General features: G+C 52.1%; 1 protein-coding gene and 1 long non-coding RNA gene across 2 annotated transcripts; one reads left to right on the plus strand and one right to left on the minus strand.

Moving 5' to 3' along the window:
- Positions 1-23,455: 23,455 nt before the first annotated feature.
- Positions 23,456-31,119, minus strand: LOC103651695 (pentatricopeptide repeat-containing protein At5g65560). The gene is made up of 5 exons (XM_008677400.4): positions 27,652-31,119; positions 26,357-26,477; positions 26,143-26,262; positions 25,509-25,739; positions 23,456-25,400 (listed from the first exon to the last, which is right to left on the minus strand). The coding sequence occupies exon 1, from the start codon at positions 30,619-30,621 to the stop codon at positions 27,658-27,660; it is 2,964 nt and encodes a 987-aa protein (XP_008675622.1). The 5' UTR covers positions 30,622-31,119; the 3' UTR covers positions 23,456-25,400; positions 25,509-25,739; positions 26,143-26,262; positions 26,357-26,477; positions 27,652-27,657.
- Positions 30,775-42,826, plus strand: LOC109943298 (uncharacterized). The gene is made up of 3 exons (XR_004857440.1): positions 30,775-31,197; positions 33,326-33,387; positions 42,345-42,826. It is a non-coding gene; the product is annotated as an uncharacterized lncRNA (long non-coding RNA).
- Positions 42,827-61,882: the final 19,056 nt, after the last annotated feature.

Consider the following 61,882-nt stretch of genomic DNA (forward strand, 5'->3'; position numbering starts at 1 on the left):
AATACATTAGAAATGGAATGGTCAGGTGATATTGAAAGTCGCCTAGAGGGGGGGTGAATAGGCGAAACCTGAAATTTACAAACTTAAACACACACTAAGGCCGGGGGTTAGCGTTAGAATTAAATCCGAGTGCGGAAGATTGTTTCTCTTACTATGAGTTACTCAAATAATGCGGATGACATTTGGGAGCAAACTCATTAGCAAGGAAACGTTAGAGAGAGGAAATAGGGAAAACAAATCAAATGGAAATCAACACAAGTGAACACATTGATTTGTTTTACCGAGGTTCGGTTCCAAAGAACCTAGTCCCCGTTGAGGAGGCCACAAAGGCCGGGTCTATTTTAATCCTTTCCCTCTCTCAAATGGTCACTTGGACCGGATGAGCCTTTTTCCTTAATCACACGGGTCACTAGGACCCCACAAGGACCACCACACACTTAGGTGTCTCTTGCTATCTATACAAATCACTTAAGAATTGGAATGAGAAAGGAAGAAGGCAATCCAAGCAACAAGAGCGCAAATGAACACAAGTCATCCTCTCTCAAGTCTCTAAGCACTAGAGTTGATTTTGGAAACTTGGAGTGGATTGGATGCTTTGAATGTGTCTTTGAGTGGTTGGCTTTGCTCTTGTATTGAATGGGAAGTTTAGAATACTTGAATGGCTTTGAATGAGGTGGTTGGGGGTATTTATAGCCCCCAACCACTTCCTAGCCGTTGGCTGACTTTGCTGTCGATGGGCGCACCGGACAGTCCGGTGGTGCACCAGACACTGCACTGTTCATTGTCTGGTGCGCGCCACGTCAACTATCTGTTAGGGTTTGGAGCAGTTGATCGTTGGCGTCTTCTGTCTTCAAGCGGCACCGGACAGTCCGGTGACTTCTCTACTTTGACTTCTGACCGCGACTGTTCACTGTGGCAGTCGACCGTTGGCGTGCAGGGAGACGTTGCTCTGTTGGCTCACCAGACACCGGATAGTCCGGTGAATTATAGCGGAGCGCGCCCATTGAATTCCCGAGAGTGGCTGGTTTGCTTGGTCGAGGGCCTGGTGCACCGGACAGTGTCCGGTGCACCACTTGGCAACACACTCTCAGTCTTGCTCCAAATTTGATTGTGTCCCTAACTGAATTTCTTACTTGGTTTGTGTTGAACCTTATGCACCCGAGATAAATGACATCTAGACAAACTAGTTAGTCCATGTGGTTTGTGTTGGACGTCAACCACCAAAATTGATTATGGGAGATGATTAAGTCCATTTCCCTTTCAATCTCCCACTTTTTGGTGATTGATGCCAACACTAACCAAAGAAAATATGAAGTGTAGAAATGTAACTAGTTTGCAATTGAGATAGATGTGCATAGGTTTTAGAATTAAACCAATGAAAGTCTTTATGCATATGCACATCCTCTTTGTTCCATCCTTCTTCTCCACAAATAACACTGGGGCTGCCTAAGGCGAGGTACTCGGTCTGATGTAGCCTTTCTCCGACAACTCATCAATCTGCTTCTTGAGTTCCACCAACTCTGGTCCGGACACTCGATAGGCTCTCTTGGAAATAGGGGAGGTGCCTGGTATAAGCTCTATGGCAAATTCAACTTTCCTTTCAAGTGGCATACCTGGTAACTCCTCGGGAAACACATCTGGGAATTCTGACACTACATTGATAGCCTCTGATGGTTTAATCTCCTCAATATGGGTGGTGACTTGGTGACAACTCCCTTTCCTTGATCCAGACAAGACCAATTCCACTAACACTTCTTCTCCTGATAGGGACACTAACTTCACTGTTCTCTTATCACAACTAAGACTGGCTTGATACTTGGTTAGCCAATTCATCCCTAGGATGACATCTATAGTTGTATCCTGATTATCCATAACTATTAAATCAGCGGGGAACTATATTCCCCTTATTTGAACCTTTGCACTAGGGCAAAATCTATCAGTTTGGGTCCTTCCACCAACTGAACTAACTCTCATGGGTGGGTACATGGGTGCTACTGGTACATTATGCGATTCTACCCATGATGCAGTCACAAAAGAATGCGTTGCTCCAGTATCAAATAAGACATTTGCAGAATGGTACTCGACTGAAAACGTACCTAATGCCACTCCTGGAGTCTCATGGACTGTGTCGGCCTCCAAGTGGTTCACCTTTCCATACTGGGTACGAGGTTGCCCACGATTGTTGCCTCCTGGCTGCATTGCATTCTGCCTGACTGGGGCATTGGGAGCTGGCTGCTGCTGAGCTGCTTTCTTTGGGCAATGATTCGCCCAATGGCCTTGTTCCCCATAGTGGAAACATGCACGACTTCCTCCTTGAGCTGGCGCTGCCTGATTGTTCTGGTTGGTTGCTGGGGCAGGAAGACGGACTGCCTGGTTGCTCTGACGCTGATATTGATTTCCTCCTTGCTGGTTATTCTGACGGTACTGCTGCTGCTGAGGAAATTGCCTCTGGTACTGCTACTGCTGGTTCTGATGCTGATGCTGGTGCTAGTGACCTTGCTTGAAGGGCTGAGGTGGGTTGCCTGAGTAGCGAGGACGGCTGCTACTCCCAACCTGAGGTCCACCAATCGTGCGTTTCCTGTCCTCCATCTCCCGACGCTTCCTTTCTATCATGATTGCTCTGTCTATCAGATGCTGGAAGGTAGGGAAGGTGTGGTTCATCAACTGATAGTGGAGGGGATCAACCAATCCTCTCAAGAAGCGGTACTGCCTCTTGGCATCCGTGTTGACATCCTCTGGGGCATAACGCGACAGCTGCAGAAACTTGTCCCTGTACTCGCTGATGGACAGGGGACCTTGCTTCAAGGCGAGAAACTCATCCTTCCTCACTATCATTAGTCCCTCGGGCACATGGTAGTGACGAAAGTTATCCCTGAACTCCTCCCAAGTGATAGCTTCAGGGTTGGCATGGGTGGCGAGGTAGGACTCCCACCAAGACTATGCTGCTCCCCTTAGCTGTCGGGGACCATACAACACCTTCTCACGATCGTTGCACTGGGCAGTGTGCAACTCACGCTCCACGGTACGCAGCCAATCTTCGGCGTCCATGGGATCGGCAAAATGGGCAAAGACTGGGGGATGGCCCCTCATGAACTCTGCCCGCTTGTCTCTGGGCACTTGTGGCATCTGGACTTCACTGGAGGCTGAGGCGGTGGTGGCTGCTGTTGCACCTGCTGCATAGCTGCTAAGGTATGACCAATTGCCTGGACTGCTTGGGTCTGCATCAAGAACATCTGCTCGATGGTCATCAGTGGTGGCGGTGGCAAATGCTGCTGTGGGGCTACTTCCTCTTGGGGTGCCTGATGTTCTGCCTGAGCACGCCTCGCACCTCTGCGCCTGTTCTCAGACATCTATAGAAATCACACACATATATCAAATCTGACTTTGTAGTCTTTCAGCATAATAAAAGATGTATAGAAAAATCTTTGTAGCACTGAACAATTGACCATCTTCACTCACAGCTTCTCAGATAAAGAGGGAAGTGGAAATAAATGGATTACCCAGCTAAATAACTGACTTTATTAATAACTACACCAAGTTGCAGGGGATACCCATAGCTTGGTGACAATCATTACAAATATCCAACTTTAGTACATGTCCATCATAACAAGCATCCAACATAAGATAAGTAAACTAACTCTAACTAAGACCGAAAAGACTAAGACACTGAACTAAGCATTATTACAGACTCTGACTCTGTCGATCTATGGATCTAAATCTATGCGGGTCCTACAGTCTAGGGTACCATAGTTGAAGCGACCACGAGGAAGTGAACGGTAAGGGTGCTGAATCCCGACAGGGGCGGGAGAACCACCATCCAAATAGTGGCGTGCTACGCACTCAGCACGCAATTCCGCAACCTTCGCCCGAACCTTGCCCAACTCGTCAAGGGTGTGGTCCAACTCTATGTTGAGCACGACAGCCAAGTTGACCATGTTGTTCAGCATGGGATTGCCCTCACCGACTGGCGAGGCAATCACACCTCCAGCACTGCCGGTCGAACGACGAGGGTAGTACTTTAGGTCAAGGCCATCAACTACCCCGCTGAACAACGAGCAATACTGAGAAAGTGCCTATCGTACTGCATGTTGCATGGCTGCCTCGGCAGTATCCCTCTCAGTAATCGAATATGCTCTGAGAAGGCCTCTGCACCCCGGAGGTCATCGTCCGGACAACACACCAAGCAAGTAGCCTCCCACTGGTCCGGGTATAGCCTGCGATGATGCTGGTAGACTACACAATGGTACTCGATGGACCAAGTGTGTCGGTCAAAGGCCCGACGCAGCAGGGTGTCGAGAGCGTCATGGAAGTGACACCCACGAGCGGCGTCACGAGTGATGGGTCTAGCGATCCATCCTTCCGGCTCTGGGCCCTCCGAGAGCTCCGTGCCGTGGCTCGAACTGCCACCGGCGTCGTCGTCGTCTCCGTCTCCGTCAGGGTCTCCTCCAGCAGCCGGGATGCCCTGAGGTGGTGCAGGGGGCATCTCTGGCTGAGGTACAGGGGAAGGCGGCCTCTTAGACTCCACCTCCCACCGAGGCGAGGGAGAAGAGTCCTGCTGCTCCTGGTCATGCTCCTGCTCCTGGCATCGACGCTCCTGCTCCTCGTGCAGGCGACGATGCAGTCTCTCCAGGTGACTGGACTGATCTGGCACCATACGACACAGTGGACGCTCCACCAGGCGAGAAGGCAAAAAGGGGATCACAGACTTACGTGCAGTGCACCTAAGATGAGCCATCAACAGAAGACATCGTAAGCACAAGAGTAAGAGTAGAACTATTAGACCAGAAAGTAAACAGAAAGAAAAGTGAGACAAAACTTTGAGATAAGTAAATAACATAGAGTTGGTCGAGATGACCAACTTTTGAAAAGACTCTAAGGTCAAGGTAAGAGTAAGGGTCTATAGTCCTTAAGTCGACCATTCTAGTCTAGGTTAGCGGTCCTACAGTCAGCAAGGCTTTGATACCACTTATGTCACACCCGGTTTTAGAAGGCAAACTGAATGCGAACCATGTACGTGCCAGGATCAGAAACTCACGTACACAGCGATTACATAATTGGACATCATCACACAATGCTTGAAATAAATAGCAGAAAGGTACTTGATTACATCAAGATGTCCAAGACATCCACAGAGTCTATTACATAACCATTGTTCAACATAATTATCAAAGTGCGGAAATACGGAACGTAGATGCTAAGCCTACACAGGCAGCTGACTGGGGGTTTGCCACTAAGAAAGAACTAGAACTCGTCATATTCCTGGAACTCCTCGAAGTCATCCATGTTGCCAACATCACCTCCTGAGCACTGAGTACACTGGGGACAACCTGGGGTGGGGTGGTGTGTAAAGCAAGGGTGAGTACACATCAACGTACTCAGCAAATGTCCTATTTGGCTAAAGTGGACTAGCTGAATGTGGAGTTGAGGTTAAGCAGTTGATTTTAGTTGGTCAAGTATTTATTATTATTAGTAGAGCCAAGTTTTAGTAATAAACCCAGTTATTACCCAAAAGTACCTCCTCAAAAGAGGAAATACCAGAAATCAGATTTTATTACATCACTATTAATCATCCTCATAAAAGTATCCAAAGTTCTTCTAATCAAAGAGGATCCCAAGGCTGCTCTTAACCATGAGCTCGACTGATATACCAGTTTTTAACACTCTGCAGAGGTTGTACACTTTACCCACAAGTCGTGATCCCTTTCTAGCTTGGGTTGTACAAACCCAATCTTCACTACCAAGGTGAATGGCCAGGGATACACTACGTAGCCTTTACAAAAACTCCCCTGGTGCATAGTTGCTTGTTAGGTTTCGCTACACATGCAAACACAGTACACCTCCCCAAGGTGACTGACTAACAAAACCAAATCGAAAGAACCTCTGCACCCTAACCTTGGCAGGGCGAGCACTACGCCCCGGCCCCCATTGACGGCCCTCCGGCAAAGCCAACTACACCCCAGGTTCATCTAATTAATCAGGTAAGAGCGTCTCATTCCACCCTCATGGTTGTATTGTTATCCCGGGTGGTCACTCCACGAACAGGTCCTTACGGAGAGGTACTCAGGAAAAAGGCCTGAGCCCCCTAAGGTATCACAAGATCATCCACATAATCAGGATAACAATATCGTATCATAAATGTTCACATCATGTTCATTTATTAAGTTAAGGCAGTAGCAACATGCTAACCATGATAACCCCAAAAGGTAAACAAGGATAAAGTAAATAGAAAGCTAGTCAATCCTTAGGTTTAAGTAATGTAATGCGGGACAGTGAATCATAAAGTACGTAGGACATAATAGGTCAGAGGACACTTGCCTTCACCAAGTTGTTGCTCAGAGAGGTCTCCAACAACACACTCAGGAACCTCGGACTGCTCGTTGTCTAAATAAAGCGAGCATGCATTCAATACATTTAGAAAGTACAAGTGAACATCACATCAAACATGTACAAACATTGGAACACATCTTAAAAGGACACAATACTACATAAGGGGTAATGAATTCAAAGTATAACATGAACTATAACATACATTTACTTTATTTGAAAAGAGATTGTTATTTCCCCTAAGTGTTACTTACAAGTACATAAACATGGTTCAACTTATTTTATTGTGACCTAAAATTTAGGAAAGAGGTAAACTCATGTAATACACATTATTAATCTCACAAGCTTACACATGTTTAAATCTCTAAGGTTCTCCTTTTATTTATTTTATTAAATAAATAAAACATACATCTACATTAGTTCATATTCAACCCTAAAAATTAGAGTGTGCAGACAATAAGTGAAACCATTTTATTTAAACAGAGAATAATTCTATGAACATTTTGCAAATTGAATCACTAAATTTGGAGTTTATATGCAAAAGTTATGAAATAAACAAGTTTGGGAATTCAAAATATGAAATTAGGGCTAATTCTGTGAATATTTAAAAGTAGAGGGCTAAATCTGCAAGATTACAGGGGCCTGCACGCGAAACCAGGGACGATGGGTTGATTTCCAATAAACTGAGGGTCTCTTTAAGAAAACTACCGCGCGAAGGGGTATCGGGTGAATCTAACCGTCAGATCTAGAACCAACGGCTGAGATTAGATTTGTGGCCGAGGGCACGCACGCGCGAGCGCTGACAGGCGGGCCAAGGAGTGTCAGCGACAGAGGGGGAGAGCACGCTGACCGAGCGGGCCCAGCACCAGAGGGTTTGGGCGCTGACAGGTGGGCCAGGGCGTTAGGGCGTGCGTGCGCGAAGCGTTATCTGTGATCTGAGCCGTTCGATCTGAATCGGACGGAGGGGATCATACCAGGGGGAAACAGACGGCTACATGCGGCGCCGCTCCTCTCCGCGGCGGTGAGGTCGCCGGAGTTGAGGCTGGCGCGAGCTAGGGTGGCTCCGGGGTCGCCGGAGTTGGGCAGAGAGGGAGAAGGCGCCACGGCGAACTCAATGGCGGGGAAGAGGCCATGAATCCATGGGAAGAGAGGAGAGAACGGCGGTGAGAAAACCTCGGGCGGGCCGGAGTAACTCCGGTGAGCCATTCAAGTCACGGGGAGGGGACTTAAGGCGCGCTAAGGCCCGGGCTAGCTTCAACAGAGGCAGGGGTGACACAGCAGGGACCTACTCCGGGGAACTAGACCGGGCTAAATCGGTCGGCCACCGCGCGAGCACGGCGGACTGCCGCGGCTGAGCACCGGCGAAGGTGAAATTGGCCGAACACAGGGCGCAATAGGGGAAATTGGGCACGGGGACGGGTGTCTCACCTCGGGGCGGAGCTCGGGGAGGCTTGGAGCGGACTCTGGCGAGCGCGGAGGGGGCGGAACTGATAGGGCAGGCCCACGGCGCAGAGAGAGAAGAAAGGGGTGCGCGAGGCAACGGCTCGGCGACTGGCGATCCGGGCCCACGAGACATAGAGAGAGAGAGAGAGAGAGAGAGAGAGCGGGAGAGAAAAACTGGCGCCAACAGATCGCCCCCACTGGGCAGCGAGCGAGGGAGGGAGGGCGCGCGGCCTGGCTGGGCCGACTTGGGCCGACTGGGCTGGTTTATCCTTTTCTTTTTCTCTGGATTTTCTAATTCCTTTTCCATTTCTTTTTCTATAGAGTTTTCAAATCCAAATTCAAACTAGGTTTCAATTTCAAATAAATTCAAACTTGTGCAACACTTCAAAGAATATTTTAAGCTCAGCATGATGCAACATGTCATGACTCATAAGGTTTTGATAAAAATAAATAATTAACCTCCACTAGTTTAAGCTATTTCTAATAAAAAGGAAAAATGGAGAGAGGATCTAGAGAGAGAGAAAGCCTAGAGTGAGAAAAAGAAGAGTAACACATGATTTTGGGTGATAATTTAGAAAGAAATTTTATACCCCCAAAATCAGGGTGTTACACCACCAGACCGGAGATTGCACTCTGATAATTCTCCATCCCCGTTCTCGCAGGGGTCCGCTAAACTTGCACGTGACAAAGATGAAGGTGTAGCAGGCAAACCTCATCTCAGTACGAGATGAGATATAACATGCAATACACAATGTATTTTTAGACAAAGGAGGTATACATACGCGAGCTATCATAAACGACCCAAATGAAGGTTAGAGAAACGACGAGGGCACGACGTTCTCAGGTACTTATGTAAAATGTTTGTAATGGATTAAGGGTGTGTTTGTTTCCCTCGTAGATTATATAAGTTGGATTACGATGGAAGGGTAGGAGGATAAAATATCACTTTGAGAATACAAATAAGCTAGCGTTGGGTAGCTTATTTCACCTTATTTATAATTCCAAAGTAATATTTTATCTTTCCACCCTTTCATCGTAATCCAACTTATATAATCTAAAAAGGAAACAAACAGAGACTAAATCTGTCCGCAGTCCGCACCCTTCTGACTTGTAACCCCCTTGGTGCAAACCCAAAACAATTGTAGGTGCCAAAGCACCCTTCATCCTCCGGCCGGTATTGATGGAAGGTATTTAGATGGAGCTCTCACCTCTTCGATGATGTCTTGTGATTAGTCTATTCAAGATACTATAAAATTATGCAAATTAAGTCCAACATTAGGTAACCAAAGCCTATTAGCGTAAAACATATGTTTAGGAACCAGGAGTGACTTGTTGGTTCAGTATATTTCCAGGAACGGAATTAGCCTCTCATCAAACCAATGTCTGCCCAAAACAGACCATAAACGTTGTGTATAAGTCCGTGCTTAGCAAAGCATGCATATAGCCGTGCAAAGTATTGTTTTGTACTATTGTCGGCGTTTCGAGACCGGGGGGTCCCCGAGCCGACGAGTGAGTGTGCCGCGTGCCCCAGCCCAGATGGGTCGAGCGCGTGGGCGAGCGCGAAGGGGGGAGAAGCGAGGTGGCCGGAGACGGGCGTGAGAGAGGTGGAAATCCCGCGGCCTTCGTGTTCGTCCCGCGCCCAGGTCGGGTGCGCTTGCAGTAGGGGGTTACAAGCGTCCACGCGGGTGAGGGAAGCGAGCGGCCCCAAGAGAGCGCCTGTCCCGTCCTCGTCCCCGCGCGGCCAACCTTCTCTGAGAAGGCCCTGGTCCTTCCTTTTATAGGCGTAAGGAGAGGATCCAGGTGTACAATGGGGGTGTAGCAGAGTGCTACGTGTCTAGCGGAGGGAGAGCTAGCGCCCTAAGTACATGCCAATGTGGCAGCCGGAGAGATCTTGGCACCCTGCTGGCGTGATGTCGTGGCTGTCGGAGGAGCAATGGAGCCTGGCGGAGGGACAACTGTCGGAGCGGTCGAGTCCTTGCTGACGTCCACCCGCTTCCGTAAGAGAGCTGAGAGCCACCGTCGTCACAGAGCTTGTGGGGCGCCATCATTGCCCATCTGGCGGAGCTAGCCAGATGGGACACCGGTCTTGTTCTCTGTGACCCGAGTCGGCTCGGGGTAGGATGATGATGGCGCTTCCCGTTGACGTGGCGGGCCTGTGCTCCAGGTCGGGCGACGTGGGGGCTCCTCCGAAGCCGAGGTCGAGACTGTCTTCCGTGGCCGAGGCCGAGCCCGAGCCCCTGGGTCGGGCGAGGCGGAGATCGTTCGGCAGAGGCCGGGGCGGAGTCCGAGCCCTGGGGTCGGGCGAAGCGGAGTTCGTCGTCTTCTAGGGCTGAGCCTGAGTCCGAGCCCTGGGTCGGGCGGAGCGGAGTTCGCCGTCTTCCGGGCCTTAGCCCGAGTCCGAGCCCTGGGGTCGGGCGGAGCGGAGTTCGCCGTCTTCCGGGTCTTAGCCCGAGTCCGAGCCCTGGGGTCGGGCGGAGCGGAGTTCGCCGTCTTCCGGGCCTTAGCCCGAGTCCGAGCCCTGGGGTCGGGCGGAGCGGAGTTCACCGTCTTCCGGGTCTTAGCCCGAGTCCGAGCCCTGGGGTCGGGCGGAGCGGAGTTCGCCGTCTTCCGGGTCTTAGCCCGAGTCCGAGCCCTGGGGTCGGGCGGAGCGGAGCTTCCTATGGCACCTTTGGCAAGGCCTGACTGCCTGTCAGACTCACTTTGTCGAGTGGCACTGCAGTCGGAGTGGCGCAGGCGGCGCTGTCCTTCTGTCAGACCGGTCAGTGGAGCGGCGGAGTGACGGCGGTCACTTCGGCTCTGCCGGGGGGCGCGCGTCAGGATAGAGGTGTCAGGCCACCTTTGCGTTAAATGCTCCTGCAACTCGGTCAGTCGGTGCGGCGATTTAGTCAGGGTTGCTTCTTAGCGAAGCCAAGGCCTCGGGCGAGCCGGAGATGTGTCCGCCGTTAAAAGGGGGGCCTCGGGCGAGACGGAAGTCCCTCGATGTCGGCTGCCCTTGTCCGAGGCTAGGCTCGGGCGAAGCGTGATCGAGTCACTCGTATGGACTGATCCCTGACTTAATCGCACCCATCAGGCCTCTGCAACTTTATGCTGATGGGGGTTACCAGCTGAGAATTAGGCGTCTTGAGGGTACCCCTAATTATGGTCCCCGACAGTAGCCCCCGAGCCTCGAAGGGAGTGTTAGCACTCGCTTGGAGGCTTTCGTCGCACTTTTTTGCAAGGGGACCAGCCTTTCTCGGTTGCATTTTGTTCCGGTGGGTGTAGCCCCCGAGGCCTCGGAGGAGTGGTTTCACTCCTTCGAGGTCTTAATGCCTTGCGTAATGCTTCGGCTGGTCTGGTTGTTCCCTCATGCGAACTGGCCGTAGCCCGGGTGCACGGTCGGGGCCCAAGCTCTCGGGCTGGTATGTTGACGCTGTCAACGGTTTGGCCGGAGTCGGGTTTGCGAGAGCAGCCTCCGAGCCTCCGCACAGGGCGAGAGGACGATCAGGGACAGACTCAGCTTTTTCACATATGCCCCTGCATCGCCTTTCCGCAAGGAGGAGGGGGGGAGAGCGCCATGTTACCCTCGATGGGCACCGAACATGGTGTCTCCGGTGAGCTGCAAGCGGGTAATCCGAGTGGACGTCTGTGCCCCGTTCGTTGGGGGTCGGCTAGGGGCCCAGAGGCACGCCCAAAAGTACCTGCGGGTGATCTGCCGGACCCGGTCCCCTGGCGACGGGGTCCGAGGGCTCGATGCCTCCCTCCGATGGGATTCCGTTACAAGATCGTTCCCGCTGGTCTCGGAAATGTCCTAGGGTACCTCGGGAGCGCAGCCCGAGCCTCGGTTATGTATCGAACGTACCCCTGGTCATCCCTCGCTCGGCGTCTGAGGCGACTGTGAACCCTTCGGGGGCCAGCCTTCGAACCCCTGATCAGTAATGGGCGCGGAGCCCGAGTAGCCTGAGGCGGCCATGGAGCCCTTCGGGGGGCTAGCCTTCGAACCCCTGACCAGTAGTAGGTGTCGGGCCCACGCGATCTGAGGCGACTGTTGAACCCTTTGGAGGGCCAGCCTTCGAACCTCTGATCAGTAGGGGGGCTCGAAGCCCGGTTCCTTCACAGAGAAGGATCCTTTTCGGGGTATCCCCCTTTCCCGGTCCCTGTTGCAAGAGATAGAGAAAGAGGAAAAAGGAAAAGGATACGAAATCGAATGACGCGGCGTACCTTTTTTGGCGCGATTATTACGGCGAAGGCGAAGCGTCGCCCGCTTCTCCTGCCAGAGGCGCCGCCTGTCCCGCCGCGGAGTTAATGCGACGGGGCGAGTGGTTGACGGGGCGGCCGTTGCGCGTGCGCGAGCCGTTCGAGGAACGGGTCACGGGCGCACCGTCTTCACGCCGTGGGAGGAGGCTCTCTTGCTGTCCCTGGATGGGACGTGAGCCTGGCTGACGACGTGACTGCTGCTCCCGCCCGCCTGCCACCGTCATTACTGCCGGCCCACTTTCGGCCGCACTGACCGTCGCGCCAGGCTGGCGCTGCTGGGTCGTGCGCTTGGTCGCCTCGAGTCGCGGCATAGGTTCCGCAACCGAAGAGGTGCGACGGTGGCGCAAGTGGCGGTGCGGTTGCTTGCATGCAGCAACTGGCGCGCTGGTTGCGTGACGCGTGGGCCTGGGCCTCCAAGCTGGCGTGTCAGAAGTCGGAGAAGCGCGTCCACCTGGCGCGGTTGCATGCCGCCTGCATGGCTGCCCGCCCCTTCCGCCCGTTGGTCTGGGCAAAAGTGGGGGGTCGCTTGTAACCGCTGGGCGGTTGTGTGCACCACGCACGACGGTTTGGCTTCTTCTGCTCTGAGCCGGTTTGCATGACATGCGGGACCCAGCCCCCGAGCCGCAGGGGAGGGTCTTGGAGCGTGTTGGAGAAGACTCAGCCCGTGGCGTTTGGGGGCGCACGTAGGTAGAGTTGCCTTTAAAAGGAGGGCGACCCCTTTCGGAAGGCAACCATGTCTTCTTCCTCCCTTATGCGTCGTGTCTTTCCATGTTCCAAGCCCCCGGATGGGGGGTATCCGCCGTCTTTCCGCATCCTCGTTGGAGGAACGCAACTCCGTGGGAGTTGGTACCTTTCAGCCATCGTTCGGCTTCAAGGATTTTCATCATGCAGCCCGGCCGCACCCCTCCACCGGCGGTCACCCAGGATGGTGACCTCCGGCTTGATGGTGGGGGAAAGCGAGCCGGGCTGCGGCCTCTGCCCCTCCCTCGGCCTCAAGGATTTTTGTCATCCAGGCCAAGATGGAGGATGAGGCGAGTCGGGGGGCTGCCCCCGCATGGGTCGGCTGCCCTTTTCTTCCCCCGGCGCCTGGGGGAGAATGGCATCCTTCAGTCTCACGGGGACTTCCTCCAGCCATGCCGGGATAGGTAGGCCGCCGTCACCCGGCTAGGGCGCCAGTAGCCCTGGGTCTCCGTCTCCCGGCCTGAATGGCTGGTTCTCGTCCTCTGCGGGTGAGAGCCCTCCTGTCGTGACACCTGCCCCGAAGCTGCTGCCGAAGCCGCTTCGCCGCCCGGGGTGGGGGTGGTTGTCGTTGTAATCGGAACGGGCGGCGGCGAGCCGCCCGTCAGTCTCCTGTTGCTCCGCAGGCCTTCCCCTATGGAGTGGGGTTGTTCGTACCTGCGGAGGGGGAACCGGAGTTCCGTTTGTGATGGCACCTTGGATGCCAGTGTTTTTGTTCATTGTGGCTGTCGAGGCCTGAACATGTATGTAATTTTGGCACGGAGCCGTGTTTTTTCTTCATTTTCGAGCACTAAGTCTCGCCTGTCGATTATCTGAACTGCTTCACCAAGCATGAGTCGCCCCGTGTCAAGGTGACGAGTGAGGTATCCGTATCCCGGAGGCGTAGGAGTCCCTCGGCTCGATCGGCCTTGTCGTCTGAGGCTCCTCTAGCTTAGTTAAAGGGACCCCTTGGCCGCTCTTCAATGAGCCGAGGCCAGGGGTAGCGATATCAGTACGAACAGAGGCGGAGTTGGCTCGAAAATGGGAACCTGGTTGGCCGGAGCCTAGCCGGGTTGCCCGTCAGCGGGGCCGACGCCGGAGTCGATCAGCCGAGGCCTCGGGTCGGGCTGGCGCCCTCGGAAGATGGTTGGCCGAGGCCCCAGGGGTAACCGGCCGAGCCGCCTGCTCGGGCCGGATTCCCGGAGAAGTCCCTGGACCGCGTCGCCGTCCGAGGCTGGGTCGGACCTCGCTGATGGCGTCGTCGATGCCGAGGGTGCTACAGCCCCCTTCAGCGTGAAGACCCGAGCCTGCAGGATCAGATTGTCTTGTAGCGTGTGCCTTCTACGGCCGTCGTGGCCAGAAAACACACCCTCGCTCCGTTGTAAAGCCGCGTCTCGTTTCCTCTTATTTCGAGCATCTGGACTTTCCGTCGGTAACAGGGATGTTTGTGTGGGCGAGAGTTGCTTCTCGCGGAAGGTGATGAGTGAGGTATCCGTATCCCAGAGGCGTGGGAGTCCCTCGGCTCGGTCGGCCTTGCCGCTTACGCGTACTTTCGCCCGTCCATGAGGCCCTGTCACCGATTCAGTCGAGAAGGCTTGAAGGACCGCCTCGGCAGAAGAGCTTCCGAACGTGAAGACTTGTTCGGCCCGCGGAATCACTTTATCCGAACGCGAGTTACTTATCGCAGAAGGTGATGAGTGAGGTATCCGTATCCCGGAGGCGTAGGAGTCCCTCGGCTCGGTCAGCCTTGGCTGCTTACGTGTACTCCGTCGTTTCCAGGATCCGCTTTTCGAAGTAGTCAAAAAGCACGAAAGAAATTCTGCTAAAAAGAGATCCTTTTTCGAGGAAAATTTCGACGCAGAGGGGGTCTCCCCCCTTTTAGCCCCCGAGGGAGGGTCGGGCTTTGCCGAGGCGAGGCCGACCCTTCCTTGATGACTAAACTTTGCGTGGGTACGAGGTATATGAACAACTTGAAAACATCTTAAGGGTAGAAGCGACGTAGCTGTTTGATGTTCCAAGCGTTGCCGTAGATCTCGCCTTGATTGTTGGCCAGCTTGTATGTTCCGGGCTTCAGAACTTTGGTGATGACGAATGGCCCCTCCCAGGGGGGCGTGAGTTTGTGCCTCCCTCGGGCGTCTTGTCGCAGCCGAAGCACCAGGTCGCCCACCTGGAGGTCTCGGGGCCGGACCCCTCGGGCGTGGTAGCATCGCAGGGACTGCTGGTACCGCGCCGAGTGTAGTAAGGCCTTGTCCCGAGCCTCTTCCAGCTGGTCCAGCGATTCTTCTCGGCTAGCTTGGTTGCTTTGATCGGTGTAGGCCCTCGTCCTCGGGGAGCCGTATTCCAGGTCAGTGGGCAAGATGGCCTCGGCCCCGTCAACCAGGAAGAACGGCGTGAAACCCGTGGCACGGCTCGGCGTCGTCCTCAGGCTCCAGACCACCGAGGGGAGTTCCTTCATCCATCGCTTGCCGAACTTGTTGAGGCCGTTGTAAATCCGAGGCTTGAGCCCTTGTAGAATCATGCCGTTGGCACGCTCTACTTGCCCATTCGACATGGGATGAGCCACGGCGGCCCAGTCCACCCGGATGTGGTGATCCTCGCAAAAATCCAAGATTTTTTTGCCGGTAAACTGGGTACCGTTGTCAGTGATGATGGAGTTTGGGACCCCGAAGCGATGGATGATGTTGGTGAAGAACGCCACCGCCTGCTCGGACCTGATGCTGTTCAGGGCTCGGACCTCGATCCACTTGGAGAATTTGTCGATGGCGACCAGCAGGTGCGTGTAGCCCCCGGGCGCCTTCTGCAAGGGACCGACGAGGTCCAGACCCCATACAGCAAAGGGCCAGGTGATGGGTATCGTCTGCAGAGCCTGAGCGGGCAGGTGGGTCTGCTTCGCGTAGAATTGGCACCCTTCGCAGGTGCGGACAATTCTAGTGGCGTCAGCCACCGCCGTTGGCTAGTAGAAGCCTTGCCGGAAAGCACTCCCGACAAGGGCTCGAGGCGCTGCATGATGGTCGCAAGCCCCCGAGTGTATTTCTTGCAGGAGTTCCTGACCTTCGGCGATGGAGATGCATCGCTGGAGGATGCCCGAGGGGCTCCGGTGGTAGAGCTCCTCCTCATCGCCCAGCAAGACGAATGACTTGACGCGTCGAGCTACCCGCCGAGCCTCGGCTTGGTCGAGGGGTAGCTCTCCTTGGCGGAGATATCGCAGGTACGGGGCCTGCCAATTTCGATCAGGCGTGGCCCCGTTCTGCTCCTCCTCGACGTTCAGGGCCTCGGCTTCGGGGGCCGAGGGTACCTCGGGCCGAACCGAGGGCGCCTCGGGCTGAGCCGAGGGTGCCTCGGGCTCGGGCGTGTCGTCGATCTTGACGGAGGGTTGATGCAGATCCCGGGAGAAGACGTCCGGGGGGACCGTCGTTCTTCCCGAGGCTATTTTAGCCAGCTCGTCTGCAGTCTCGTTGTAGCGCCGAGCGATGTGGTTGAGCTCGAGCCCGAAGAACTTGTCTTCCAGGCGCCGAACCTCATCGCAGTAGGCCTCCATCTTCGGGTCGCGGCAGTGGGAGTTCTTCATGACTTGGTCGATGACGAGCTGCGAGTCACCGCGGGCGTCGAGGCGTCTGACCCCTAGCTCGATGGCGATCCGCAACCCGTTGACCAGAGCCTCGTACTCGGCCACATTGTTGGACGCCGGGAAATGGAGGCGTAGCACGTAGCGTAGGTGCTTCCCGAGGGGCGAGATGAAGAGCAGGCCCGCGCCGGCTCCCGTCTTCATCAGCGACCCGTCGAAAAACATGGTCCATAGCTCCGGTTGGATCGGAGCCGTCGGCAGCTGGGTGTCGACCCATTCAGCTACGAAGTCCGCCAACACCTGGGACTTGATGGCCTTCCGAGGGGCGAACGAGATCGTTTCGCCCATGATTTCCACCGCCCACCTTGCGATCCTGCCCGAGGCCTCTCGGCACTGGATGATCTCCCCCAGGGGGAAGGATGACACCACAGTTACCGGATGAGACTCGAAGTAATGCCGCAACTTCTGCCTCGTCAGGATCACAGCATACAGCAGCTTCTGAACTTGTGGGTAGCGGATCTTGGTCTCGGACAGTACCTCGCTGACGAAGTAGACTGGCCTCTGAACGGGCAATGCATGCCCTTCCTCTTGCCTCTCGACCACAATCGCGACGCTAACCACCCGAGTGGTAGCGGCGACGTAGACCAAGAGGGCTTCTCCATCAGCTGGGGGCACCAAGACAGGTGCCTTTGTAAGGAGCGCCTTCAGGTTCCCGAGGGCTTCCTCGGCCTCAGGGGTCCAAGCGAAACACTCAGTCTTCCTTAAGAGGCGGTACAGAGGCAGACCTCTTTCGCCGAGGCGTGAGATGAAGCGGCTCAGGGCCGCGAGGCATCCCATGACCCTCTGTACGCCTTTTAAGTCCTTGATGGGTCCCATGCTGGTGATGGCTGCGATCTTCTCCGGGTTGGCTTCGATGCCTCGCTCGGAGACGATGAACCCCAGAAGCATGCCCCGGGGCACCCCGAAGACACACTTCTCAGGATTGAGCTTGACTCCTTTCGCCTTGAGACATCGGAATGTCACTTCAAGGTCGGAGAGGAGGTCGGAATCCTTCCTTGTCTTGACTACGATGTCATCGACGTAGGCCTCGACTGTGCGACCGATGTGTTCGCCGAACACATGGTTCATGCACCGCTGGTACGTCGCGCCCGCATTCCTCAAACCGAACGACATGGTGACATAGCAGTACATGCCGAAGGGCGTGATGAAGGAAGTCGCGAGCTGGTCGGACTCTTTCATCCGGATCTGGTGATACCCTGAGTAGGCATCGAGGAAGGACAGGGTTTCGCACCCAGCAGTGGAATCCACGATTTGATCGATGCGAGGCAGAGGGTAGGGAACCTTCAGACATGCTTTGTTGAGACCTGTGTAGTCTACACACATCCGCCATTTCCCCCTTTCTTCCTCACAAACACAGGGTTGGCAAGCCATTCGGGATGGAATACCTCTTTGATGAACCCTGCTGCCATTAGCTTGTGGATCTCCTCGCCTATCACTCTGCGCTTCTCCTCGTCGAATCGGCGCAGAGGCTGCCTGACGGGTCGGGCTCCGGCCCGAATATCCAGCGAGTGCTCGGCGACATCCCTCGGTATGCCGGGCATGTCCGAGGGACTCCACGCAAAGACGTCGGCGTTAGCGCGGAGAAAGTCGACGAGCACTGCTTCCTATTTGGGGTCGAGCCCGGAACCAATCCGGATCTGCTTGGAGGTGTCGCCACTGTGGTCGAGAGGGACGGCCTTAACCGTCTCCGCTGGCTCGAAGTTGCCAGCATGACACTTTACGTCTGGCACCTCTTTGGAGAGGTTCTCCAGGTCGGCGATGAGGGCCTCGGACTCGGCGAGGGCCTCGGCGTACTCCACGCACTCCACGTCGCATTCGAACGCGTGTTTGTACGTGGGGCCGACGGTGATGACCCCGTTGGGGCCCGACATCTTGAGCTTCAGGTAGGTGTAGTTGGGGACAGCCATGAACTTCGCGTAGCATGGCCTCCCCAGTACCGCGTGGTAGGTTCCTCGGAACCCGACCACCTCGAACGTCAAGGTCTCCCTTCGGAAGTTGGAGGGCGTTCCGAAGCAGACGGGAAGGTCGAGTCGTCAGAGGGGCTGGACGCGCTTCCCAGGGATGATCCCGTGGAATGGCGCAGCGCCTGCCCGGACGGAGGACAGATCGACGCGCAGGAGCTTGAGGGTCTCGGCGTAGATGATGTTGAGGCAGCTGCCCCCATCCATCAGGACCTTGGTGAGCCTGACGTCGCCGATGATGGGGTCGACGACGAGCGGGTATTTCCCCGGGCTCGGCACGTGGTCGGGGTGGTCGGCCTGGTCGAAGGTGATGGGCTTGTCGGACCAGTCTAGGTAGACTGGCGCCGCCACCTTCACCGAGCAGACCTCCTGGCGCTCTTGCTTGCGATGCCGAGCCGAGGCATTCGCCGTATGCCCACCGTAGATCATGAAGCAGTCGCGGACCTCGGGGTACTCTCCTGCTTGGTGATCTTCGTTCTTGTTGTCGTCGCGGGCCCTGCCACCCTCTGCGGGTGGCCCGGCCCTGTGGAAGTGGCATCAAAGCATGACGCACTCCTCGAGGGTGTGCTTGACGGGCCCCTGATGGTAGGGGCACGACTCCTTGAGCATCTTGTCGAAGAGGTTAGCACCTCCGGGGGGCTTCTGAGGGTTCTTGTACTCGGCGGCGGCGACAAGGTCCGCGTCGGCGGCGTCGCGTTTCTATTGCGACTTCTTCTTGCCTTTCTTCTTGGCGCCGCGCGGAGTAGACGCCTTGGGAGCCTCTTCCGATGGGCGGCCCTGGGGCTGCTTGTCCTTTCTGAAGATAGCCTCAACCGCCTCCTGGCCAGAGGCGAACTTGGTGGCGATGTCCATCAGCTCGCTCGCCCTGGTGGGGGTCTTGCGACCCAGCTTGCTCACCAGGTCACGACAGGTGGTGCCGGCAAGGAACGCGCCGATGACATCCGAGTCGGTGATGTTGGGCAGCTCGGTGCGCTGCTTCGAGAATCGCCGGATGTAGTCCCGGAGCGACTCTCCCGGCTGTTGCCGGCAGCTCCGAAGGTCCCAGGAATTCCCGGGGCGCACGTACGTGCCCTGGAAATTGCCGGTGAAGGCTTGGACCAAGTCGTCCTAGTTGGAGATCTGCCCCGGAGGCAGGTGCTCCAACCAGGCGCGAGCGGTGTCGGAGAGGAACAGGGGGAGGTTGGCGGATGATGAGGTTGTCGTCGTCCGTTCCTCCCAGTTGGCAGGCCAGGCGGTAGTCCGCGAGCCACAGTTCCGGCCTCGTTTCCCCCGAGTACTTTGTGATAGTAGTCGGGGGTCGGAACCGGGTCGGGAACGGCGCTCGTCGGATGGCCCGACTGAAGGCTTGCGGACCGGGTGGTTCGGGCGAGGGACTCCGATCCTCCCCGCTGTCGTAGCGCCCCCTACGCCTGGGGTGGTAGCCTCGGCGCACCCTTTCGTCGAGGTGGGCCTGACGGTCGCGACGGTGGTGCTCGTTGCCGAGGTGGCCCGGGGCCGCAGGCGCGGTGTTGCGCGTGCGCCCGGTGTAGACCGAGGCTTCCCGCATGAATCGGGAAGTCGCGGCGTGAAGTTCTGAGGGATATCCCTGCCTTCGGGAGGCAGTGCTCTCGGCCCGTCGGGCCGCAGCGCCTTCCAGGAGATTCTTGAGCTCTCCCTGGATTCGCCGACCCTCGGTGGTTGATGGCTCCGGCATCACGCGGAGGAGCATCGCTGCGGCTGCCAGGTTCTGACCAACCCCACTGGATGCGGGCGGCGGCCTGACCCTGACATCGTTGGCGACGCGGTGCTGGAGACCCTGGGGCAGGTGACGTATTTCTCCGGCCGGGGGTTGGCCCGCCCATACCTGCCCGACGTCCCGGCGGATCGTCTCAAGCGCTCCTGCTCCCTCGTCGAGCCTGGCCTGCGCCCCGCGGACTTGCTCGAGCTGTGGGTCGTGACCCCCCGCCGGAACGGGGACCACAGCTAGCTCCCGCGGGATGTCGGCGCGAGGCACCGGCCTAGGAAAATCACCGTCCTCCGGCATGCCAAGATGGTTGCCTTCGGAGGGATCCCCTAGCTCGACGTGGAAACATTCGCGGCTTGGGCCGTAGTCCTCGTCGTCAAGGCTGCGGCTTCCGTCGGAACAGTCGGAGAGGCAATAGTCACATGCGGTCATGAAGTCCCGCATGGCACTGGGGTTGCCAAATCCGGAGAAATCCAAACAGATGCTGGGATCGTCATCTTCCTCGGACCCAGAGGGCCCGTAGGTCGAGACGTCCGTCAATCGGTCCCAAGGCGACCGCATACGAAACCCCAGTGGGGTTGCACTCGCCTCAATGAGAGCGCCCGCCAAAGCGAGGTCGCTAGGCGGGTTGAGGCCGAGTCGAAATGACGTAGGATGGGAATTAGTCGGTACCTTTTGGTCGACGCGGAGCGACGTAGTCACTTCGGGGACCGGTTGCACCGTCATCTCAGGTACGAGGGCGACGTCCTGCAAGCTCTCCGCGAGTGCGCCGACGTCGCCCACTTGCTCGGGATCGGCGTGTCGCGGGGGGACGACGCTCGCCTTTGTCTTGAACGCGAGGTCGACGCCCGGCGTGCCTTCCGTCGGGGCGCTGGGGATGTCGATTCGCTCGACGGCCGACGAAGCGCGGCCTCCCGCTTGGCCTTGGTTGCCCCGCCTCCTCCTCCGTTGGCGGGGGAGAGGATGGGGCGAGCTCGAGTGTTGTTCTTCCACCGCGCGGGGAAGATGTCGTCGGTTCCGCCGCCGGCGGGCGGGATGTCGGCCGCCATTGTCGTTGTCGCGCGGCGGTGGAAGGAGTATCATGTCGTAGCTGCCGTCGAAGGACATGAACTCAAGACTCCCGAAACGGAGCACCGTCCCGGGCCGGAGAGGTTGCTGGAGACTGCCCATCTGGAGCTTGACGGGAAGCTGTTCGTCAGCACGCAGCAGGCCCCTACCTGGCGCGCCAACTGTCGGCGTTTCGAGACCGGGGGGTCCCCGAGCCGACGAGTGAGTGTGCCGCGTGCCCCAGCCCAGATGGGTCGAGCGCGTGGGCGAGCGCGAAGGGGGGAGAAGCGAGGTGGCCGGAGACGGGCGTGAGAGAGGTGGAAATCTCGCGGCCTTCGTGTTCGTCCCGCGCCCAGGTCGGGTGCGCTTGCAGTAGGGGGTTACAAGCGTCCACGCGGGTGAGGGAAGCGAGCGGCCCCAAGAGAGCGCCTGTCCCGTCCTCGTCCCCACGCGGCCAACCTTCTCTGAGAAGGCCCTGGTCCTTCCTTTTATAGGCGTAAGGAGAGGATCCAGGTGTACAATGGGGGTGTAGCAGAGTGCTACGTGTCTAGCGGAGGGAGAGCTAGCGCCCTAAGTACATGCCAATGTGGCAGCCGGAGAGATCTTGGCACCCTGCTGGCGTGATGTCGTGGCTGTCGGAGGAGCAATGGAGCCTGGCGGAGGGACAGCTGTCGGAGCGGTCGAGTCCTTGCTGACGTCCACCCGCTTCCGTAAGAGAGCTGAGAGCCGCCATCGTCACAGAGCTTGTGGGGCGCCATCATTGCCCATCTGGCGGAGCTAGCCAGATGGGACACCGGTCTTGTTCTCTGTGACCCGAGTCGGCTCGGGGTAGGATGATGATGGCGCTTCCCGTTGACGTGGCGGGCCTGTGCTCCAGGTCGGGCGACGTGGGGGCTCCTCCGAAGCCGAGGTCGAGACTGTCTTCCGTGGCCGAGGCCGAGCCCGAGCCCCTGGGTCGGGCGAGGCGGAGATCGTTCGGCAGAGGCCGGGGCGGAGTCCGAGCCCTGGGGTCGGGCGAAGCGGAGTTCGTCGTCTTCTAGGGCTGAGCCCGAGTCCGAGCCCTGGGTCGGGCGGAGCGGAGTTCGCCGTCTTCCGGGCCTTAGCCCGAGTCCGAGCCCTGGGGTCGGGCGGAGCGGAGTTCGCCGTCTTCCGGGTCTTAGCCCGAGTCCGAGCCCTGGGGTCGGGCGGAGCGGAGTTCGCCGTCTTCCGGGCCTTAGCCCGAGTCCGAGCCCTGGGGTCGGGCGGAGCGGAGTTCGCCGTCTTCCGGGTCTTAGCCCGAGTCCGAGCCCTGGGGTCGGGCGGAGCGGAGCTTCCTATGGCACCTTTGGCAAGGCCTGACTGCCTGTCAGACTCACTCTGTCGAGTGGCACTGCAGTCGGAGTGGCGCAGGCGGCGCTGTCCTTCTGTCAGACCGGTCAGTGGAGCGGCGGAGTGACGGCGGTCACTTCGGCTCTGCCGGGGGGCGCGCGTCAGGATAGAGGTGTCAGGCCACCTTTGCGTTAAATGCTCCTGCAACTCGGTCAGTCGGTGCGGCGATTTAGTCAGGGTTGCTTCTTAGCGAAGCCAAGGCCTCGGGCGAGCCGGAGATGTGTCCGCCGTTAAAAGGGGGGCCTCGGGCGAGACGGAAGTCCCTCGAGGTCGGCTGCCCTTGTCCGAGGCTAGGCTCGGGCGAAGCGTGATCGAGTCACTCGTATGGACTGATCCCTGACTTAATCGCACCCATCAGGCCTCTGCAGCTTTATGCTGATGGGGGTTACCAGCTGAGAATTAGGCGTCTTGAGGGTACCCCTAATTATGGTCCCCGACAACTATACACTATATTATTTAAAGAGTGAAGTTCGAAAAATAGGGAGTGAGCTAGGAGATGAGATAGGACAATTGCTAGAGACAACCTAACAGTTCAAGAATGACTCAAGAGTACAATTGTGCATCTAATTGCTACATAATATAATGGTACACAAATATCCTATGTCATCTAGTGTGCCGTCATTTTGGTTGCAATAACGAGATGAGATGAAGCAGAACGATCTGTATGCGACGTTGTATGGTTCAGAGTCAGGATTGGTGCAGATCCATCCCTAGAGAAATATTCCCATTTGATGACGCCCCTAGCCGTCTCTTTAAAATTGGAGCGACAGAGCCATCTTCCAAGGGACGGGACACCTCACATACTGTGCATGCATATTTATCACTTCCATCCATCCAACTAAGGCTTACTCTCAGGGGCGAAGCCAACATTTGAGATTGAGAGGGACAAATTAGATTGAGGGGGGCTGTTAAGAGGTATTTTACATTATTTATATGGTGATCAGCTAAAAAAATTAGTAGCTTCTATAGAATTTGTAGAAGATTAGGGGGGACATTGCCCCCCTGTGCCCCTCCCTAGAATCGCCCCTGCTTACTCTAACAACGTCCGGTATACCATTCTATCCGCTAACTATCCATCCATCCAACTAAGGCTTACTCTAAGGCTAGCTCCAGCAAGGGACCTTAAAGGGTCCTCTACCCTAAATATAAAGGATCAAATAGTCATCTACGCTCTCCAGCAGCGTCCTCTAAACAGTCCTCTAAATTTAGAGAACACTGCTAGATTCTCTATATATAGAGTTTCTCTAAACGGCTCTCTATCCATTTAAATACTTTAAATAACCGGTTTAGCAAAACTAAAATATGTACAATACATTTGAGAGTACGACAAATACGTATGTACAAAAAATAAAAAAAAGAATATCTCTAATATCTAATATAGATATTTGAGTATAGAGGACGTGATTTAGAGGGCGTTGTTGGAGAGAAAAGAGATATAGAGGATGAAATCTTTTAGAGGAGACTGTAAAAGACGGATATAGAGAATAGATACGACAACGTCCGGTATACCATTCTGTCCGCTAAACTTAGCGATCTCAGCCTCGATTTCGTTCTCCAGCAGCAAACGCTAAAAGAGCCGCTAAAGTAGCGGACTACTCGCACGCATGCTATAGCACTCGGTGTCCGCTATCCCAATTGTGGCGCGCGAGGCAGAAGCACCGTACAAGAAGGCAAGCAGTTCGTGCGGCGATGAAATAATTTATTCTGTTAATTAAGTTGGTATATTAAAGAAGATGAGATATAGAGGATGAAATAATTTATTCTGTTAAGAAGGCAAGCAGTTCGTGCCTTGAAGATAATTTGTAGCTGTCGTGCCGGAAGCATCAGTGATAGCAGCTGAAGGTTGTAAGCCACTAGTGGAGTCGTCCACACTCGTTGCCTGGGCAGCGAAAGCAGCAGTGACTCCTAAAGTGGTTTTACTTTCATTAGACTTGTCATCAGTGCTGTGGGCAGGACTGTTCAGAAGGGGCTCTTCCTTGGCAAATGAAAGACACTTTTCGTTACTTAGGATCAATGCTTCAAAAGGAGGGAGACATCGATGAGGATGTCAGTCATAGAATTAAAGCCGGATGGTTGAAGTGGCGACAAGCTGCGGGTGTCTTATGCGACCACCGGGTGCCACGCAAACTAAAAGGCAAATTCTACAGGACAGCAATCCGGCCGGCTATGTTGTATGGAGCAGAATGTTGGCCCACTAAAAGACGACATGTCCAACAACTAAGTGTGGCAGAGATGCGTATGTTGCGCTGGATATGTGGCCACATAAGGAGAGATCGAGTCCGGAATGATGATATACGAGAGAGAGTAGGAGTGGCGCCAATTGAGGAGAAGCTTATGCAACATCGCTTGAGATGGTTTGGACATATCCAACGAAGACCTGAAGAGGCACCAGTGCATATCGGAATAATTAGGCGTCCCGAAAATGTGAAGAGAGGTAGAGGTCGACCAACTTTGACGTGGACAGAGGCTGTGAAGAGAGACCTGAAGGAGTGGAATATTGACAAAGAGCTCGCCGCAGATAGGAAGGGGTGGAAGTGTGCAATTCACGTGCCAGAACCCTGATTGATAGTTTCGCTTTTCCTCCTTAATCGTTTGACCTTTTCTTGTGTCCATTTTAGATCTTGCTGGTCCTTGTGGGTTTTATCTCTTTTATGTGTTTCCCCGTTTCGTTGTTTTCGGTTCTCCTTTGCCTTTGTTTCCCTTTTCTGTTCTTTGGGGGTTGAGCTCTGAGGTTTTCATACGGGGTTTCATCTCTAGCCTACCCCAACGTGCTTGGGACAAAAAGGCTTTGTTGTTGTTGTTGTTGTTGTTGTTGTTGTTGTTGTTGTTGGTCCTTCTGTGGCAGCAAAACATCCTCTGGAGTGGACTCCTCTCTATCCTTGAGGGTCTTTTGTACCAGCATCTTGAGAAAATTCATCACTTGGACTGCATACATCAGTGCAGTCAAAGGATCTGCCATCTGCATTGTAAGTTTGCTAATAGTTAGCACGCATAACCGTTCCACTGCTCGGGGTGAGGTATATATTGCTAGTTTGCTAATTGCTACAATATTAGCACAATGCAATACCTGAGTCGTATTTGGCACAAAAACCATAGCAATATTGTGATCATTCATCTTGTTTATCTGTTCTTCCTGGACTACATCATCCATCAGATTAACAGCCTAGTCAAGCAAAGCTGCTTCAGCTAGTGGAAGACATTTCGATACCCAAGCACAGTCCTCTTCAGATTGGCATTGCATCACCTGTTCAGGTGGGATAGAGTCCAGTACCCCCCTCGGCATTTCTCTGAACCAGGCCTGAAAAGAGATGAAAACTTAAATTGGCCGAGAACATGCTTTTGTCTTGCCGAATAAAAGTGACTAGCTTGTGAGCATAAACAGTTAATGTCAAATAAGTTGACCAAACTCCTTGGCATCTCCAAAAGCAAGATTATAATCTACAACAAATATTGCTAAACGGCACGATCACAGAACCATAATCACAACTTTGTATGCAATGGGAAAAAGTTAGAGGCAATATCATTGTACAAGAAAAAAAAGAGATGGTCAAATGTGAAGTCTGGATTCTCTGGCAGGTGTTGACATGAAATTTCACCAACAAAGGTAAGCACGATCTTTAATAAAAACAGGTGATCAAGAAATAGACGTTTCCCATAGAATGATTATCATTGTATAAGCTACATGAAAGAAATTAGCTTACTTTGATTAGACCTGCCAAACAGTGGACATCAACGCCATCAGGAACAATTCCATTATTTAATTGGTCTCTCACAAATTCTTCCTGGCTATTTTCTGCGTTTATTCGGAAGATACCTTCTGCCTGACAGTACAAAATAAGGAAATACTTATTTGATCAGAAATAAGGCTTCCAAACACTGAGGGCAAAGAATCATAGAAGATCCTAAAACACACACCTGAAGACCTCCATGTTCATAAAGGCATCTCTGCATCATCAAGAGGATTGTTGGGACACTGTTTCCTCGGGAATCATAGGAACACTGCATTGATTCTGACGAAACTCCAAAGACACTTGCACTGCATATCAGGTTTAAATCAGCCAATGCATAGGACTAGCCAAAGTAAACTTGTAATGGAAATAACAATTTATGTTATCATAAAATGCATATTAGCACTAAAAATCAAGCAAAACATATGTGACTTTGAAGGTTAAGGATATGCCACATGAACACGAGCACGATCCTTCACTAATTCAAATTTTAAATGTATATGGTGCTGCAAAGAATATCTCCAATTATCAGGTGTTTTTTATTGATCATATACTAGCAACCCTCGAGTTGGTTGTGCCACTTTATCTTCTTTTGGAGCACTAGGCACCCATCCTTCTATAAAGCAGAACTAATATAGAACCCTTTCGTTTATTCTTTTTAGCCTAATGCTGAAAACCGACAACTTGGAACTCCCAATAAGAAACATGATACATGACACCTATGCACTTTTCTTATAGTTTGCGTCCTGTTCCTATAATAAGTCAGTAGTATAGCAAAACACAAAAAATAATATACCAAGTATTTGAAGCCAAGGTCTACTGTACGAACAATAGATGAAGGATAGAAAAAGGTAAAAACCAAAGTAATTTGCAAGTCTAGAGAAAAAATAGCGAATAATCTAATCAATACAAAATATGCCATACATAAATCATGGAATCCCTAGCAACTTTCCAATCTTACTAATGACAGATGATGTAACAATCAACTTTATGTACCTAGTACAATCGGAATAATTCTTAGATGAGGTAAGCAAGTACAGAAAAATCATGGATGCTACAAGATTGCATCAGAGAAATGATTGACCAATTGTTTGATGGAACATGGGAAAAAACACAGAAATTATTTCTATGAACAGTTGCGGTCCAAAGCATATCCACTATCAGAAGACATGCCCATTTCATCAACCGTAGTTCAGATCCTGCTAAGGCCGCCAACACGAAAACCAACTTCATACTTCATAACACAATTCAAATGAAACTCAAATTCCACTTAAAATTTTGCTTTTTCAATGATATTTCAGATCAAGGGAGCATGGAGGCTGTAACACAAACAAAAGGGACTACTTTTCAAGGATCAAAACTATATTACGGAAACGAGCATGCCATCAGATGACTCAGATGAAATGGATGCTTTCGAAATGTCGAGCCTGACACACAGAAAAAAATTGTGCACAGTAGGAAATGATATAAAATGAAATTTACCATCGGTCAGGCAGCTTCTCCTCTGAGTTCGCTGACCACACTGCCAGAAGCCTCACGAATGCTATCAGTCAACATTGAATATGACTCAGAGTCAATCCGACAGTGTCTATTATCCATAGCAGCCAGCAACTGTGAACAAAAATCCACATGGCCAGCTTTGAGCAAACCATCATTCAAAATTTTCCATGCAACTTCATTATGATTATAGTCCATCCCAAGTAAGTCACAGAACAGTGATTTAGCCCTGTCATAGTCCCCCTCATCACAGAGGCCTACAATAAGGTAGTGGTAGGACTCAAGCTGAGGCTGAAACCCAAATTCTATCATGTCGGTAACAAATGACACAGCCTTTCCAAAGAGCTTGATATCACAACAACACTTGATAAGCATTGTGTATATCTCTTCATTGGGAGATATATCTTTTCCAAGCATATGATCAAGAAGCACACATGCTTCTTCTAGTCGTGTTGCTTTGCAGAATCCTGCAATGATAGAACTGTATGTCACTACTGTAGGATTTAAACCATGCTTCATCATCCTTTCAAGAAGCTGCCAAACCATGTTCAGTTCAATCCAGTTCCACATGCCAGATGTGTCTACATAGTGAGCATTGATCAAACTCATTTTTAGAAAATGTTTGAGCAAAAGCCAATAAGTCCAGCAATTTGGCTCACATGATGCATCCACCATGCGCTTCAGAGTAGAAAATGCACGATCAATATATCCCATATGACCACAACCATTAATGAATATATTATAGGTTACCACATCAGGTGTGACACCGTCTCTTTCCATTTCCCCAATTAGATGCTCAGCCTCCTCTATTCGACCTATCTTGCAGTACGAGCTAATGAATACAGTATATGTGGTTGCACTAGGCTTATGTCCTGATGAAATCATTTCATTGAACAAGCTTTTAGCATGGTCATGCTTCCCTTCTTTGATCATTTCACTGATAATTATTGTATAAGCAACAATGTTACACTTGACTCCACTTACAGTCATCTGATCCAGTATAGACAAAGCTTCATTCAGTTTTTTTTGTTTACATAATGCCTGCAACAATACACTATATGTGTACAAATCTGCCTTACAACCCTCATTGACCATCTTCTCTATAAGGACGGCAGCAAAGTCAGTATTGCCTGCCTTGCTAAAACCATCAACTAAAGATGTATATGTTACCTTTGTGAGGACGACTCCCTTCCTGACAAGAAATGAATAAGCTTCTTCAGCTCTTCCAGACTTGCATAGTGCATCAGTTAGGACATTGTACGCTTGCTCATCAGGTGTCAAGCCATTCTGTTCCATCATTTCAAATAACCTGAAAGCATTATCAAATTCATGTTTTTTGCACTGGCCTTGAATCAGAGTAGTATAAGTGATAACACCAGGAGTTATCCCATCCTCTTGCATTTTAGTTATTAAAGCCATTGCCTTATGAAGCTTTTTATCCTGAATTAACCCATATATCAAAGAACCATAAGTCCAGGCATTTGGATGGCAGCCTTCATGTTCCATCAATTTGAAGACCTCTAGTGCAGCACCAACCATCCCAACCTTGCAATACCCATCAATTATAGAAGTGTAAGTGACAACATTAGGAGCTAAACCATTTGCAAACATCTCATTCAGCGTCTCTTTAGCCTCTTTTAATCTACACTTCTTGATGAGGACATTAATCAACACTCCATATGCCTGTAAATCAAGCTTGCAATTGCTTGATATCATATTACTCTTTACCCTGAGTGCATCATCAATCCTTTCAGCCTTGCAATACCCATTAATCAGGTTAGTGAATGTGATAACTGTAGGTGTGAAGCCCCTTGCAATAGCGCCATTCAGCAATTCTTCGGCTTCGTCTAGCTTCCCACCACATAGGCCATAAATCAGACTGTTGTATGTCCAGTCATCTGGATTACACCCATTTTGTTCCATCAGTGCTTTAATCCCCAATGCATCCTTCATCCTTCCTGACTTACAATACCCATCAATCATTGCATTATAAGTCCAAACACTTGGTACCACCCCTCTCAAAGGCATTTCATCAAGCAACCCCCTGGCATCATGAATCCTGCCCTCCTTACAAAGACCTTTTATCAAGAGTGTATACGTGTGCAGATTCAGGGAGCACCCATCGTGTACCATCATGAACACAAGCACAAGTGCCTCCCTTACACACCGTGCTTCACAGAGCCCCTGAATCAAAATGGTGTAGGAGTACTCGTTCCTCCTGCAACCCATCAGCGGCATCATCATGAGTAGCCAGCAAGCCTTTCTCAAGTCACTTGTTCGGCAGTACCCCAGCAACAGTGCATTACATGTGTATGTATCCATCTGCATCCCAGACTCCCTCAACAAGCAGAAATACCGGTGTGCTATGGCGAGACTGCCCTTCTTGCAGTATGCCATGATCATAGTGTTGTAAGTCACCGTGTCTGGCAACAATCCCTCCTGCACGAGGTGCGAGTACAGCTTCCCCATATACTCCGTCATGTCGAATCGCAGCAGCGACCTGAGCGCCAAGTTGTAGCACTTTGGGGACAGCACGAGTCGCTTACCACCCACTCGACGGATTGCCTGAATTGCGTCGACGGCCTCGCGCACGTCCTCTGCGGTGCCGGAGCAGCTAATCATGGAGAGGACGAGCTTGTCGTAGTTGGCGGGCGCGCGGCGGCGGGCGAGGAGCTGGAGCAGCGCGGCGTGGGAGGCGGCGGTGTGGCGGAACCCGGGGCGGCGCGCGACACACTCGAAGAAGGCCAGAGCGGTGGCCGGGTCGAGAGGGGACACCGGGGCGCGGAAGAGGTCGGCCACGTGCGCGGCCGTCACGGAGGGGGACAGCCGCTTGTAGGCGCTGCCCTTGTTCCAGCGGCGCGTGGAGAGGACGCGGCCGAGCTCCGCGACGATGTCCGGGGTGGATGTCGAGGCGACGGCGGCCGCGGGCCGGGGGAGGGGCGGGAGGCGGCGCATGGTGGCGGCGGCCTTTAGGGTTCTGCGGGGCGGCGGCGACACGGAGGCGGAGGCGGCGGCCGCGGCGAAGCGGAACGAAATGCCCGACTCTAATTCCGCTCACAGCTGCTACCGTTGGATGCGATATAAATGTCCCAGGTTTAAAATATGCGTACCCTTTAAGCACAGGATACGTTGCCAAAAAGTATGCTCAATCCCGTCGACTCGTAGGATTCGGTCTGGCAGCCGGCGACCGGCGGCCCTCCCTCCCTCACGCAGCACGCTGCGCCGTCGCCTCCACCCCACCCTCCTCTCGCCTGCCGTCCTCCCCTGCCGCTGCGGCGCCGTCGTCGCCTCTTCCTGCAACGCCGGGAATCGATCTGTTGCGGCCGCTTCTCTGACGTCGAGAGGAGGACGGCTGCGCCATCTTCTCCACCACACCGCGCCCGTCTTCACCTTCGCGTTCACGCAATGAGGATGCCCAGCGGCGGGCCGGTGTGGATCTGACTATCTGAGGCCACCACCGCCTAAGCATCGCCCGATCCTGTTTGTACCCTGTCAACGGCCACCAGCCCACCACCGTTACAGACCCGCTCGGTGAGCACTCTATTCTCCCTGACGAGCCTCATCCTTTCTTGCGTATTAGTATCACTTTGGTGCCAAACTTTGAAGCGTAATTATCTAATTATGCGAATAGCTGGAGCTACTTATTAATGCATACACATAGCTTCAAAGATGACTAATCGGACATATGTTTATCTAATGTCAAATATGCAACTAGCTGCAGCTTACTTAGTTATGCATACAGCATACAAATACCTTCATAGATGACTAAAACGTAAATAGAGTTGAAATTACCAGTTTATGAACTGATGTGACTAGTATATTCGACGATTAGATACTACTCACTCCGTTCTTTTTTATTTATCGTGTTTTAATTCAAAAATAACTAACGAACGACAAATATTCGAGAACGGAGATGATGCTCGCCTGTTGCTTCTTTCTAACTACGTACGAATGTCAATTATTATCAGGTTTGATCCTGGCCTTATCCAAAAAAAGCAACGCTAGTTGCCCCTGTCACTGCAAATTCACATTATGTTATGTTCTACAATTTATACTGCTTGCCTCACTCGTATTGGTCTTGTATGTTCTATAGTTTGCCTATGATAGAGAATAAACATATCAGAAAAATGTAGCTTTCATTGACAAACATGATTTTCATTCTCATGCCATTTATTACGATGAGAATGAATTATCTAGAGGATTATTATTCACACCATGCTAGTCTACTTTGTAATAACACTGCTCGGCTCCACGGTCCATTGTGCCGAGCAGTGGGACTCGCTGGCGCGGACGTGCTAACGTGGCACTGAGCTCGGCGCAACAGATTTTGGAGCCGAGCTCGGTAGTAAAGGGCCGCAATGGCCCTTCTCTTCCCCGCGCTTCGCTTTTGTTTGAAGTTTCTGTCGCCGCCCCTGACCCGCCTCACCGCTGATCATGCGCCGCCCGCTCACCTCCGTGGCACCGACTGTCCATCTATGGCGCACCATCGAGGTCACGCACTGCCACCGCCCCTGAGCCGCCCCGCCACACGCGACCCACCGTCGGCCGTGAGTTGGCCGCCCACCTCCGGCTCACCGTCGAGGCCGCACGCCGTCGTCGCCTTGCCGCGCCCGCCGGTCGCCATGCACGGCCACGCGCCACTACTCGCCGTCTTGCTAGGTATTTATTTATCAGATTTTTTTAGTTTAGTTAGTTAGTTAGATTACGAATTTTGTTAGTATATACTTAGTTACCAATTTTGTTAGTATATATTTATGGCCTGTTTGTTTCAGCTTATAGATTATATAATCTGGATTATAATCTAAATTATATAATCTAGATTATAATCAAGACATATTATAATCTACATGTAGTTGTTTGGTAGTCTAGATTATACAAATGTAGATTATTTATAAAGACAACAGTATCCTTATTTATTTATTTGAGGTGAGGAAAGAAGGATGGCATATATTGTAATTTCTATTTACATAACCATGGGTAGTGGGTCTTTTGCCAACAATAATCTCAAATAAGCTACTCTTGAGAAGATTATGAGATTATCATAATCTAAACTTTAGATTATATAATCTAAACCCATAATCTAGGTGTTTGTTTACGTGCTGGATTGTTTGTGTTGGATTATATAATCTAGAGAGATTATAATCTGAAACAAACATGGCCTTAGTTTAGTTAGTTGAAGGGCGGGCTTGATGTAGCGGTAGAGCCTATCGTCTGTAACCGTAAGGTCTTGGGTTCGAGCCCCAGCCTCTGCATATTATGCGGGTAAGATTTGACGCTTAAAAGTACCGTTCTCCAGACCCTACACAGTGCGGGAAGCTTACAACACTGGGTACGCTCTTATATTTAGTTTAGTTAGTTATATTTTTGTTAGTTAGTTACTTAGTTCGTTTAAGTACATACTAGCCAATTTGTTAGTTTAGTTAGTTTGTTAGGAAATTTGTTAGTTTAGTTAGTTAGTTAGTGAACTAGCTAGCTATTTAGTTGTTAGTATATTTAGTGAATGTGCATGTGTATGTCAACCATCGTGTTGTTTTCTCTGTTGTTCAGTGTGCATGTTAGTCATGGTGTTGTTCGTTTCTCTGCAGGTTTTAGAAACCTCACCATACAGGGAAGGTGCTACCCAAATTTTTACTGAGAGTATCATGTTATTTTGTTTTAGATAGGAGGTCGTCCGACTCCACCGCCACCGCCACCGGCAGTTTGACTCCATCGTGACCTCAGGTATACCTTTTTCCATACAATATTCATAGATTATATAACTCTGTTAGACAGTGGCGGAGCTCTATAAAATTAATGCCCCGAGCCACTCTACAAAACTTGAAGGTTACTTTAAACAACCCCTAATATATTGTGCGGCTAAATATACCGCTAAAACAAAATATACCACAAACATAGACTAAGATAGTATTTATCTTAATTCAGCATATAAAAATACAATAAACTTGATAAAAATATAAAAGTACCTAATTAGAGAAGATTTGGTCCTTCCCCGCCTCTGATAACTTCATCAACATTAGCACGCGAATTTGAACCTACACATTACAAGTTAAATATTTATATAAAATGAAAGATACAACATGATAATATAACTAATGATAATATTTAGCTCGTTGTGTCGTTGTTCACTAGTAATAAAAAAGAAGCTGAGAAGAGCTTTACCGCTTACAATATAGTGCTAGAGTTGGAGCATGGAGGCTGGAGGGCTGGAGCGCCGCCCAACGTTGGCCCTGGCGGCCTGGCCAGTTGGCCGGACACAGCGGCTGAGCGCCGGACACAACGACTGACTGGCTGAGCGACGGAGGACGTCAGACGGACACAGGCACACAGCGGCTGAGCGGCGGAGGACGTTGGACGACGGCGAGGAGCCGAGAAGGCTGGACCGCTGGGGCGATTCTAGGGAGGGGCACAGGGGGGCAATGTCCCCCTAATCTTCTACAAATTCTATAGAAGCTACTAATTTTTTTAGCTTATCACCATATAAATAATGTAAAATACCTCTTAACAGCCCCCTCAATCTAATTTGTCCCTCTCAATCTCAAATGCTGGCTTCGCCCCTGCCGCTGCTCCGGCCGCCGGGCAAGGTCACTGCCCGCTGGATGGCTGGACGACGAACGGCAGCAAGGCACACGCCGCGCGTCGCGAGAAGCCAAGCAGCCAAGGCAGCAGGCGAAGTAGCAGCCAACCTAACAGGCCTTTGTGGTTTTGTGTAGCCCGTTAGGTTTTTTTCTGGACCAAAATTCTATACATATATAAAAAATATTTTGGCTACGACCTGGCTCGTGGTTCAGGTAGCCCAGGCCCAATATTCGCCCCTGCTGTTAGATGTGGTTAGTTTTTAGTTAGTATATAGTTCTTAGTTATTAAGTAACTATTATTTAATTATTAGTTAGTAAGTATTTAGGTATTAGTAGATGAGATTAGTATATAGTTATTATTAGTAATGAATTCGTCTTTGAAATAGATGGACAAGCTAGTCACCATATTTCATGGTGGAAGTGTGGAGGAAGATGTTTATGGGAATGTTAGTTTTGATAGAATAAAGAAGGTGACAGTGATATTCGAAGAAAGGCTGTCGTTTAGCGAGATTTTCGCTAGGGCTTGTGATGAGTTTCATTGCAATTCAAACGACCCTGGCATTTCAGTTGAGGGTTTAGTGCACCATGGTGGATCTGGAATAATATTCCGGCGGTTGATCTCTATTGGCTCTGAAGATGACTGGGTGAAATATGTCAAAATTGTGATGAAGAATGAGTTTCAATGTTTGGATCTGGTCGTGCGAAAGTTATCCATTGATCCAGTCAGACATGTGTGTTCACCTCTCGTAGGGTTACCTCCAGAATTGCCCAATGCATCTCCTTCTGAAGCTCCTTTGCCCAACCATCCAGAAGAAGTGCTTGTTGTGGCCGATGTTCAATCGGCCACGAATGAAGTTGAAATTCTCATGCAGTTCGTGCTTATTGTGGGGCCTACAACCCTGTTGTCGCCCCCCATGAGATCCCTTTGACCCAGGATCATCCTAGTAAGTGTCTTTGTGTCATGTGGGGTCTCCCCTACACCCAAAGACAGCGCGCCAGGGATTTTCGATGGGCCGCTGAGCGCGCCGCGTCCAGGTCCAGCGCCCAAGAAGGAAATTAGGAACAAATTATTGGATAGGATAAAAAGAGAAAGAATTAGATCCTAAATTTAGGAGTTTGTTAGATCCTAAAGTTTAGGAGTTTGTTTCAGAAATAGATTAGTGGCTAGAATAGAAAGATAAGAAATTAGATCCTAAAGTTTAGGGGGAGTTGTTGCAAGCCAAGGCTATATATATCTGTAATCGGCACTTGAGGGAATTGAACAAGAATTTAGTCATCCAGTCGTCTTCCTCTTTTCCCTGTCAAGCCGACGGCTAGGGGGTATAACCCTGCCGGCGAAGACGGACCGAGACTACGAGTTGCGGAGTCGAGGGCCAGCTACCTTAGGAACCAACTCCCTTGACAACCTGGTATCGTCGTCACGTCGATCCTCTTCCACTCATTCAGATCAGTCCTCCACAGCCACCGCGCCCAAACTCAGCCATCCACCATCACCACAGTCCTCTACTGCCTCCGCCCCGCAGCCGCCAGCCATGGTCGATCCCACTATGAAGGACATGATGGAGATGCTCAAGTCCATCACCACGGAGATGTCCACCATGAAGGGCGACATGGCCGCTCTGAAGGAGCAATCGGCTTCGAGTCCGAACATCGGCGGCCGCTCAGATGGGCAGCGCGATCTTGATCGCCCCCCTAGATTCCAGAAACTCGATTCTTCCCCCACTACGATGGCAAGTCCGACCCATGCTCTTCCTCAGCAGGTGCGAATCGTACTTCCACCAGCAGCGCACCATGCCAGAGGAACGCATCTGGATGGCGTCGTATAATCTAGAGGACGTCGCCCAGCTCTGGTTCATGCAACTCCAATAGGACGAGGGCACACCACCGTGGGGTCGTTTCAAGGACCTTCTAAGTCTATGGTTCGGGCCGCCATTGCGCTCTGCCCCTCTGTTCGAGCTGACAGAGTGCCGGCGCACGAGCACGGTGGAGGAGTATGCCAATCGAGTTTAGGCCCTCCTGCCACGAGCAGGTCGTCTGGAGGAGAACCAGCGCGTTCAGCTCTTCACAGGGGGGCTTCTGCCGCCGCTGAGCCACGCTGTCCGGATCCATAACCCGAAAACACTAGCGGCGGTTATGAGTCTAGCCCGGACTCTGCTTCGGACTCTTCGCCTCCTCGGACTCCGCTTCAACTGCAACGAGAAATATTTTCGGGGCCACAACCACACATGCCGCCGCATCTTCTACGTGTAAGGGGTCGAGCTCGACGCCACGGACGCCGCACCCGAGGCTGCTGAACACGCTGCAGATGCCCCGGTATTCTCCCTGCATGCCGTCGCGGTTGTCCGAGCCTGTGGCACGATGCAGATCCGGGTGAAGGTGGGCGCGGCGACCCTGATCGCTCTCCTCGATATCGGTTCAACACGCAATTTCATCGGCGAGGAGGCGGCTCTCCGCACGAATCTACAGGTCCGGGCTCGACCAAGGCTCACGGCGCGGGTGGCCAACGGGGAGCGCATCGCATGCCCGAGAGTCTTGCCGCAGGCGCCGATCTCCATTGAGGGTGTTTCGTTCTGCGTCGACCTCTACATCATGCCACTGGCGGACTTCGATCTGGTCCTTGGGACACAATGGATTGCCACCTTGGGGCCGATCGTCTGGGACATCGCCAACCACACCATGCAGTTCTAGCTCCAGGGACGCACGGTCCACTGGTCCGGAACCACGTTGACCGCGACATCGCCCTTCAGTGTCACCACCGGCAGCGACCAGCTCCTCGACGCGCTGCTGGCTCACTTCACCGACATCTTCGCTGAGCCCACGGGTCTACCTCCCCAATGGGACCGTGACCACCGCATCATCCTCGTTCCCGGCGCAGCTCCGGTCGCAGTCCGACCATACCGGTACCCGGTGGCTCACAAGGATGAGCTCGAGCGGCAGTGCACAACCATGATCGACCAAGGCATCGTGCGGCGAAGCGAATCAGCATTCTCCTCGTCGGTTCTCCTCATCAAGAAGCCCGACGGGTCATGGCGGTTCTGCGTTGACTACCGTGCGCTGAACACGCTCACCGTCAAGGATGCATTCCCCATCCCAGTCGTCGAAGAGCTGCTGGACGAGCTCAATGGCGCCCGGTTCTTCACCAAACTGGACCTACGTTTGGGTTATCACCAAGTGCGCATGAGGGTCGACGACGTCCATAAGACGACTTTCCGCACCCACGACGGCTTGTACGAGTTCCTGGTGATGCCATTCGGCCTCTGCAATGCGTCAGCGACCTTCCAAGCTCTCATGAACGACATATTGAGGCCCTTCCTTCGCCTGTTTGTCCTTGTGTTTTTCGATGACATCCTGATATACAGCTCCACCTAGGCGGACCATCTACGTCACCTACGCACCGTACTAGCGGTACTCCAGCAGCACCAATTGTTCGTCAAGCAGTCCAAGTGTGCCTTCGGGGTCCCCTCCGTCGCCTACCTCCGGCATGTGATCTCCGCGTCCGGGGTGGCCATGGACCCCGCCAAGTTATAGGCGGTTCGCGACTAGCCTCAACCACGCTCGGCGCGCGCGGTTCGGGGTTTCCTGGGGCTAGTCGGCTACTACCGCAAGTTCGTCCACGACTATGGCACCATCGCCGCCCCGTTGACCGCGCTCCTAAAGAAAGAGGGCTTCGCATGGTCAGCGGAGGCGACTGCGGCCTTTGACGCGCTCAAGGCAGCGGTCACCTCGACGCCAGTCTTGGCCCTTCCGGACTTAACAAAGCCGTTCGTGGTGGAATGCGACGCCTCCACACACGGCTTTGGCGCAGTGCTCATCCAGGAGGCACATCCCATTGCTTTCTTCAGCAGACCGGTGGCACCACGACATCGGTTGCTTGCGGCCTATGAGCGAGAGCTAATAGGACTGGTCCACGCCGTCCGCCATTGGAGGACATACCTCGGGGCCAGCGCTTCACAGTTCGGATGGACCACTATAGCCTGAAATTCCTCTTCGATCAGCGCCTCGCCACCATCCCACAACACCACTGGGTGGGAAAGCTGCTCGGCTTCGACTTCGGCGTTGAATATAAGCTGGGGTCCCAGAACACCGTGGTGGACGCCTTATCTCGCAGAGAGACGCTGGAGGAGGGGGTTGTCCTAGCCGTCTCGGCACCGCGATTCGACTACATCACACGTCTGAGGCACGAGCAGGAGGCTGACCCCGCCCTGATGGCCCTCTGGGACGAGTTCGCGGCCATCACCCGCGGCGAACCCTGGGCCATCATCGACAACCTGCTCACCTACAACGGCATGCTCTACGTCCCTCCGTCATCACTTGTCCTCCAGGAGATCCTAGCCGCCGTACATGGTGACGGCCACAAAGGCGTACAACGCACCCTCCACCGCCTCCGGCATGACTTCCACTTCCCCGACATGCGCCGCATCGTCCAGGACTTCGTTCGCTCCTACTCCACCTGTCAACGATGCAAGACCGAGCACCTCCACCCGGGCGGCCTCCTGCTGCCGCTACCAATTCCGTTGGGTGTCTGGACAGACATCGGCATGGACTTCATCGAGGCACTACCGTGTGTTCGCGGGAAATCCGTCATCCTCAATGTGGTGGATCACTTCAGCAAGTATTGTCATTTCATTGCCTTAGCTAACCCATACACTGCTGAATCGGTGGCCCAACATTCTTCTCTGACATTGTCCGCCTCCATGGCGTGCCCCAGTCGATCGTCTCGGACCGGGACCCCATCTTCACGTCTACCTTCTGGAGCGAGCTGATGCGCTTAACGGGCATTAGGCAGCACATGTCCTCGGCGTTCCATCCACAATCGGATGGCCAGACGGAGGCCGCCAACCGTGTCATCGGCATGTACTTGCGCTGCTTCACCGGAGATCGCCCGCGCGAGTGGCTTCGTTGGCTGCCGTGGGCCGAGTACACCTACAACACCGCCTACCAGTCTTCACTCTCCGACACTCCATTCCGGGTGGTCTACGGTCGCGACCCGCCATCCATCCGATCATATGAAGCGGGCGACACTAGGGTGGCTGCGGTCGCCAAGACGATGGCAGAGCGCGAGGAGTTCCTGGCCGAGGTCCACGACCACCTAGAACAAGCTCAAGCAGTGCAGAAGCGCCACTACGACAAGTCCCACAGACCAGTCACATATGCCGTGGGTGACTGGGTCCTGCTGCGGCTGCGCAATCGGTCGATTGCTTCTCTGTCCCAGGCATCAAAGGGGAAGCTCCAGCCTCGCTTCTTCGGTCCATACCGCATCTCAGAAATGATCAATGAGGTAGTTGTACGGCTGGAACTACCGGCCCAGGCCAAGCTCCATGACGTCTTCCATGTCGGCCTCTTAAAAAAATGGGCGGGCGCGCCGCCAGACGTTCCCCCTCTGTTGCCCGAGGTGCACAATGGGGTGTTGGTGCCTGCTCCAGAGCTTGCAGTGCGCTACCGAGTGGCTCGTGGCGTGCAAAAGGTGCTGGTGCGCTGGAAGGGCGAGCCGGTTTCTGCAGCTACATGGGAAGACCTTGATGACTTCACCGCCAAGTACCCATCCTTTCAGCTCGAGGACGAGCTGGTCGTCGAGGGGGGGAGATGTCATGTGGGGTCTCCCCTACACTCGAAGACGACACGCCAGGGATGTTCGACGGGCCGCTGAGCGCGCCGCGTCCAGGTCGAGCGCCCAGGAAGGAAATTAGGAACAAATTATTGGATAGAATAAAAAGAGAAGGAATTAGATCCTAAATTTTAGGAGTTTGTTAGATCCTAAAGTTTAGGAGTTTGTTTCAGAAACATATTAGTGGCTAGAATAGAAAGATAAGGAATTAGATCCTAAAGTTTAGGGGGAGTTGTTGCAAGCCAAGGCTATATATATCTGTAACCGGCACTTGAGGGAATTGAGCAATAATTTAGTCATCCAGTCTTCTTCCTCTTTTCCCTATCAAGCCGACGACTAGGGGGTATAACCCTGTCGGCGAAGACGAACCGAGACTACGAGTTGCGGAGTCGTGGGCCACCTACCTTAGGAACCAACGCCCTTGACACTTTGTCATTCTATTCCTTTGTATCGTTAATTCCTTTGTTGAGACTCTATTGTAATATTTGCTTCTTGGACGCAATGCAGGAGGTCCACTGGTAGCTAATGTTGGTTATATTCCTCTGCCCCTATCATCAAATATGGATCACATATGCAGGGCCTCAAATAGTGTTAATGTTTAGATTGAGGATGAGGAGGAGCCATATGAGGCTGCACGGGCCATAGATTCTGATGACGATCGTCTGGTTCAAGAATTGACCAAGCTAGAAATGGAACTCATCAGACGTTTGTGTCCTGAATGTGACCCTATAGTTCATGAATTTAGCAATCTCAGTCATTCCCATGGTGCATATGCAGAAGGGCGAGATGATCAGCCGTTAAGAGGCTCCTAATAACTCTGACATCATTGAGATTAAGAAGGGCTTGATCTTCAAGGACTTGCCTACATTGAGAAGATGGCTACAAGAATATTCTGTGAAGCATAAAAGACCATTCAAGGTGAGGACATTCGTATGCAGAGCGACGTTACACAGTTGTGTGCGAGGTGTCAGATTGCAATTGGAGGGTATGTGCCCGCAAGCATAAGGCAACTGGAAAGTTTAAGATCACAAAAGTTGTAGGTCCACACACTTGTGCCCGGATAGAGTTAAACTCTAAGCATCGACAGTTGACATCTACCCTCATTGCGAAAAGACTTTTGGTGACATTGAAGGGTCATCCCAATTTAAAAGTGAAGTCAATTATGACCATGACTTGGGAGTTGTTTGGTTATAGGATCAAGTATGGGAAAGCATTGAGGGCAAAACAACGGGCATGGAAGATGATATACGGGGATTGGGAGGAGGGTTATGAGAAGTTGCCAGCATTGTTCAATGCAATGAAAGCAAAAAACCCATGCATGCATTATGAGTACATCCCTAAACCTAACGAATGGAAGGATGACAGAGAGATATTCTTCTGTGCTTTCTGGTGTTTCTCGCAGTGCGTCGAGGCCTTTAGACATTGTCGTCCTGTGCTCTCTATTGATGGTACTTTTCTGCTTGGGAAGTACAAGGGCACATTATTGGTAGCCATTTCATGTGATGCAGACAACGCATTGGTTCCTTTGGCATTTGCTTTGGTGGAGAGGGAGAACAAAGATAGTTGGGCTTGGTTCTTACGTCTTGTTCGGATCCATGTTGTGGGTCCTGGTCGAGAGGTTGGTGTCATATCTGACAGACATCAGGGTATTCTTAGTGCAGTGCAAGAAAAGATTCCTAGATACGCACCCATGCACCATAGATGGTGCACTCATCACCTAGCAGAAAATCTGCTTCAAAAGGATCGTACGAAGGATAACTTCCCTCTATTTGAGGAGGTCTATCGACAACTTGAGGTTTCGTTCTTCAAGGACAAGTTGAAGAAACTAAAAGCTGCAACAAATGTTGAAGGTAAAAATTGGATTGCTGGATTGATGAGGGAACCCCAGAAGTGGACAAGAACATATGACGCAGGTGGCTGGAAGTTCGAGTTCTAGACTAGCAACATGGCTGAGTCATTTAATAGTGTGTTGAAGGGTATACGTGCCATGCCAGTCAATGCTATAGTAACATTAACTTTCTATAGACTTGTGGCGTGGTTTAATGAGAGATACACACAGGCAAAGGAAATGCAGACGCGAGGTCAGAGATGGGCACCTAAACCAACAACACATCTTCATAATGCAAATGAACGAGCCAATAGACATGAGGTACAATGCTTTGACGAGGAGTCGGGCAAGTACGAGGTAACAACGATGGATGACGCAACTTCCAATGGTGAGGTGCGGCCTTTGAGGTCATATGTTGTGCTACTTAATACGTTCTCGTGTGGTTGTGGTAAACCTAGACAGTACCACTTTCCATGTTCTCAATATGTTGCCGCTGCACATTATCACAACTTTGCATTTGAGAGTAGGATTCCTTGGGAGTTTAGTATGGAGAGCCTAGTATGTACCTGGAGTCCCCGTTTTGAGCCATTTCTTGACGAGTCACAGTGGCCAACGTACACCAGTCTGACATACATTGCTGTTGCTCGTTGTGGTGGCTTGACTAGCGCAGCAGTTGACAGGCTCCTGTGCAGCTCTAGGTCGACACTCCGCAAGGAGTTGGACCTTCCACAGCCGCACAAAGCTCATCACGTTTGACAAGGGACACATTTGCTGACGACGACGATGAGGATGATGATGACGATGACGACGTTCATGTGCGTCACGACGAGATCGGTCTGTCCCATCTACAGGTTGCTCCAGTCACCGAACCGTCACAGCCTACGCCACGCAGACGACGACCACGTGATCCTTACACTCCAGGCACCGACACTCTTGAGGCCAAGTGTAAGACTAGGAGGAAGTGAGGTGGTGGATGTCTTCTTATTTGGGATGTGCTATGGATTGTTTCTGATATGGCTGTGATTTGGACTATGTGCTACGCACGGCGATTTGGACTATTTTTTGTTTTAGACTATGATTTGTGCTATGTACTTGATTTTGTACTATGTGTGATATGGACTACGTATGATATTGTCTGGTTGTTTGATGTGATATATGTTGATATCATATTTGATGTGATTATTATAATTGTGGTTGTTAATAAAACAAGGGCAACTCTTGTGAATTTTTTTCGTGATTAGAAAAACATGAAGAGTACAATACAATGTAATAACAAAGTAAAATACAAAGGTACTACAAAGCAATCAGATGGCAAAATCAATCTGAAACATAATCTATAAGAAACTCGTCGTCAGAGTCATCCGTCACACAAATCTTCAACGACGATGTCGTTCCACTTGCTTGATTGTTTTGCATTTCCTTCTTCCTTTCTCTTGTAGTAAGCTGCTTCTGCCATATCTGCAACCTGGGAAAATAGCTTACTCTCACCCTCCACTTCATCAGCCTTTTGCTTGTAATAAGCGGCCTTTGCTTCATTGACGGCTGAGACATAAACTCGTCCTCCTCCTCTTGCACGTGTAATCCTGTCTCAGCTAGCGCGATGAGCACACACAACCTTGATGTGTTGTCCTCCTCCCCCATCAGCTCCACCCTCACCATTTTTTCCACAACGTATCTTGCACGAGCCTCGTCTGCGATATAGTTCACGGTGTATCCAATCTTTGCAAATAAATTAAGACAAGTAAGTTAGCAACGACAACACAAATACAATGTGCGAGCGAAAGCAACACATGTTTTTCTCACTCACTTGCAATCAGACAACCAACAAGATTCCCCAACATCTATTTTTCGGCTCTAGCGGCCTCCATTTCCCTTGCTTCCTGTGCTCTCTTCTCATTATCCGCCTTCATTCTCCTTCGCTCTACACGCATCGGGCTATCACAATCCTGTGATTCGGTATACCTACACATTTCCTGTCTGCGATATTTGATGTAGGAATCGACCAGCTGAGATCCACATCACATCTTCTCTCCCACGAGTCTCTTCGACCTAATCGTATGCATCACCTTGTCTTTACCAAAGAATGTCTCCCAATTGCATTTTCTGGTCTCCTACACAAAACAAACAATAAGTACGGATGCAACAATACATCTCATGCCATCAAGAACAAATGTCAACCCCTTCGTAATCTACCATATGGCCACAAAAATACCCTACATCAAGCTCCGAAGGAACTAGTCCATACTTAGTTTCAACACAACATTTGCAGAGTACAGGATTGGACTTGCACTCTTCCGCCCGCTCATTCTTTTTCTTCTCCTTTGCCTCTGGCTCAGGCCAATGGGACCTAGGCCCATACAACCACTCTCTAAAATACACCTACGTCCATCGTATGGTTGCAGGAGGATACATTAGTAAATTTGTGGCAAAACTGACAAAATTGTGAACATATGTTGTGCACTTACATAATTACTATTGGGACACAGGAAGTACTGCGCAGTCTCCAGATATATCACAGCACAATCTCCGCAGTCGCATCGATGCGAAGACGTCAGTCGTCTATCTGTGGCTAGGTTCTCCTCTGTCATTGGTGGTGGGTTCGGTGGAGGCACCCACCGCTTAAAATGCTCTCACGTATTCCTCCCTCCCAACCAATTATCGAAAAGGAGATACCGAGGGTCAAACTTATCAATACCGTCGATCCACTGGAAAAAAGCACCTCTCATGATCCTACAAGAATGGAACGAAACATTAGTACACATCTATAAAACGACAAAAATAAAAATGTGAAAAACTACATACGTTAAAACGACCACATGTGTAGAAGCAGTGAGCAAGCGTGTCTAGATGTCTGGATTAAAATACTCATACCGACTGACCACAGCCACAATTAGGTACATGAACATTAGAAGGAACATGAGCATCCTTGTTAGATGCATTGAAATATAACTCTCGAGGACGACCTCTCCTCTGCCACAACATCTCCCGATACATGTCTTCCATCTACGAAACTATTTTCTATTACCCCTAGAGATATACCAGAAATGATTTCAACTTATAAATAACATGGTACTCATAGTTTCAATACCCTACATATTTTTTAAACCCACGATTCAAAAACTATCTAAGAAACCTTTGTTACCATATCAATCATGTCTTAGAAATCATTTTTTTCTCTCGAACGCGCAAGAGAGCTACACATCATTATATATTAGAGAGAGAAAAGAGAGGTCTTACAAGGACTCCCTAGAGGAACACACACTTAGAAACTATTACAAGATCATTACATTACATAATTTTCTCCGACCACACTGAGGGCTTCGACTATGCGCAAGCTTCTGAGATGTTTGGCTCCAGCTAGCACCCAACACGCCAACTCATCTAAGAAACTTCTTTGTACCCTGCCGATGGAGGGAGGATCACCCTCAAAAACCACCCGGTTACGTTGCAGCCATAAACACCAAGCACCTAGAATAATGGCACCATTAAAGCCTTTCTTCTTGTCTTTATGCACTCGGTTGCAAACTCTTTTCCACCAGTCAGCAAAAGCGATATCCTCTACACCAGGGGAGAGGTGACCAAGACCAAAAGGAGATAGGAGGTTGTACCAAAATTGCCGAGCAAAGACACACGTAGTCAAGAGATGGTGAACTATTTCTTGGTCCTGGTCACAAAGAGGGCATGCTTCCGGATGTGGGAGACCTCTTTTTGCCAAAGTATCAGCTGTCCAACATCTATTCCTCATAGCCAGCCATAGAAAGGTCTTGCATTCAGGAGGGTACCAACTTTTCCATAGCCTCTTCCATGGCTCAAAAGGGATGGATCCTATGAATAGGACCTTGTAGCAGGATTTAGATGAAAACCAACCAGAAGCCTCGTGCCTCCACACATGCTGATCATCATCCTGGGTCAACACAACCTCTCCCAAAGAATCCCAGAAGGTACCGCTGCATCCCTAGTAAAGAAAGGGGGGAAATAATGTCCCTCACCCACAATCTGTTGACCTTGTGCCACCGTTCTAGAGGAAAGTGTCTTCTTGTCAACTTTAGCAGCCACCTCAGGAGCAATGTCCTGAATATAGCAGCCATTCAGCCATCTATCGGACCAGAACAACGTGTTTTTTCCGTTTCCCACAAAGGAGATGATCGAGCTAGCAAATAGCTGTCGAGCCTGAGGCTGGATGGGAAGATCCAATCCACTCCAAGGCCTATTCGGGTCTGTTTTCTGCAGCCATAACCATTTTGCTTGTAGCGCCCAACTCATATATTGCAGATTCGGGATACCCAGGCTTCAAAGTTTTAAGATGCAAATTCTTTGTATGGTTGGCAATCAAAAACATGGTTTGGACAGCTGATAGACTGGCAAAAAGAGGTCTGCCCCATCCAGTTGCTTGCCCTCTGTGTGATCAGGCCGAGGAAACCATCCAGCATATTTTTGTCTCCTGCGTGTTCGCTCGGCAACTATGGACGTCCATACTACACAATTTTGGCCTCCTAGCCATTGTACCTCAGCCTCGATGCACTTGTTTCTCAAATTGGTGGTGCCAAAGTATCAAAAAAGTGGAGAAGAGTCTAAGAAAAGGTCTTAATTCCTTGATCATTTTGGTCGCTTGGGAGATTTGGAAGCACCATAATGCTTGTGTGTTTGAGGGGGTTGTGCCCTGCACCCAGCGAGTTCAGAGTGCTATGATTGAAGAGGGTAGCGTTTGGTGCTTGGCTGGTGCATCAGCTCTGCAGGACCTCCTCCTACGCCAGCTCCCTAGGGGACCCTAGCAGTTTGCCTGCTGGTGGTCGTTTTTTGGTCGGTTGTTGCTCTGTTTGCGTGGCGTGTTGTGTTAATTTCAGGGGGGTCTCGGCCTAGGGGCCTTTGTATTAGGGGTTGACAAGTCTTGTCTTTCCTATGTTTCTTTTTCTTCTTAATATAATGACACACAACTCTCCTGCGCTTGTTCAAAAAAAGTTTTAGTGGCCTAGTAACTTTGTCCCATGACACTAAACAGCTGCCCCCATCCACTTCTTTCCTTTCTTTCCAAAGAAACCCCCGCCGCAACTTATCAATAGATTTGATCACCCACTTAGGCACATTCATGGCAATAAGAAGGTACACCGGGATAGCTGATAGGACAAACCAGACAAGAGCCATCCTACCAGCAAGGTTGAGAAGAGATGCCTTCCAACTAGGAAGTCGGTCGGCTATCTTTTCTACCCAAAGCAAAAGATCACTCTTCCTAAGCTTCTTATTGGAGATAGGCAGTCCCAGATAATTACATGGGAAAGAACCCATAAAGCATTGTAAAATACTGCAACTGTCTTGGGCAGTTGGGGACCCGCAACTGATCGGAATAACACAACTCTTTTGCATGTTAGCAACCAACCCCGAAGCTTCACCAAAACAATCCAAGATAAGCTTGACACACCTTAAATCCTCCTCCTGCGGCTTGACAAGGACTACATCGTCCGCATATATAGATAGCCTGGCCTTAACAATTCTGTCATCTAAGCCTTGCAATAGCCTGTATCCTTGGCGTGCTTGAACAAGCTGCTAAGCACATCCATGACTAGAATGAAGAGCATGGGAGCCAAAGGGTCTCCTTGGCGCAAACCTCTTTGATGCCTTATGTGATCACTCGGGATTCCATTAAGCAAAACTTGCGTGGATGAAGTGACCAGCAGATTAGAGACAAGGTTGCGCCATCTAGCCCCAAAACCAAGGTGAGATAACACCTCAAGAAGAAAGGCCCATGAGACTGAATCAAAAGCTTTAGTAATATCGAGCTTCAAGAACAGGCTAGCAACCTTTTTCCCGTGGAGGGATTTAATGGAGTGCTGCACCATCATATAATTATCATGTATGGATCGACCACTGATGAAAGCACTTTGATTCGCCGCAACCAACTTCTGGAGGTGAGAGGCCAGGCGGTTAGCTAGGATTTTTGTGACCAACTTGGCAAAACTGTGGATAAGACTTATAGTCCTATAGTCACCAGCTGCAATAGCTCATGCCTTCTTAGGAATCAGTGTTAGAAAAGCCAAGTTCAGCAACCACAATTTTGTGCATTACCTTGACGAAGGGTGATTATTGCTGCCATTAAATCAGCCTTAATTATATGCCAGCAAGCATTATAAAATCTTCCCGTGTATCCATTCGGTCCAGGAGCTCTATCAGAGGGCAGACTGGAGATAGTGGACCGTGCCTCATCATCTGTGATAGGATGGTCCAGATCACCCAAATCGACATCATTTCTGTGACACCCCTCTAGATTGAGGGGAAAATGTCTTTGATGTGCCATTCCCAAAAGTTTTGAATAATACTCATGCAAAACCTCCTGTTTTTGCTCATGAGAGGTGATCACTTGCTCCCCATTAACCAGCTTGTGAATAAGATTTATTTTCTTTCTATAGCGGGCCTGCATGTGGAAGAAGGACGTATTGGCATCTCCCTCCTTCAAATATTTGATCCGGGACCTAAGGCGCGCAACCGTCCTCTCCAAGGAAGCAAGAGCCAGGCAATGTTGTTTGAGATTTCTTTTCAACCACAACTCCTCTGATGATAATGGCCTGTTGTCTTGAGCCATCTCTAGCCTGTGCAGGATCTCCCTAGCCATGGCCAACTAAGATCTGACATTGCCAACCTTCTTATGTCCCCACGACTGCAGGGCTTTTGCTAGCCTTTTCATCTTAAGGAACACCCTTTCCAGAGGACAAGAAGCCTGGATTGGTTGTTCCCAAGAAGCAGAAGTCACATCCAAGAAACCTGGAATCTTGATCCAGAAACTCTCAAAGTGGAATCTATGCTTGCCCTTGACATCCTCTTTAAGGTTGAGGGACAAAGGGCAATGATCATAGAGCTCAGTTGCATTGCTATGCAAGATACAATCAGGATAAAGATCCTCCTAGTTGGCTGAGCAGAACACATGATCCAGCTTCACCAGGGTTGGGACATTTCTCTCATTCGACCAAGTATATTTCCTTCCTACGAGGGGAATTTCATTTAGATCCATATCATTTACAAACCTTCTAAATCTGCCTAGAAGCGCTTTGTTTATATTGTTGTTGTTCTTGTCCTCTAAGCTATAGATCCGATTGAAGTCACCGGCCACAACCCAAGGACATGTACAATTACTCCTGACATCCCTTAGCTCCTGAAGAAATTCTTGTTTCAAATTGTCTTGGTGAGGGCCATAAACATCAGCGAACCAAAACTGCAACCCAGAATCCTCTTGCAAAAGCACTGAGACAGAAAATCCTCGCACTACATTATTGATACAGGAGTAGACTCCATCCCGCCATAACTAATAGCAATTTGTTCACCATCATAAACTAATTAATCCAAACCCTAAGGAATCATACTAGGCAATTTATATACCGAATGATTACTGTTAGAGTATATGGTTAGGCCCATGTGGCCCATGTACAAACACTATATAGCTACCCTCTAGGGTTAGCCCTAATAGACAATTATTACCCTCTAACATGGTATCAGCCTAGGTTTTCCTCCCTCCCCTACAGCCACCGCCTCCCTCTCCCCTACAGCCGCCGCCGCCGCTCTGTCCCAGGCGCGCGCACCGCGCCGCTCCCCTCCCATGGCTGGCGAGCAGCCCCCCTCCTTCCCTCCCCTCTCTTCCTGAGCGCGGGCCGCCTCCCCTGGCAGGCGCGCTGCCGCCGCCGCTCCTGGTCGCGCGACCAGTGGTGCCGCCGCCGCCGCCAGTGGGGGCTGCGCGGGCCCTGCCGCCGCTGCGACTGCCGTGGGTGGGCGCGCCGCCTCTCCTGGCCGTGCGGGCAGTGCCGCCGCCGCCGTGGGGGCCGCGTGGGCCCTGCTGGGCGCCCCTGCCCTTCCCTACCGCCGCCGCTGCCTCCCCTGCAGGTGCGCAGGCGCTGGTGGCAGGGGCGTGGGGCCCATTCCCGCCTCCCCTGCGCTCGGGCCGGCGTGGGGGGCAGGGCCCACCGCCGCCGCTGGGGCCCTCACCACTGCGGGCACCGCTTCGGCCCTTGCGGCTGTGGCAGATGCGATTCCCGCGGGGATTGCAGGTCCGGAGGACCCTCCCCCGCTAATCCCCCCGTCGCTGGTCGTCGATCCACATCCTGTCGTCGATCAGCCGCCTCCTCCACTGGTCGCCCACCAGGGATACACCGTCGCCGCCCTCACCGCTGCCCGTGCGGAGCATGCGGCGCGATAGGCCCGTTTGCGGGAAGCGACCCTCGTGTGGGAGCGCGAGCACGACGTCGCCGACGCTATCGCTGCTCATATTGTCGTGGCAGAACAGCTCCTCGCCTCGCCTGCGGCCCACGACGGCGGGGCCACCTCCTCTGACACCGTGGGCGGCATGTACGGCATCCCGACTGCACCGACCGTCGGAACCGGGCCCCGCACCATCCCCACGGTCCTCTGGCATGACCCGGCTGACCCGCTCATGGCTCAGCTTCACCTTCAGGCTGGGAGTGTCCAGAACATTCGCCTCATGGTTCCTATCGTCCTGGAGCCAGAGTCGCCGTCCTACGCACGCTGGCGGGACTTACTCCTCCTCACCCTTCGCTGCTACGCTTTGGATGACCACGTCCTCTACGACCCCACCGGCGTGGCGCCAACTGCCGCGTGGGTGCGCCACGACAGCATCGTGCTCACCTGGATCGTGGGGACGATCTCCGTTGACCTCCACAGCCTCCTCCGGAACCTTCCTCACGCTCGGGCGGTTTGCCTTGCCATCGAGGGCCAGTTCCTGGGCAACGTCGAGGCCCGGGCTCTCTGCCTCGACGCAGCCTTCCGCACCTTCGTCCAGGGGGACCTTAGCGTAAGTGAGTACCGCCGCAAGATGAAGACCATGGCGGACTCACTTGGCGATCTGGCTTGCCCCATGGAGGACCGCAACCTAGTCCTCAACGTCCTCCGCGGCCTCAGCGATCGCTACACCCACCTCCGGTCGTTGATCATGCGCCAGCGCCCCTTCCCTACCTTCCTCCAGGTCCGCGACGACCTTGCCCTGGAGGAGATCACTCTGGGTGCTCAGGCTGCATCGATCTCCGGCCCGGGGTCCTCGTCCTCCTCGACAACACTAGCGGCTTTCACCCCGACCCGTCCACCTACTCCGTCACAGTCTACCCTTGGCCCTCGTCCTCCCGGGCCGAGCATGGGCGGTGGGGGTCGAGGTGGCAGAGGTGGGGGCGGTGGTGGTCGTCGTCGTCGTGGTGGCCGCGGTGGCGGTGGTGGTGGTTCCGGCGGTGGTGCCCGTGGCAACGCACCGGCGCCGGGACCCCAGCAGGGTGCGCCTTGGCCCACTTTCCACCATCCGTGGTCAGGGCGCATCTCCATCTGGCCGTTCTAGGGGCCATGTTCTGAGGCTTGTCCCCCGACGGCCATGTTTGCTGGTGCGCAGCCAGGGTTCACCTCACCGCCGGGGTTCGCCTTCGCCTCTCAGTCGCCCTGGATCTCGACGCCTGCCGCTTCGTCGTGGCCCACGCCGCCGGCTACTCCACCGTCCGGGCTGGTTGGTTGGGACGCGGCCACCCTGGTTGCCTTCCAGACTCCCACTCTGACTCCGCCGATGGGTCCCGAGTGGATCGCGGACACCGGTGCTACCTACCACAGCACTCCCGACCCTGGTATACTCACCTCTGTTCGCCCTCCTTCCTCTCTCCCTTCGTCCATCATGGTGGCGAATGGCTCGTGTCTTCCTGTCACATCTGTGGGTGCCGCCGGCCCTCCCGGCTCTTTTCGCGTTCCCGATGTTCTTGTCGCTCCTTCTTTGGTCCACAATCTTCTTTCTATTCGTCGGTTTACTGCTGATAATTCTTGTTCTATCGAGTTTGACTCTTCTGGTCTTACTGTGAAGGACTCGACAACTCGGCGCCCCCTCCTCAGATGTGATAGCACCGGCCCCCTCTACACCCTTCGGCTTCCGCACGCCACGTCTTCTTCGTCTTCGTCACCTGACACAACTGCTGTTTTTGCTTCCACCACGTCTTCTACCACCTAGCATCGTCGCCTTGGTCACCCCAGACGCGATGCCTTGATGCAGCTTACTCGTAGTGCCACTATCCCATGTACTAGATCACATGATGAGCATCTTTGTCATGCGTGCCAGTTAGGCTGCCATGTTCGTCTTCCTTTTTCTTCTTCTCCTCGCATGCTACTCATGCCTTTGATCTTGTACACTGCGATTTGTGGACTTCACCTATTACCAGTATGTTAGGCTACAGATACTATCTTGTGGTGCTTGATGATTTTTCTCATTATGTGTGGACTTTTCCTTTGCGTGCCAAGTCTGAGACTTTTCCCGCCCTCCGCCACTTCTTCGCCTGGGTGTCCACTCAGTTTGGCCTCACCATTAAGGCCGTTCAGTGTGACAATGGTCGGGAGTTCGATAACTCCACCTCCCGTGACTTCTTTCACTCTCACGGGATGCAGTTGCAGATGTCTTGCCCGTATACCTCCTCCCAGAACGGCAAGGCTGAGCACATGATCCGCACGACCAACGACACCATCCGCACTCTTCTTCTCCAGGCGCACCTACCGGCACGTTTCTGGGCCGAGGCCCTCCACACCTCTACCTACCTCCTCAACCGTCTCCCTTCCACTGCGTGCCCGGCCCCCACTCCTCACCAAGCACTCTTCGGTACCCCTCCGCGCTATGACCACCTCCGTGTCTTCGGGTGTGCTTGCTACCCGAACACCGCTGCCACTGCTCCTCACAAGCTAGCACCCCGTTCCACCCTCTATGTGTTTCTCGGGTACTCCCCGGACCACAAGGGTTACCGCTGCTTTGACCTCTCCTCTCGCCGGGTCCTCATCTCTCGCCATGTGGTGTTTGATGAGTCCGTATTTCCCTACTCCTCCACCACCACACCGTCCTCCTTCGACCCTGACGTTGACCTCTTCACTCTCTTTCCGACTGACGTGGTGGTCGAGCCACCTATTCTTCCTCTCTCTGCAGGTACTCGCTCACCGCCTGTCGGTCCTACTCCCGGCCCGGTGCCTTGCCCGGGTCCGGTGGTGTCGCCTCTCCGCGGAGCCCCGTCTCCGATCGCCCCCGGGCCGAGCGGGGGTGGTGAGACTGCTCCGCCTATGGGGACGTCGGTACCGACCCCTCCGGCTCGCTTCGCCCAGCCGGTGCGGGTCTACCAGCGCCGACTGCCGCCGTCGGGGTTCGCAGTGTCAGTATTCCTGTAGGCGACCTGGAGTTGGGGGACGACAGGAGAGCAGGAACTGATGAAGTGATGGGCCGGCGAACAAGGAAGCCCAATAGCAAATGGTCCGGCGCCGAGTGGATCCGTTGAAGGGTGGGTCGGCGCTTAATAGCTGGTTGTAATAATAGTAGCACTTGTACTGAGAAAGACAGTTTTGGAATAAAAATACAGAACTCACCTCTCCTTCCTGGTTGTCTTCTCCCTCTCGTTTCCTCTCTGCAACGAGCAGCGTTCGCCATCAGGTGGAGGACGCTGACAATTGGTATCAGATATCTGGTTCCGGCCCTGGCGACGACCTTCCACTACACCAGGAGGGCTAAGATGTCGGGCGCAGCAGACCCCGGCGTTGCGGCGGCAATAGCCGCGCAGTCCAAGTCCATTGAGGCCCAATCGAAGACGCTGGCGACGCAATCAAGACTCCTGCAGCAGATGTGCGATCGGCTGGAGTCTACTGAGGAGCGCTGGAAGCAATTGGAGTCTACCGTGGGGAAGAACTCCGAGAATATTGCATCATCGTCTGCCAAATTTGAAGGGGTGGAAGGCGTTCTGCCCCGAGCGGACCTTGGGCGCGACTTACGGGCACATCTTGACGGCCAGATGGCGGAGATGCAGGCGGTTGCGATGGATCGTCTCGACACGCTGGCGGCGGATGCATCCGGCCGTGTCGCATCCCTGGAGAACATCACTTCCTCCTTCGAAGCATGGCGTCCCCGCATCGAAGGTTCGGTCCACGACATCCATTCCTCCGTGGAGGGCATCAAGGCGGAGCTCCACAAGGTCGCTCAGCTCCTAGAGCGCGCAGCGGTCGAAGAACCAGCGTCCCACGCTGGGGTACTTGGCTCATTCACGTCGGCAGCGGAGCGCCAACCTGCGTCCGCGAACCACACCGACGGGCCCATGGGGCATGGCTCTCCTCTTCTACATCGGGGGACTGGTTTTGGAAATACCCATTTCCATCACCATCTCCCGAACAATGGTATGCACGACCCTGGTCCACCTCCTCGTCATACTTTATTTCCACGGACATTTGATGCGCCCTTGGGACATCATACTGGGCCACAGGGGGTTGGGGATCACCATAGCCGACCTTTGGGTAATCTGCCTAAGCTCCATTTTCCTTCCTTCGATGGCGAAAATCCCAAGTTATGGCAGTCCCGATGTGAGGCCTATTTTCACATGTATGAGGTCGATTATGTCATGTGGATTGAGGTCGCTTCCATGCAATTTGTGGGGCCTGCAGCTAGGTGGTTGCAGTCAGTGGAGAATCAGTTGGGTTATATATCTTGGGAGAGTTTTTGTGCTTTGATCCGAGAGCGTTTTGCCAAGGACCAACACCAAGTTTTACTTAAACAGCTCTTCCATATCAGACAGTCAGGATCGGTGTCATCTTATGTCGATGAGTTTTCACAGTTAGTAGACAAACTCAATGCATATCAGCACATGTCTGACCCTCTTTATTATACGATGAAGTTTGTTGATGGCTTAAGGGACGATATTAAGGCAGTAGTAATGATTCAACGTCCCAAGGATTTCGATACCGCTGCTGTATTGGCTCAATTGCAGGAAGAAGCTGGTGAGATGATCAAGAAACGTGAGCCTCGCCGGTGGCCTCAAAACTGGCTGTCGTCTCCATCTATGCAGTCCACTCAAGCACAATCGATGGTGCCTAAGGACTCCAAGGTGGTGCCTAATGCGAGGATGGAGGACAAGCGACCACAAGGGGCCCCTAATTCTTCTACTGACTCTCGGTTAGCATCCTTGTATGCTTACCGCAAAGCACAAGGGTTGTGCTACAAGTGTGGACTACAATATGCCAAGGGTCATAAATGTACTGACACTATTCAGTTGCAAATGGTGGAAGAGTTATGGCAAATGGTACCTTTGCCTGATACTGATGACCCCGAGATCCTGGAGAAGGAGGACACTTTTGAGTTGAATTCATTCTTGTCCAAGGCTGCTGAGCAAGGAGTTCATGCTACGCGAACCATGCGCTTTGTGGGACATATTGCTGGTATGGACGTATTGGCCTTATTGGATTCAGGCAGTTCCCATTCTTTTGTTAGTACAACAGTGGCTTCTGTCTTGCCCAATATTGTCGAATTGGACAAACCTGTTAATGTTCAGATAGCAAACGGTTCTTGTGCTGCTCCAGCCAAGCTTTGGACGCTTCCTGGTCCTTGAGTGGTGTGCCATTCTCTTCCAACTTAAGGGTGCTGCCCCTATCTACGTATGACCTGATTATTGGTATGGACAACAGTCCTATGATGGTTCATTGGGCACATAAGTGGTTGACCATTCCTATTAAAGGAACTTATGTAACCCTTCATGGTCTTACTTCGCCAGTACTGTTGGAATCAATGGTCTAGGTCTGCACCTTGTTCGAGCTCTCTGACAAAGAACATACTATATTGCAGAAGCTACCTGCTGCTATACAGGATTTGATACAGCAGTATTTTTCAGTTTTTGATGTACCCAAAGGCATGCCACCTGCTAGAGAGTGTGATCATCAAATTCCATTGATACCTGGTGCTAGGCTCGTGCAGATGAGACCCTACCGGTATGCACCTGCTCTGAAGACAGAAATTGAAAATCAAGTTGCTGAAATGTTGCAGTCAGGCATTATTCAGCCAAGCAAGAGTGCATTTTCTTCTTCTGTCATTTTGGTTAAGAAAAAGGACCAAACCTACAGGTTTTGTGTGGACTATCGTCACCTCAATGCTCTTACACTCAAAACAAAGTTTCCAGTGCCAGTGATAGATGAGTTTCTGGACGAGCTCCATGGTGCCTGTTGGTTCTCTACTCTAGACTTGAGGGATGGTTTTCACCAAATCAGAATGGACCCACAAGATCAATATAAGACAGCATTCCAAACGCATCATGGACACTTTGAATTTCGAGTCATGGCATTTGGGTTGTCTGGGGCACCAGCTACTTTCTAAGGAGCCATGAATTCCACCCTAGCTCCTTTACTAAGGAAGTGCGCACTGGTATTTTTTGATGATATTTTGGTATATAGTAAAACCTGGGAGAGTCATCTTGTTCATTTGGGACAGGTCCTGCAATTGCTTTTAACAGATCAATGGCACATCAAGCTCTCCAAATGTGCTTTTGCACAACAGCAAATTGCTTACCTAGGCCATGTTATATGCAACAAAGGAGTGTCTACAGATCCTGCTAAGGTTGAGGCTGTTAAATCGTGGCCTGTGCCTACTAACTGCAAGGAACTCAGAGGATTTCTTGGACTGGCTGGGTACTATAGAAAATTTGTCAAGCATTTTGGCATGATTGCCAAGCCCTTGACTGAGCTGCTAAAGAAGGGGGTTCCGTTTGTATGGACTCAGGATCATTCAGTGGCATTTTATACACTTAAACAATCACTATGTTCTGCCCCTGTCTTAGCATTGCCTAACTTTGAAATTCCTTTTGCTATTGAGTGTGACGCATCAGAGTATGGTATTGGTGCTGTGCTGCTACAAGAAGGTCACCCATTGGCCTTTGTCAGTAAGGCCTTAGGACCCAAGAACCAAGGACTGTCGGCCTATGAAAAGGAGTATCTTGCTATTCTCCTTGCAGTCAATCAATGGAGACAATACCTACAACATGCCGAATTTATTATCTTTACTGACCACAGAAGTTTGTCTCATTTATCTGAACAAAAGCTCAACACTCCTTGGCAATAGAGAGTGTTCTCCAAGTTATTGGGTCTCCAATATAAGGTGGTGTACAAGAAAGGGGTGGAAAATGGGGCAGCTGATGCCTTGTCTCGCATGCCACTTGTTGAATCCGCCTTGTTCAGTCTATCTACTGCAGTTCCTCAATGGCTACTTCAAGTTGCTGATAGCTATGTTCAAGATGTTAAAGCACAAGCTCTTTTGGCTGCTCTTGCTACCAATTAGTCTGATTCCACCCACTACACCTTGCACTCGGGCATTATACGTTATAAAGGCAGGGTATGTGTTGGTAATGATCCAAGTATTCACAAGAACATTATGTCAGCACTACATGACAGCCCTCTTGGGGGGCATTCGGGTTTTCCTGTTACTTATCGCAAGATCAAGCAAATCTTTGCATGGGCTGGAATGAAATCAGCAGTCAAAGAATTTGTGGCCAATTGTTCTGTGTGCCAACAGGCTAAGTCTGACAGAAGCAAGTACCCAGGGTTATTGCAACCCCTTCCAGTACCAGAACAGTCATGGCAAGTGGTCGGAATGGATTTTGTGGAGGGTCTTCCTCGCTCTAATCGTGCTGATACAATCCTGGTGGTGGTGGATCATTTTCCAAATATGCACATTTTCTACCATTGTTGCATCCATTCTCTGCACTCAAGGTAGCCCAACTGTTCTTAGATTCAGTTTACAGGCTCCATGGCCTTCCCACAGCCATTGTGTCGGATCGTGACAAGGTGTTTACAAGTCGGTTTTGGCAAGAGTTGTTTCATCTGTCGGGTACTACACTAAAGATGAGTTCATCATATCATCCTCAGACGGACGGGCAGACGGAAAGGGTGAACCAGTGCTTGGAGACGTATCTTCGCTGCTTTGTGCATTCCTGTCCTTTCAAATGGTCGGCATGGTTGCCCTTGGCTGAGTATTGGTACAATACCAATTTCCATTCCTCTTTGGGTCGGACTCCCTTTGAAGTACTTTATGGACATGTTCCTCGCCATTTTGGATTTACAACTGAGAATGTTCCTACTTCGGATGATCTTCAGTCCTGGTTATCTGACAGAGAGTTGATGGTGCGGCTTGTCCGACAGCATCTCTTGCGAGCTCAACAGAGGACAAAGGCACAAGCAGATAAGGGCAGGTCTGATTGGGAATTCAGTATCGACAATCTTGTCTATCTGAAGCTCCAGCCTTACGTACAATCATCAGTTGCTACACGGGCCAATCATAAGCTGAGTTTTCGTTACTTTGGACCATACACAGTCTTACAGCGAGTGGGCAAGGCTGCTTACAAGTTGCAGTTGCCCTCGACAGCGCGAATACATCATGTATTCCATGTGTCTCAGCTTAAACAATCCAAAGGGCATCACCAAGTCAGCACCACATTGCCAGACAGCTTCGCTGCTCCCCGTGTTCCTCTTTAGATTTTGGACAGGCGGGTGATATCTCGTAGTGGTGCCCTGCTGCCCCAAGTGCGTGTACGTTGGTCCGAGTCTGATGAAGCGCTGGATTCTTGGGAAGATGAAGCAGCTTTGCACGCTCGTTTTCCAGGGGCCGACGCTTGGGGGCAAGCTGTCTGTCAACATGAGGGGAATGTCAGTATTCCTGTAGGCGACCTGGAGTTGGGGGATGACAGGAGAGCAGGAACTGATGAAGTGATGGGCCGGCGAACAAGGAAGCCCAATAGCAAATGGTCCGGCGCCGAGTGGATCCGTTGAAGGGTGGGCCGGCGCTTAATAGCTGGTTGTAATAAATAGTAGCACTTGTACTGAGAACGACAATTTTGGAATAAAAATACAGAACTCACCTCTCCTTCCTGGTTGTCTTCTCCCTCTCGTTTCCTCTCTGCAACGAGCAGTGTTCGCCATCAGGTGGAGGACGCTGACACGCAGCTCCACCACCGCCGTCGCCGCCACCGCCACCGTCCCCACCGGTGCCTTCTCCTCCGGCGGCACCGCCGGTGGCCCAGTCCCCGCTAGGGACACCTACACCTCCGCCGCGGCCACCCGCGACATGTGTCGAGACGCCGGTGTACCACCCACCTCTCCTTCACCGCGACCCGCAGCACGTCCACCTGATGGGACGCGGCACGCGGCTGGTACCCTACCGCCCCGAGTCTTGGCAGCCATGACCGGAGACTCGCAGGTTTCTCCGGTACCCTCCTCTGTCCGCACCGCCCTACTGGACCCCCACTGGCGTCGAGCGATGGAGGAGTACGCGGCGCTCGTCGCCAACCAGACGTGGGATCTGGTGCCCCGTCCGCCCGATACCAACGTCGTCACCGACAAGTGGATCTGGACGCACAAGCGGCGGACCGATGGTACCCTAGAGCGGTACAAGGCTCGCTGGGTCCTTTAGGGCTTCACTCAGCGCCCCAGAGTCGACTACGATGAGACCTTCAGCCTGGTTGTGAAGCCAGCCACCGTCCGCACGGTGCTCTCGCTGGCCCTTACTCGCTCCTGGTCAGTTCACCAGCTCGACGTCAAGAACGCCTTCCTGCACGGCGCCCTCACTGAGACCGTCTACTGCTGTCAGCCGGCGGGGTTCGTGGACTCCTCTCGCCCTGACATGGTCTGCCGGCTCAATAGGTCCCTCTACGGCCTCAAGCAGGCCCCTCGGGCGTGGCACTCCAGACTGGCTATGTTCCTGGTGACACTGGGCTTCATGGAGGCCAAGTCAGACACGTCTCTGTTCGTCCACCATCATGGAGCAGAGACTGCCTACTTGCTCCTCTACGTGGATGACATTGTCCTCACCGCCTCCAGTCAGTCACTTCTTCGCCGCCTCGTCGACGCGCTTTAGCGGGAGTTTCCGGTCAAGGATCTGGGCGTGCTTCACCATTTCCTGGGGGTCACTGCTGAGCCTCGCCCCTTAGGACTCCTACTTCACCAGCAGCAGTACACTCTTGACATTCTGGAGCGGGCCAAGATGATTGACTGCACGCCCAGCTCTACCCCAGTCGACACGCGGGCGAAGCTCTCTGAGGCCATGGGTGACCCAGTCGAGGACCCCACCGGGTACAGGAGTCTTGCCGGTGCCCTTCAGTACCTCACCTTCACTAGGCCGGACATCTCCTACGCCGTGCAGCAGGTCTGTCTCCATATGCACGACCCCCGAGAGCCCCACCTCGCGGCTCTCAAGCGCCTCCTCCGCTACCTCCGGGGCACCGTCGACTACGGGATGCTTCTTCACCGGTCTACCTCCTCCGAGCTGGTCGTCTACACCGACGTTGACTGGGCTGGGTGCCCGGACACTCGGCGCTCCATCTCCGCCTACGCCGTCTTCTTAGGCGGTAACCTGGTGTCCTGGTCGTCGAAGCGCCAGCCGGTCGTCTCCCACTCGAGCGCCGAGGCGGAGTACCGGGTCGTGGCCAACGGCGTGGCGGAGGTTGTGTGGCTCCGGCAGCTCCTCACCGAGCTCCACAGTCCCCTCTCCAAGAGCACGTTGGTCTACTGCGACAACGTTAGCGCCGTCTACCTCTCTACCAACCCGGTGTAGCACCAGCGGACCAAGCATGTGGAGATCGATCTACACTTCGTCCGAGATCTGGTCGCCGTCGGTGACGTTCGGGTCCTCCACGTCCCGACCACCTCCCAGTTTGCCGACATCTTCACCAAGGGTCTTTCGTCCTCGACCTTCACCGAGTTTCGCTCTAGCCTCAACATCAGTAGTTGCTAGTTGAGTCTGTGGGGGATCCTATTGTGTGATGTACTTCTTCTTTTCGAGTCCAGTCTGTAAACTCCGCTGCGACGGATGTTCAGACTGCGAGGGATTTAGAGTATATGGTTAGGCCCATGTGGCTAGGCCCATGTACAAGCACTATATAGCTACCCTCTAGGGTTAGCCCTAATAGACAATTATTACCCTCTAACAATTACATAACAAATGAATCGGTGATACACCCCTTGGTCTTCAAACTATATGGACCGAATCGAAGCTTTCAAACTCGAATACGAAGACTGGAGCAACTCTCGGTGTCGGTGTTTTGGGTCCGACCGCACACCCGGGGTTGCCCCTCAAGGTGTTTTCTAGGAGTAGGACGGTGTCGACGACTGTAGCAAAATGGTTCGTGCCGATCACACGAGGGACAGTGGACAAGATTTACAGGTTCGGGCCGCTGAGAAATGCGTAACACCCTACGTCCTGGTGAGTATGTGAACGTGGTTACAAGGGGGCTCTCTGGATTGAAGACACAGAGAGTTGAGGTGGGTGGCTAAGTAATGTAGGGTCGATCGATCTGAAGGGGTGCCCCCTAGGCCTTATATACTCGACCGTGGGGCAGTACACGTGGATATGATAACAACAAGTAGCTAAAAGGTAGTGAACCTCTTGAGTTTATCCCTATGTAACCCTCGCCGACTTATCCTCGCATGGCTCCGTTGCATGGGGGCTTCAGCGCGGGAAAGTCGGGTCTCTGTTGCGATTTACTCGTTCGACGTTGTGGGCCGCCCGGGTTTGCACCAATCCGGTCTCACGTCTTCTCTGCTTTGTTGGTTGTCTTTCCCTAGGCCCACGAAAGAACGACCTTACGATTTATTGGGCCTTTGGGCCTTTCGTGAGGTTTTTTACTCCTTTAGTGGACCCGGGGGATATCTATCCCCCACAAGCCCCCGATCTTTGGGTCAATTTAGAGGTAATCAACCCAAAGATCCCAGGTCCAAAAAATGACTTCCTACTGTCTTCTCTTGCTCCGATCACTCATTTGACCGAAGCTTAGTTTCGTGCTTGTGCCTTAGAGGTCGACATTTCGATTTGTAGGATTCTGAACTTCATTGGGTGCACCGGAAGTGCACCCAATGGGTGTAGCCCCCGACCTTTGAGTAGATTTTTAGAAGATAATCTACTCGAAGGTCTTCCTCAGAAATTATCTCCATTTGTGCTCCTGCATCTTGGTTGAGGATTGGTCTTTTTAATATTGTCGCACGCCTTAGAAGTCGGCACTATCTTGGTTTGGAATGATAATCCATGGGGTGCACCGAAGGTGCACCCAATGGGTGTAGCCCCCGACCTTCAAATGGATTTTTTAAAGATAATCCATTCGAAGGTCTTCCTTTCGTTTATGAAAATTGGCATGAAGCTATTTGCATTATGCTTTGGAGGTCAGCATTATGTCATCAATATTTTGCTGCAGAGGTCAGCGTATATTTTGTCTTTAGCAGCCGAGTTTGCAATCCATCCATATCTCGCTAGGTAGTGCAATTTATTTGCTTCTGCAACTGATTGGACGTTCTCTGTCTAGTCTTCACGTCGCTTCTGTCGGCCATATCTTGTACTTCGCTGGCTATATTTGGCTTTCCTCTGATCCTTATTGATATCTCATTTTTGTCTTGAGGTATTCACTGCGTGCTCTGCACGGATGTGAC

Source organism: Zea mays, chromosome 3 (genome assembly GCF_902167145.1).
Source record: "Zea mays cultivar B73 chromosome 3, Zm-B73-REFERENCE-NAM-5.0, whole genome shotgun sequence".
Taxonomy (NCBI): Eukaryota; Viridiplantae; Streptophyta; class Magnoliopsida; order Poales; family Poaceae; genus Zea; species Zea mays.

Coding starts and splice junctions, on each gene's coding strand:
- LOC103651695 (XM_008677400.4), bottom strand. CDS start 30,621: ATGCGCCGCCTCCCGCCCCTCCCCCGGCCCGCGGCCGCCGTCGCCTCG.